Below are 72089 nucleotides of genomic sequence, written 5' to 3'. Positions count from 1 at the left end.
TTATGATTGGTTTTGCCTGCGATATAGCGCCCAGAGACAAGTGATGCGCAGAGTACTGGACCACTTGGATAATCGCCCACTATCAGAACTCAAAGCTTTCGGTCAGTGCTCTGAAAGGACACCCGCGTTGAAGGCCTTACTCGCGTTATTAAGCTTGCTGCGGTCTACGGGGCTTCACGATAGACTTTAAAAAAGCCGCCCCCTACCACTCTATAGTGTACGCGCTTTGTTAGTGCTCGTCTCGCTTTCTCTCTATCTCCCCCTTCCACTCTATTTTTCTTTTTATCCCCCTTAACCCTTCCCCCCGTCTAGGGTAGCCAACCGGAACTACCTCTGGTTTACCTCCCTGCCTTTTTCTGTATTCTCTCTCTCTCTTAACAGGTTACAAATGCGAGTGATACAATAATCTAATAAGGCCAATACTATCCTGTTGAACAATTGCACCTGGTCACGTTCCGAAAGTATTGGAAATAATTTTTGTTAAGTGCCACGCAAGAGCAAATTGTTCACATTTTCTCTGCGGACACGGGAACAAACATGTTTGCCGAGCTTTATATGAGTTTCGAAGATAACCCACAAAGAAGGACTCAAACTCTAAATTCGTCATGGCTGTAAAAGCGACCCTAATCTTAATTAAAATGCTTACGACTGGCAAGCAAACTTCCGCTCAAGGCTAGCTGTAGCGGTAATGCACGACTTGTTGCAGAAAAAAAACGAGTTACCGCCATGGTTGCTTAATGGCTATGCTGTTGGGCTGCTAAGCAAGAGGTCGCGGGATCGAATCCCGACCACAGCGGCCGGGGGGGCGAAATTCGAAAAGACCCGTGTACTTAGATTTAGGTGTACGTTAAAGAACCCCAGATGGTCCAAATTTCCGGAGTCCCCCACTACGGCGTGCCTCATAATCAGAAAGTGGTTCAGAAAGCCATCTACGTCTGTTGCCTCTACGGAGGCAACAGACGTAGGCAAAGGTGAACTTATTTTATTCCATCCTTGCAAATTCTGAAACGGGGCCCGCAGTTTTCAAGGCCCGTCCTGAATACAGCCACACGTATGAACCACCCTGCCGAAAGACGCCCCTACTGCATCGGAGCACAACCATTCCTGAAGCACTTTTGGAAGACGTTGAGAAATTAGTTGAACGTGCAGAGAAATTTGTTGCGGACCTTTCAATAGCAGCAGGAACGGTTAAGCACATACGGCAAGCCACCAGGCAACAGTTCATATGTGCGGACCGGTTTGTGTACCACGCTCCTATAGTCTCCACATCGCAAATTAAATGTGTATGCTCAACGAACATTGCGTACTCTTCAATGAATCTACTAAAATAAATGTGTTCCCCCGGACAACACACATTTACAGCTGCAACTGCAGCATGGGGACAAAGGCATGAATTTGATGTCTTTGCTTTTGATGTCCAAGATATGATGAAAACTCATGAAGGCTTCACGAACTGCAGGACAGGTGTCTTTTTAAGTCCGGAACATCCGTACATTGGAGCAACACCAGATGTATCAAAATACTGCACAGGCTGTGGCAAAACTGTTGTGGAAGTGAAGTGCCCGTATTTACTAGAAAAAAGTGGAATACTTAAGATACGCAATGACAGAATTCTTTGCGTAGAAAATGCTGATGATGGAGTACTACACCTGGAGCAAACCCATCGGTATACTTCTTCCAACTGCACACAAAGATAGTAGTTAATAATGTGTCGTTCTCTGACTTTGTTGCGTCGACTTCATTGTTAACTAAGATTGAAAGCGTACCCAAAAATTACGCTCTTATTGACACTTTGCTATCGTCTGCAATAAGCTTGTTGTGCGTGCAGTCTTGCGAGCTCCTTGCAAAGCTTTTGACAAGAAGGAGTGCAGTGCTGTGTAGTAATAACAGAAACAACGGTATGGGTTCTTTTTTTTACTTTCAAGGTCCAGAAGTAGGCAAAATTCTGGCATGTGATGGGAATCAGTGCAAGAACAAATGATTTCATTAAACTTGCCGTGGCATCAAGTGTGCTCTGCGGCAAAACCATTGGTTTTGAGACGATTAAAAGAGAACTGCCAGCAGCAGCCTTTTCAGTCCCTGATGATCAATTTACCTGAATAAATGCACCAAATAACTATGTCTAAACAAAAGTGCTTTAACTAAAAGCACTAAAATGCTTGTGTTTGCATCTGGCATCTCCGTAACATCGCAAGAACTCAATTTTGACCCGTTTCGGCTGTACATGCACCACCTCGCGCTATTTGCTAGTTCAGCTAAGAAATCACTTTCACATTTTTGTTCTATTGGGGATGGTTATATTTATTCAGCCTAATAAAACAACCCTAAGGAAACCATGTTTGAGACAAATATGTTTGGGTTTTTCGCGCGATTCTGTAAAGTGACTGGAAAGGAAAAATGCTATTTTTTGGAATCTGGCGTTATGCGGTGCGAAATGTCCGCAATCAAATTGCACTGGAGTGTAATGACAACTTTCAGCATTGTTATTGACATAACATAAAAAAGCTTTAGTAGAGGAAGTTAATGGCTTCATATAAATTCCAACAGTTACGTAAGTTCGCTTGCTGGCCCGAGATGAGAGATACTTTCAAGGACTGATTATTTCTCATACATTGAGCGGCAACTGTGTGCTCGTTTATATGCAGTTTCATACAGAGCAGGGAATGATACGAATGGTAGGGAACTTTTATCCTTGCATTTGCGAGCAAAAAAATAGCCTGTCAATATAAGAACAGAAAATGTTGGTATGCACCATGTAATTCAGTGTAATAGTCAGTCTCACACTTTCATGGCGCAAAATATGATGTAATCGTTACATTCAGGGCCTCACAGATTCGTACTTACCGTGAACGAGCGTAGCAACACATCACTGCTGCTAGCAACCACAGTACGCCTTTTGCGACCCAATATAGTATGCCGTATGCTGACACTGGAAGCAAACGAGTGTTCAAATGATGGACAGCTTGATGTAGCCTTGCGTCCACAAGTTGTTGTAATATCTAAAGTACACAGAAAGCGTCGGAGATTAAAAACTGCATTTTTGAGTGCAAGGATCGAGATGACTCCATTACTTGCAGGGCCCGTCCAAGGGTATCAGATTAACTTATACTGTAAAATTACACTCATAAAAGTTTGCTGTGTGTCGGAATTTTTCAGCTATTTGACGTAGGATTATTTCGTACTAGAATTTTTTCCCACTTGCGCATATTATTCTGGACTTAATTTCTTTCAATAAAAAAAAAACTTAAAAAGCTGACACACTAGCTGCACTGGCTCTATTTGGGAGAAGTGTCACTGCCTACTACACCCGCAATTCAAAGCCCTGAAAATGGATAGTTGCAGAATGAATTATGGCAAACCGATGCTGAAGTTCATTTTTCCAACTAGGCTGAACAATTGTTTAAACAAACCATCGTCAATGTGGATTTTGTTTCCCACAACGAGTTCCGTGCTTCCTCTGTATGTTAGCCTGCTCTGTCAATTTTATTACTACATTGTATTAGAACTATTTGTAAGGTCAGTGATTTCTGAATCTTGTGATTTTGATGTGAATGCACTTCGCTAATTCAAAATTATGTTATTGATGCCTTCCACTAAATAACGCGTTTTTTCTGTAACAGTTTCTGCATCATGTTTTATACCACTGCAATTCTTCAAGGGAAGGAGGGCAACCGAGGGACCCGGTTTCATTCGTTAATCATAATCATACAAAGCCAACAGCCAATGAAACGAAGGAAAGCATAGGGGAAACTAGCTATGGTTGAAACTGAAATGCAGAAAATAGTAAAATAGTAAAGTAATAGTTTCCCGTTGCCCCCCCCCCCCCCCCCCCCACCGGCAACGGGAAATGAAAGTAGACGAAAAGGTAACATGGCCACCGGCGGGTACCGAACTCACAGCCTTTTCGCATTACGCGTGTGTTGCATTACTCAACGTGCAATGACGACGGCTATCAGTCCGTCCATTGACTTAATTATTTATGTTTACTATATCTATCACTAGGAGTGTTAGCCAGAGCCACCCAGAGCCAATGTGGGTGGAAAATCGAGCCCCTTGGTTCCCTTTCTTTTGTTGTTCATTCTTATCGAGAGTCTCGAATCTGACAGCCTTGTTGTCATTAGGTAGCATACGAGGGTTTATTAGTCATGTGCCTGCTCTCCTAAGTTCACGAGCTACGTGACGCCATCGGGCAAAAGAAACGAGGTTCCACATTCACCCACCTTTCCTCTGAGTGGCGCTGGCTAACACTCCCGGGGCTAGATCCAGTAAACATAAATACTTAAGTTAGTGGACGAATAGAAAACCGTGGCCTACGAAAATTGGTAGCTCAACGCACGCGTAATGCCGAAGTTGCAAGTTCGCTCCCTACCGGCGGCAAATTATTTTTTCGCACATTTCCATTTTTTTCTTATTACTTCCTGCATGTCAATTTCAATCACAGTTAATTTACCCTATGATTTCCTTGGCTTCACTAACTGTTGACTCTATATGATTATGCATTTCATCAATGCATGATATACCACGACAACTACAGTGATAGCTCGTTTTTCCGTATGCGAGAATTTATGACAGTTGCAGAACGATTGCCTTGTGCTTACATAAGCAGTTTCCAGAGGCTCTAAATTTGCATGCAGATCAATTTTGCGACATATGTCAACTGTGTGGACAATATAATTCCAGTACTCCCTAAAAAAGATTCAGTAGCTCCTTGGTGAAGCAGCCTCTATATCAGCAGCCTCTGATATTGCCCATTTTCCTTCTGCCACCAATAAAAAAATTGACAGACACTTACGTATCATTACGTGATTTGAATGCGGAAGCATTATAACTTCTTTAATTGGTTATGTGCATACGTGATGTCATAAATTGTCCCGTGTCATTCACAACTCTCCTTTAACCCACGTTAATCCAACTTCCTATAATTAGTACCAACCTTAATGAACCTTAATCCACCGTGCTCTAATTTGTACCAACCTTAATCTACTTTAATGCTCCTCAATCCACCTTAATTCATTTTAATTCACCTTCATTCACTCACATGACTCTAACTTGTTTTAACTTCAATAACGATATCACTATATGGACAGAAGCGGCGGATGATTTTGACGAGCAGAGCATGCAAACTGAACTGCAAGCACCGACCTTTAGCCTTAGCGACACTTTAGATAACTTTGGACTCCAACTGTCACCATAGAAGACGAGACTGATCAGCGTAGACGGAAAGAAAGCGACTAATGTAAGCAAGCAGATCACGTTGCGCATCGGCCAAAGCGATATTACGTCGACCAATGGACAAATTAGGATCCTCGGGGCACAGAATGCTAGCTGCAACAGCCCCAGCAAGGATTCGCATACTGAAGCACAAATTGAGACCGCTGCTGCAGATGGTTCGATGAATATCAAGCAAATATGGCGGAGCGCGTCAGAAAGCGTGCCAAACGCTTGCAAAAGCAGTCGCGGTTGGAAGGATTCTTTACAGGGGACCTGGGAACAACTTCTCTGAACGAGACCTGGGCGACATCGATGCACAGGGTCGCCCTTTGTACGATCGCTGGGCTACCGAAGCACACGAGGAACCAGGACCTGCTCAAGCTGGAAACGATACCACCCATACAGGACATAATAAATGAATCACGAATTCGAATGTGATCCCTGTTAGAAAACACGACTCAAGGAAAACAGATCATGACATGCGGATAAACCAGTCTACGCGAGGTCAGAGGCCGCGGAAGCGAGCATAACGCCGTCATAGGAAGCACCACTGGCCATACGGAGGCAACAATGCGATATATCACCAGACGAAACAGGGAAGCTGGAAAAATATTTGGAATGAGATTGGAACTAAGAACGCTGCAGGGCACGCAATTGACATCTATACGGACGCTGCATTCGGAAACGATATAGCCATAGCTAACCCAGGCCGTGCTGCTGCACGGCCTGGGTTAGCACATCTGCACCCCAAAACAATGGCTATCACACATTTCAGCTTCCCGGGGGTTGCCACCTAGCACGTAGAACTCTTATCCATATGGGGAGCGGTCAACACCATTCACATTGACATGGGAGACATTGTAGAGGAGAGTGTGCGAAACAATTTTCTGATCTTTACTGACTCGTACGAAGCAGTGGCCGAATTAACGGCACCTAGGACAGATGGAACTGTGGCCAATGACACTAGAAAAACGCTAAAGAGAATACAGGACAATGGGACAAATGTTGAAATCCTATGGACACCAGGACACACCGGGACGGATGGGAGAAACGCAGCCACTCACGCCATTGCACCGCAAACGGGTGCACTTGATACACGTATAGCACTCCACACTCTATTTCCTCGCCAAACCCTGTGCACGAAAATCCATGCTTCAAGATATGGGCCGAAGGCTCTCCTAGCAGAGACAGCAGATAGAGACTACTAGAACCTACACCAGTACACGTGTTTGACGACAAGGGCTGGCTTACTCTCTCGGAAGAGGTGTTCTTGAACAAGGTTATGCCCAACGCTGCATACACACCACACATACTTGACAAATGGTACCAAACCATACAAGCAATATGCGACTTCGAACACGTCTACCCGATGCGCACATTGTCGGCAGTCATGTAGAGCAGACTTGCAACACATCATATGGAGCTGCGCAGCTTTTTCACAAAGGCGATCCAACGTTAAACACTTGCTGCACGGAGATATCTGAACCCTAGGAAATAGAATACAAACTAACCCAGAAATAACAGAAAGCCACCGCGATATATGGCAGACAAAGTGGCTTGTTTCGAGTAGTGTAGGAGGGGTCGACCAGCCCACGCGAGAGCGACGGGACTGAACATACACCTAGTAACACCAGAGTTTGAATAAAGCGGAATAGCAAAGATTGAAATGAAGATGGGCCTCAGGCAACAATCCGGGAACTTCATTTCCCACCTAATCCTAATCCCCAACAATCAATTCATTTCCCACCTAATCCCCAACAGCGCCCTAGAGGCATCCTCTTCTTTAATATAAAGGTTTTATTCCATTCTATTTCACTTTACATCATTCTAATTTACATTCATTCACTTTATTTCACTTAAATTACCCATAACTACTAATTAACGCTGTTACAGCATTTTCTATCTTCTGTATTAGTATACTGACGTAATACAAGACGTTGATGATATTACATTGATTCTTGGTACCAGTCGTTGCGGACACCGCCGCTTTTCTGCCTCATGAGACATACAGTGCTTTCGCATTAATAATGCATAATATGCGGTTCTGTATGGGGTGTCTTGTGCGTTCTTTTTTTCAATGTAAAATAATGCTGCAGCAGTACACACTACTGCTGGTTCACGCAATGAGCCTACAGCTGTTTTGATGACCACGAAGGTCACACTTTTACTCTGTCGAGACACGTGTTGCTATAGTGCATAATGGCAACACGCGTTAAAATACTTTGGTCATTACTCTCCCATCTCTGATATTACTAAATGAAAATGGGAACCGAGTGACCCAATGTTCGTTTGTCACAAAAATATGAAGACAACAGATAATGACGTCAAGAAAAGCATAAGGAAAGTTATTTGTTTTAATTAAATTTCGCAAATGATAAGGTATAGAGATAGCGAGGTAAAAGAAAATAATATGGAAGAAAATACAGCTTACTGCTGGTTTCTTTCAGGAGCCGGTAGGCATCTATAAAGGACATTATCCTGATTTCTGGAAAGGTAGTTTTGCAGCTCAAGATATTTACAAAAGGCTTCGGTATAGTAGGTGCTTACGGCTCGGTACTTGTTTCCTTTATCTACAAGCTTGTGTTTTTAGCAAAAAGAAGTTTTATTTCATGCTAGACCAGACGTGCCGGGTTTCCAGGAAGCGCTGATGAGCACAGGTTTGCGAGTGCGAAGCATACAGCAACAATCTTGTCTAACGGCGTGAATTCATCCTGTTTTCGCAAAATGAAGTCAATAGGAAGTTCATATTTCATTATAGCGCACTTGTTCAGTACTACCCTGATGACTGTCTCTACGTGAATGCGCACATTGACAAGTCTTCTTGTGGTTTCAACTTCACGTACCAACAGTTGCTTCTTTCTCGTGGTGAATACTGGTATATGCAACTCTGCACAATAGATCCCTAGAGTGACGGTCATATCGAATGATCTGTCCGCCGTTATCACGTGTCCCTGAGTGAGCTGGTCAAGAATGCCACAGTGTTTTGTAATATGCTTGTCACTTGTTTTTTCACCCCGCTCTTCCAAACACAAATGAGGCTACGCCTTGTGGACAGATCCCTATTAGGTATTTGCTTGTATTGCTTCCTTTATATTGAAACCAAGGCTCGCATCTTGGCAACATGGATGAGGGCCGTTAGACCTTGATTTCAAGACAGTCGATAACGCTGCCATCGTTTATCATGAAGAATCAACTGAAGTTTGAGGCATTGTTTTCCTAATATAATGTTGCGAAGGCCACACCATCAACGGTTTCTTCCTCAAAAATGCAGCATGCAGCCACTTCTGAAAATTCTGCTTAGGGAACCTGTACGCAAGGTCTTGCAGAAAGAAGTTACGTATGAGGTTCATTAGAAATACCAACAATTATTTGACTTTCCCTTGGCAATTCTGCGAAGTGTGCCTCACAGCAGGCTCAACCAGCTGCAGATGGCACACGCATGGCCATCAGAACTGTAAAACTCGGCAGTCCCCTGTAAAAGCTGACTTTTCAATCCTCACCACAAATCACCACTTCACTGTGTTCCAGTTTCTTCTTTAGCAGCCCATAAGGAAGTCTTTAGCTGTTTCGCTGAAGTGCTTCAAGGTGTCTTGGTCTGTGTAGCAACTTCTGAGGCAGCGCAGTTTCTCTTCTACTACAGGCCTACCTCGCTCACACTGTAGCTGAGAACGTGCACCCCAAAATGTGGAACTTATCCCTTTAGAAACAGCGGTACCATGCGTGTCTCACGAACACATCTGTCCCGGATTTCACGGCACAGCGACTCCTGAGCAAGGCGAAAAAGTGGCCGTGAATAACAAGAAGCAAGAAAAATGGAGAGTGGGAAACAGATAAGGTGATTCGCTGGTGAATGCTTGTTCCCTTTGAGATGCAATATACTATTTGTATGCACGCTTCCACTATTTTGATTCTTACGAGCAGTTACAGACCATATAACTACACCTTGAAAATAAAAATTAAATAAATTATGGGGTTTTACATGCCAAAACCACTTTCTGATTATGAGGCACGCCGTAGTGAGGTCTCCGGAAATTTCGACCACCTGGGGTTCGTTAACGTGCACCTAAATCTAAGTACACGGGTGTTTTCGCATTTCGCCCCCATCGAAATGCGGCCGCCGTGGCCGGGATTCGATCCCGTGACCTCGTGCTCAGCAGCCTAACACCATAGCCACTGAGCAACCACGGCGGGTAACTACCCCTTGAACCCCAGGTGAGAGTTGACTAGCGTGTGGTACACAGGATCATTAACCCGTGGCAAAAGCTTACAGCTACATGGATAAAAGTGCAGTAAAGAAAAGTAAATATACGCAATAGGTCAGATAAAGCGATTAAGCGCATCATTTATAACTATATTGCAATGTTAATGCCGCCCGCTTTTTTCTTTATGATGCTTGTATATATCTTCATAATAATAATAATAATAATAATAATAATAACAACAACAACAATAATAATAATAATAATAATAATAATAATAATAATAATAATAATAATAATAATGCCACACGTCACGAGTTGAACGGGTGATTATAGAAATTCAACAATGATTGTTATCATGTCTTAATTTCCTGCTGATTTTACGGGCATACTTTAATGATGCGCTGGTTTAATTATTGAACCAAATGTGGTTGGTGGCTATCGAAAAACCGCACGCACACGTAAGCACACGCCCACAGATGCGTCCATGCACACACACACCCACCAACGCACACATACAGTCTAAAACACAGGAAAACACATGAAATTCACCCGCTGTGAATGTTTAGTGGCTATGGCGTTGGGCTGCTAAGCACGAGGTCGCGGGATCGAATCCCGGCCATGGTGGCCGCACTCCGATGGGGGCGAAAACGGCCGTGTACTTTTTTCGGTTAGGTCTACTTTGAAGAACCACGGGTGGTCAAAATTTTCGGAGTCCCCACTACAGCGTATCTCATAATCTGGTCGTGGTTTTGACAAGTAAAACTCCATAATGTTAGTTTAATATACTGAAATTTTCGTGACATGTTTATTTATTTATATTGGACAACGTGATCAGGTAAAGGAGCGAAACATTCCATTTTTTACGAAAGGCAGCTAAGCAATGATGATGATGACTTGCTCTGAATTTGGTTTTTCTGTGTTCTAATTGTTGCCAGATATTTTCTTTATATCTTAAACTATATGTTTAACTTATCTCCTGGGGTGGCGAGGCAATAGTTGGACTGTCGAGAAAGAAAAAAAATAGCTGTTACAGATATTTAAAATGTGCTTTGTCTAGAAAAGCTGCTTTAATACACCTTGACGGCTCACTAATAAGCTCTTCGGTATGTCTTGAGAAGTAGCAACAAATGGAGAAAATAGGGGCGAGGCATCAGCCTTACCGAAAGTCCCTTGAGGAATATTACCGAAACAATTTCCTGGCCATTTACGTCACTAAGAAGTCGGTAAGGCTCGAGAAAGGCAACGTTGTCGATAAGGAGACTAAAAACTAGTTAAGGCGTAACGGCCAACCATGAACGCCGCGCCTGGAAACTATTTCAAACTCCCGCAAAAGCACAAAGCAAGTCTCTTTGCGGTGGCAGTACTAGCGCCTTCTAGTTTTACCCATTGGAGGCCGTCATGGCTAGTAAGTTCATAGCTGTGTCAAAAGGTGGCGGTAGTAGGCCACGCTACTTCACCACCGTTTGTTGCAGCGTTGTCCGTGTTTGTTGACGCTTTGCCGGCTTTGTCCAGTTCGAACGGACACTTCATCACGATATGTTCAAAATCTTTCATTAATACATAGTCGGGTTTAATTCGAATGATTATACTTCCATTTCGCAAAAAAAAAAAAATCAGATCCAACGCACATATTGGAATCTATGCGAAGCGAAGCTTTAGTGAAGCGGTTAACTAAATGCTTTACAACTAATGGCGATGTGTAAAATTCTGTTAAATTTCCCCCTAGCCAACCTGTAATCTTATGGAGTGTCTATGTTTATCCACCACTAATGTATCAACTTTATTGCCGCACACTTTTTATCTTTATGCACTGCATCGTGCACAGCTATGCCGAAATGCAAACTGCAAATCAGGCCACAAAAACGAAGGCGATGTATGATGCTTGTCGAGGGAAGGATGCTGATGACAAGTTTATGCAGAGAAAAGGACGCCACGTAGCAAGCAGCATCTATAGGTTCGTTACCTTTTGTGCCATGGTGGGACGTACTCATTCTGGAGGACTGGCCAAGAATGGACACACTCCTAGTGGTATATACCCAATGGCTAATAAAAAAATTAATGGAACTAAAAGAATTCATGAAATATAATGCACCATTCGATTGACAGACCGGCGTGCTTTAGAGATATCTGTGACTGTGAGCCGAATCGACATGTGTTCCGTTTTTTTGTAGGAGTCATTGTAGGAGACGTCCATTCTGGAGGATTGGTAAAAAACGGGCAAACAGCCAGTGCCGCATACTTAGTGGATAAATGAAAGAAAATAAAGTAAATCAAAGAATCAGTTAAATATATTTCACCATTCACTTAACAGATTGGTTTGTCTTTAAAGGAGCCTGTGAGTTGACATTATATCTTCAGATTTTGTATAGGAAGGGATTTCTTTGTCACCCAGAACAAAGGTGCGCATATTTCGTCAGCAAACAACGGTTTTGTAATATAAGCCTATTCGCTTGTACTTTCCCTCGGCGCACAATGAATATACATGCATAAATATATCCACCAAGCACCAACATAGCGACCGACCCAACAGTACGCAGTAGTCAGGCAGCCACGCCAAACACTGGAAAGTATAGGCAAAGCAAGGTTCAGAAAAATCTGCTTGTTTGATGAGAGGGGAAGCAGGGTAGAACTCCTTGCTCCGACTCCTGTACCACCACCAGTTTATTGACTGGAGATAGGAGGACTTGCTATCCTCCTCACGGCATCATTCGGCAACTTGGTCTGTATGCAATGCTGTGAATAGAGAAAAAAAGTTAGTGGCATGCCCTCAAACACACCTCACTTGGGTTCAAACCACGTGATGGTCAGGTGTATTGCTCTTTTCGTTATTTAAATACATCACGTGGCTACCTGAGAAAATTTACTTCCACCATTCGGGTGTTACAAGAAGCAAACCGGAGACCTTGTCATAAAGTGGTGGCAGCATCGGCGGTAAAATGGTAGATGGATGCATGCTTTCTTATTCATCAGTCCTCCCTCATGCTGAAACTTTGACCATCGCACGAGAATTCAATTCGAAAAGCAACTCTTGACAGAAACGAACAGTGCAGCCATAGAATGAGAGGCAATCCTCATCACCGCTTAACGCAAGAGCGCAGGCTATCAGCGCTATACGAGGTGATGAAGCTAGTTTCTTATGTGTTTTTTTCTAGTTTTTAAAAACAAATTCAGCCTCCCCCTTAACGTACAAGAATGTCTATTGCAGAATGAGCACGTTTAAATTAGAGTAGCAGGCTGTTTGACTATATCGTTTCGATGAAATATTCAGCCTTCATCTGTTAGCGCCGCTCTACTCTTCAATCTCATTTTGAGAGCTCTATTTCAGTGTGTTAATCAGAACCCGTTCAGTTATCTTGAGCACGTAAATACGGGAACTCAATTGGACGTTCTCTCCGCTTCGCATACCTAAAGTAAAGATGACGCGTTATTGATGCGAAAGCTTCAAATGGCTCATTGAGTGAAAAAGATGGCTTCTATCGTTTGGAGAAGCGAAACGGCACCTGAATTTCCATTTTTTTATTCAAGTACCCTAAAGGCCCATGCGGGCATTACATAGGGGTGTTACAATGCATTAGTGATATATACAGTATACGCATTTAAACAGATAATGCATGCTACAATAAAAAGAGCACAAGCGGAAAAACAGGAAAACAAACAAAAAGAAACCAGTAAGAGCAATACAACGACACGTCCTAAACGCTGAATATACATATAGATTTAAACTGGGTGTTACACAAAATCAACGTAGCTTGGTCACTTTATACAAGGAAAAATACTTGATAAAAACGTACACATACCATAACATACTGCATAAACAATGAAAAGCACAAGCAGAACAAATTTTATGCAGTACAAGTGACCCTGCGCTAACCCAGAACAAAACCATTTGCGCAAGGAACATCAAAATATGGTGAGGGAGAAAAAAAAAATACAAGGCGCGCAACAACACAGTGATGCCTATAACAAATGAGCACGAGATTACCATGTTAGTACGTTAAAATACTGTTTTAGTTTTGCTAGAAAATCATCGTGACTTAGAGCTGATACGATTTCATGTGGTAACATATTCCAAGGATATATCGCGGGAAAGAGGGGCGAGTGTCTCAAGAAGTTAGTGCGCGCAAAAACGGGCTACACTTTAAAGGAAAATTGGCGACACCACGTTAAGAGCAGAGTGGGCGAAAGGGGACACCTTCTGCTGCAGTAGAGCGCCAGGTGTTGCGGGAGAGGAGAGTCTCTCGTCGCGCAGCTGGTCGGTGGGATGCAGCATTGGCACCGCAGGTTGCTGCTACTTGCGGGCTCGGACAGCACGTACCGCTGTGGTACATTACTCGCAGCGCAAGGCTCGAAGGACCACTCAGCGGCGTTCAATTGGATAATAATGCTTTCGAATTCGCAGCTCATGAGATGCGCTTAGATATCTTTGCATTTTTTTCATAAGTTGTATTTTAGGTGGAAAGGTACTGAAGAATTTTAAAATGACCTAGCAATTTTGGCTGCTTCTCATAAGAGCAACGGAAAGCACCAGCTTGAACTTTGTGCTAACTGAACGTGAACGCATAAATGATATTTTTTTTTCTTTTAAGCAATCCTAGTGCTCGTATTTCAACTCGCCGAGTAAACGAGAAGAAAGTGAGTTAACCGAGGGGCCCGATTTTTATTAGTCATATCATGAGAAACCAACAAACACTGACACCAAGGACAACATAGGGGAAATTACTTGTCCCGAATAAATGGAATGTAGAAACGATAAGTTAATGGAAATTAAAGTGGATGAAAAAACAACTTGCCGCGGGTGGGAACTGAACCCACAACCTTCGCATTTCGCGTGCGATGCTCTACCAATTGAGCTACCGCGGCGCTGTTTTCGCATCCACTTTCTTGGGTATTTATGTGTACTAGTAGAACCCTGGGAGTGTTAGCCAGCGCCACCACTCACAGACCTTGGCGGCGGACGTGGAACGTCTTTGTTGCCGCAGGCGTCACGAGAACGTGATCTTTTTGGGGGAAGGCAACTGGTCAATAAACCCATATATGCTCACGTATGGGTTCGGTTCCCACCGGTGGCTTTGTTTTTTCATCCACTTTAATTTCCATTAACTTATCGTTTCTACATTCCATTTATTAGGCACAAGTAATTTCCACTATGTTGTCCTTGGTGTCCATGTTTGTTGGCGTCTCATGATATAACTCGCCGAGTAAGTTATACATACTGTTGTGTACAGGTAATATGCATTTTTTTAAGCTTGTGCAACTAGTGAAAAAAAAGAAACAGACGGAGAGTGCTACAACATGAAAACACACGGCACTTTAGGCTTGATATCTGTATCTGTCCTTATACGGAGGGGTGTTGAGAAAGATTTGCAACGCGCATATAAAGACAATTATACTTGTGGTTCGAAAACATTTATTGTACTAATGTACTTCTCCTAATTCCCTGGAAGGCTTCTGATGCTTTGCAAAAACAAAAAAAAACTTGCAGCTTCTTCTCAGTGGCAATTTGCAGTGCGTTCAACTTGCTGCGTTCGGTGGGTTCAGATTCCGCAACAAAGAAAGAGTATACTGTGGACCAGACGGAGACTGTAGGATGGCTGGTCAAGTTCTTCGAAAGCACAATCTCGAAGGACAACCTGGGAGGAGATGTGTGAACTGCGGTATTGTCGTGCTGGAGGAGGACACCTAATAATTTTGTCACCAAACCTCGTCGTTTCGTTACAGTGGCCACGGGCAGTTTCTAGAGCATGTTGTCATCATATTCTGCTGTTAATGCCTTGCTGTCTTCAAGGGGAACAATTAGCAGGATCTCCCCTGCGTGTCATACAATAGTCACCATCGCGTTTGTGCATATGCGTTGGGTCTTCAATTTTTTGAAGAGGAGAGGAGCACCCCGAATGCCTGCACTTGATCATCTATAGCTTTGTTTCTGTATACTACTGCATGACAAAGCCGCGTCTCATGCCTTGTCACGAGGTAGACTTGGATCCTAGTAACAAGGTGGTCGCTTCACACAGGCTTGAATGCTAACTCGATGAATGCAAGCGGGGGTGTCCATCATGCGTAGAGTGGTTTCGGGGGACCCTTCATGCCTGAAACATCTTTGAGATGGCCAAAACATAATTATAATAATATTTGGGGTTTTACGTGCCAAAACCACTTTCTGATTATGAGGCACGCCGTAGTGGAGGACTCCGGAAATTTTGACCACCTGGGGTTCTTTAACGTGCACCTAAATCTAAGCACACGGGTGTTTTCGCATTTCGCCCCCATCGAAATGCGGCCGCCGTGGCCGGGATTCGATCCCGCGACCTCGTGCTCAGCAGCCCAACACCATAGCCACTGAGCAACCACGGCGGGTATGGCCAAAACATCATGTATGCTTGTACGCGCACTTTCATACGAAATGTTAAATTGCATGGCAATTTGTGAGGCCTTAATTCGCACACTTGCCCGTGATGAAGCTCTAAGGTCGGGCTGAGTGATCCAGATCGGCCGAAGCCGCTGGCCATCGTGACCTTAAGCCCTCTTGCGCATGGACAAGGACGCGGGTAAACTCTTTGAACGAACGCGTTATTGTAGCATACGAAGGACGTCCACTGAAAGTTGACAAATTCGTCTTAATACTGGGAATTTTCGTGCCGCAACTGGCTTCCCAGCAAAAACTTGATCACGCTCCGGTACTCAAGCTTGAAATTGTGGGAAGGCGCCCATTCGAACTGGCTCTTGCGGAACAACGAAAGAACCGGAAGTCCATCAACAGTTGGTACAAAGCCCCTGTGCTGCACTCGACTAAAAACGAAGTACGATTGCTAAGCGTCATTTCATGTTTCTGTTAATGAGGACTGCTATCAGCGTCTCAGGGATCCTTCGCTGTCACCGCACACTTGTTTCTACAAGCCTTTCATAGGAGAACATTATGATACAATAATTCTGAAAAAATGTTCAGCAAGATGAAAAGAAGGAATTATATGAGAGTTTTCAATCAGGATATCCATGAATTACGCATGAAGGTGAATGAATTTTTCTTCAATGTCATTTCATATTGTTTTCCAATCATTGCTTTGACAGAGACCTGGTTGAGCCCTGAAATACCATCTAGTTCATACTTGCCGCCAACTTATCAATTTTTCCGACGACACCGTCATTCTTCTTTACTTAAATATAAGGGCGCCATTGAAATCTGAACCTCGTAACGTTTAACGTTAGAACGTTATCTAGTGAGACGAGTCTAGCGGTGTTATTGGAGGAATTAGAGGGTAGTAAATGGGATATAATAGGGCTCACTGAGGTTAGGAGGACAAAAAAAGCATATACAGTGCTAAAAAGCGGGCACGTACTGTGCTACCGGGGCTTAGCGGAGAGACGAGAACTAGGAGTCGGATTCCTGATTAATAAGGAAATAGCTGGTAACATACAGGAATTCTATAGCATTAACGAGAGGGTGGCAGGTCTTGTAGTGAAACTTAATAAGAGACACAAATTGAAGGTGGTACAAGTCTATGCCCCTACATACAGTCATGATGACCAGGAAGTCGAAAGCTTTTATGAGGACATGGAATCGGCGATGGGTAAAGTCAAAACAAAATACACTATACTGACGGGCTACTTCAATGCCAGGGTAGGCAAGAAGCAGGCTGGAGACAAGTCAGTGGGGGAATATGGCATAGGCTCTAGGAATAGCAGAGGAGAGTTATTAGTAGAGTTTGCAGAACAGAATAATATGCGCATAATGAATACCTTTTTCCGCAAGCGGGTTAGCCGAAAGTGGACGTGGAGGAGCCCAAATGGTGAGACTAGAAATGAAATCGACTTCATACTCTGCGCGAACCCTGGCATCATACAAGATGTAGACGTGCTCGGCAAGGTACGCAGCAGTGACCATATGATGGTAAGAACTCGAATTAGCCTAGACTTGAGGAGGGAACGGAAGACACTGGTACACAAGAAGCCAATCAATGAGTTAGCGGTAAGAGGGAAACTAGAGGAATTCCGGATCAAGCTACAGAACAGGTATTCGGCTTTAACTCAAGAAGAGGACCTTAGTGTTGAAGCAATGGACGACAATCTCATGGGCATCATTAAGGAGTGCGCAATAGAAGTCGGTGGTAACGCCGTTAGACAGGAAACCAGTAAGCTATCGCAGGAGACGAAAGATCTGATCAAGAAACGCCAATATATGAAAGACTCTAACCCTACAGCTAGAATAGAACTGGCAGAACTTTCTAAGTTAATCAACAAGCGTAAGACAGCGGACATCAGGAACTATAATATGGATAGAATTGAACAGGCTCTCAGGAACGGAGGAAGCCTAAAAACAGGGAAGAAGAAACTAGGAATAGGCAAGAATCAGATGTGTGCGTTAAGAGACAAAGCCGGCAATATCGTTACTAATATGGATGAGATAGTTCAAGTGGCTGAGGAGTTCTATAGAGATTTATACAGTACCAGTGGCACCCACGACGATAGTGGAAGAGAGAATAGCCTAGAGGAATTCGAAATCCCACAGGTAACGCCAGAAGAAGTAAAGAAAGCCTTAGGAGCTATGCAAAGGGGGAAGGCAGCTGGGGAGGATCAGGTAACAGCAGATTTGCTGAAGGATGGTGGTCAGATTGTTCTAGAGAAACTGGCCACACTGTATACGCAATGCCTCATAACCTCGAGCGTACCGGAATCTTGGGAGAACGCTAACATAATCCTAATCCATAAGAAAGGGGACGCCAAAGACTTGAAAAATTATATACCGACCAGCTTACTGTCCGTTGCCTACAAAGTATTTACTAAGGTAATCACAAATAGAATCAGGAACACCTTAGACTTCTGTCAACCAAAGGACCAGGCAGGATTCCGTAAAGGCTCCTCAACAATAGACCATATTCACACTATCAATCAAGTGATAGAGAAATGTGCAGAATTTAACCAACCCTTATATATAGCTTTCATTGATTACGAGAAAGCGTTTGATTCAGTCGAAACCTCAGCAGTCATGGAGGCATTACGGGATCAGGGTGTAGATGAGCCATATGTAAAAATACTGGAAGATATCTATAGCGGCTCCACAGCCACCGTAGTCCTCCACAAAGAAAGCAACAAAATCCCAATAAAGAAAGGCGTCAGACAGGGAGATACGATCTCTCCAATGCTATTCACAGCATGTTTAGAGGAGGTATTCAGAGACCTGGAGTGGGAAGAATTGGGGATAAAAGTTGATGGAGAATACCTTAGCAACTTGCGATTCGCTGATGATATTGTCTTGCTTAGTAACTCAGGAGACCTATTGCAATGCATGCTCACTGACCTGGAGAGGCAAAGCAAAAGGGTGGGTCTGAAAATTAATCTGCAGAAAACTAAAGTAATGTTTAACAGTCTCGGAAGAGAACAGCAGTTTACGATAGGTAGCGAGGCACTGGAGGTGGTACGCGAATACATCTACTTAGGGCAGGTAGTGACCACGGATCCGGATCATGAGACTGAAATAACCAGAAGAATAAGAATGGGCTGGGGTGCGTTTGGCAGGCATTCTCAAATCATGAACAGCAGGTTGCCACTAGCCCTCAAAAGGAAAGTGTATAACAGCTGCGTGTTACCAGTACTCACAGATGGGGCAGAAACCTGGAGGCTTACGAAAAGGGTTCTGCTTAAATTGAGGACGACGCAACGAGCTATGGAAAGAAGAATGATGGGTGTAACGTTAAGAGATAAGAAAAGAGCAGATTGGGTGAGGCAACAAACGCGGGTAAATGACATCTTTGTTGAAATCAAGAAAAATAAATGGGTATGGGCCGGACATGTAATGAGGAGGGAAGATAACCGATGGTCATTAAGGGTTACGGACTGGATTCAAAGGGAAGGGAAGCCTAGCAGGGGGCGGCAGAAAGTTAGGTGGGCGGATGAGATTAAGACGTTTGCAGGGACAACATGGCCACAATTAGTACGTGACCGCGGTAGTTGGAGAAGTATGGGAGAGGCCTTTACCCTGCAGTGGGCGTAACTAGGCTGATGATGCTGCTGCTGCTGCTGCTGCTGCTGCTGATGATGATGATGATGATGATGCGATCCTGATCGCTATGAGTCAGTCATTCAGATCCGTCGGCGCCCTGATTTAGAATGTGCGACGGAATGGGTGCGGACAGATCCTTTTGGTGCTGCTAGTAATGGGGTATATTAGCAGAGACCACCTGCGTTGCACCTGATACGAATATTGAAATGTACAGACGCGGACAAAATATTATGGACCATGAAATCTAAGAAAAAGCTGAATATCTCCGCAACCTCACAACGCAATCTGGTATTTGCATTTTGGACATCGACTAGAATATGCTAACAATGTTGTCGTGGGCAGTTTTACTGGTTCCTGCTACAGGCTGCTCGGGAATTGAACGTTTTCGGAGATCCCGTGGTCCATTTTATTCTGTCCGCTACTGTACATAACTATTCTAGCCACTATTGAATATGTCATATTGGTCCATGCTAACCATAAAATACCCATAATTAGTGATTTTAATACGCCTGGCATTTCTGGACATAATGGTGAAATTTCAACCCATTCATTTTACTTATCTGCCAAGTGGAACTCATTGCATGATTTTATATCTTTTATTTCTCTGTGTCCATTTAAGCATATTTTGAACTCTTGTGGCAATGTATTAGCCCTTTGCCTCTGTAACGCAGAACCTGTGAATGTGTCCTGTAGCGATTTTCCCCTTGTCAAGCCAGATAAATATCAACCTCCGCTTCATATTTCATTGCAATTCGCGATGCCTAGTAGCAGAAAATTAAAGAATACAGTGACACCTCGTTCTTTTGATTTCTCAAGTGGAGATTACGCGGGTCCTTACACTACCTTAACAATGCGCACTGGTCCTCAGTGGTAGAACTAAGAGATGTTAAGGACCAAGTCACGGTATTTACAAATATTCTTCACGATAGGAAAAAAAATACGGATAAAAGGTGCTAAGAGCTCTAAGTTTCCCCACTGGTTTTCCGTTGGCTTGAAAATAGCTTTAAAGCTTAAAGACCGTGCTCACAGAATGGCACAGTCTACATATCTCGAACGCTGGCATATAGATTTTAAAAAGCGTCTTTGCGAACGTCTTTGCAAAACATCTTTGCAAGCGTGATAATTCCATCTATAAAAAAAACTTCTAAAAATTAACGATCTTTCTGGAGACACGTCCGTGAACAGCCATCGAACAATACGGAACAAGGTATATCTCTACTAAGCAGCGACGGCCAACCAGTTTCAGATATCGCGGGGTCCTTTGCCCTGCGCTTCGGGTCTGTGTACGGTGTAGGGTAGAGTGATGGAGCTAGTGAGCTCTCTAGTTACGCTTCCCTGTACTCTAGTCTATCACTCTTAGAGGAACGTGTTCTTAAGAGCATCAAAAGCTTAACAACCTATTTTTCGTGTGGTCTCGATGACATTCCACCTGCTTTGATTAAGACGTATGGCGCCTTGCTTGCTCTAATGCTTACTTGTATTTTTAATCCTTCTTTAAAGACGAAGACAAGCACAGTCCCAAAGGCTTGGAAAACAGTGCGGCTCGTTCTCTTCTTTAAGTCCGCGGCAAAAACTGCTGCGAGTAACTACAGGCCTATATGTCTCCTATGCACAGGATCTAAATTGTTTCCGTCAACTCTGTACTCAATAATTTCATCTTCAATAGAGATACTGTCATTTCTGAGGCGAATGGTTTCATATCGGGGCGCTCTACAACTACTAACCTCGTTGATTTCATGATGCATGCTGCTCAAGTAGTCTATAAGAAAGTACCGCTGGATGACATTTATTTTGACCTCAGTAAGGCGTTTAATGGTGTATGCCACAAAATACTCCTTCAAAGGTTGACACAACTTGATTTACACCATTCTGTCACAGCGCTGAAGAAGCTACCTACGGGACCAGCACTGCTACGTTAGCGTAAATGGTCAGTCGTCAGAAGTTCATGCAGCTACAAGTGGAGTTCTTCAGGCGACTGTCTTGGGCCTGCTACCTTTCTCGCTGTTTATTAACGACGTTTCAGCAGTCATTCAACACTCTTCAGTTTTGTTGTATGCTGATGATGTGAAACTTTTCAAAGTGGTAAAACATATTAACCTTGCGCCGCTCTTCCATGGAGCACCGGAAATTTTGCGTCATGGTGCGCTGGAAACAAGCTGATCATAAACGCATCAGAAACGAAACTCGTAGGCTCGTAAGCTCGTAGGAACAGGATAGATTTCATTAAAGCGTTGAACACGTTCTCCTGGCACGAGCTCAGACAACTAAGAACCTTGGAGTGTACTTCGATAACTCTGAGTTTTACCCCCACGCTCAACAGACGAGGCAGCCTGCACTTGGAATGCTCAGGACAGTATGTCGTGTGACGAGAAACTTCAAACAACTCAGGTCAACTGTAACTTTATATAAGAGCGTATGCCTTCCAGTTCTTGAGTGCGCCTCCGTCGCTTGAGGCGGAATTTGTAGGTAAAATTGTGAACTTCTCGAAAATGTGCAGAGAAAGTTCACATCCACATTTAAACATCGGTTCTGTCATAAGCCTGCCATCTCCATATAACTAACACAAACCCTCATGTTACCTACCCTCACCTGTAGACGCTACAAATCGGATGTTCTTTTTCTCCACGAGTTAATACACACAAAAATCTGATACGCGGACCTTGTTTCTAAGCCGAGTGCCTGGATATCTTCACACGCAATTTTAATATTTTCCGGAAGGGAAATGCAGAGGCGTTTCAATAATTGAACAAAACTCTCATCCATTGTGTGTTCCGTCATTCAGTAATCCTCTAATGCTTCTAAACTTTTGCTTTGTATTCTGTTCGTGTATACATTTTATGCCCTGTTGAACTCAGTAACGCGAAGTTATTATTTTTTGTGTGTGTGCGCGCGTATGTGTGTATGTATGTGTGTGTGTGTGCGTGCACTGCTTTTCTTGTGCATTGTTTTGCCCAGTGCGCCAACACCAAGACCCTCGACGTTGTTCTGGGCACTTAGTCAACACCTGTAATTGATTATTATTAATATTATTATTATTAGTAATATTATTAATATTTTTATTTATTTATTTATTTATTTTGTCTGCCATATTTGTCTTCTCTGTACCTTTGGTCTCGGCTAATATTTTTATGTGCATCAGTACGAAGACACCATAGCTGTGCTTGAGCACTATATATAAAAATTGATTGATTGATTGATAATTGTTGTTATACAACTATAACTACGTCGCATTCTGACAATTTCCTTCTCCTCCCCCTCCCCCTCCGCCAAATGCATCCGCGTCTTTGTCGGCCTTATGCCTTAACGGTTCAAAAGAGGTCTGTAAATTTCACCACTTCGCTTCCAAATCTGTTAACTAAGTTGAGCTTTCTCATTTTTGTAAATTTGAAAGCTTATTGGTCTCTCGTGACAATATAGTATATGCGAGGTCGACGAACAGGTCTATCGGTTCACCGAGGTTGTTCTGAATGGTATGCATGCATGGCTACATCCCAGTACAAGCCCAAACGATGTAAAATATCCCATTGGTTCTCTGCAGAACTTGAACTGCTCTAAAACGTAAAGAGGCGTGCCGACAGAAAAGTCAAAATTCCTGAGCTTAAGAAATGGATAGGAGAATTCGATCCCTCTGCAATCGCCGGTGTAGGCGGGATCGCTAGTCTCACATTGCGAAATTAGAGAAGAGCGCCTCTAACCAGCCGGTGGACTTTTGGGGACGCTTTCATATGCGCTCCAACAAACCTAAAGTTCGTATTCGTCGACTAGAATCCTGTGGAGGTGAAGTCCAAGCAGTCGCTGATTTTTCCGCCACTCCATTTTTCTTCTATATACAAACCGTCACCTGACAGCACTGCCCACCAGCCGCGCTCTTCTAATAGGACTTCCAGCTTGGTACTCTTTGACGAGAATCGATTTTCGTCAAACGAGAATCGATTCAGGCTTTCGCAGACGAGATCTCGTCTGCGAAAGCCTGAGGCCATAATTGTTGTGCTGCCCAGATGGCAGCTAATGCCTTGATTGGTGCCAATTAAACGGACTCAATCTAAATTCATCTAAAACCAGAATTATTTCATATTGGCGTAAAACCCATGATATAGTCTTCCCTTATTCGGCTGATCGTATACTGTTGTCCAGAGTTAACAAAATAAGAGATCTCGGTGTGCTTTTTATTCTACGTTAAGGTCCTCCGCCCACTCCAACCACGTAGCGCGCGCTCGGTTCTGTCTGCAGACACTACAAGAAACTTGAGCGCCCCACTTCCCTTTCTGATATCGTTAACATCTATCTGCATCCCATCACGTCAATGTAGTACATCAATGGTGTGAAATGGCACAAGCCATTAAAATGGTATTTTAATGAAGCGTTTGCAGAAAAAGTTCATCAGTACATGTTGTAAGAGTTGAGGAGGACTTTGGGATGAAAACTGGAGGTTTATTTACATTATTTACAGTGAGCCGACCAAGAAATTAACAGTCATAGAGTCATTACGGGCCGCCAGCAACTCGGACGCTGCCGCCCGTGGCAAGAAGCTCGAAAGAGATCAATGAAGGAATGCTCGTCTCGTTCGGCCAGTCGGCGAGCCCGCTTAGGTGTCGTCATTTTCGGTCAATGGTAGGCGCCCGTGCGATTGTGTCACACCCGGCGGAGAGGGTGGCTCCTTGGGCCCCAATTGTCCGAGGACTTACTTCTCTCTGAGGTATTGCCTTCCCGGTCTGCAACTACCGCCACCAAGGCGGCCGGGGGGGGGGGGGGGGCGAGTGGGATTGCTGTCAGGGCTTCACGGGGCATTACAGCCGTCTTGCCTCGGGACCCACGTTACCTGGAACAGTGCCAGGCTCTCGCTACACTTTCGGGAAGAGTCGAGCAGTGAATAGCTCCACCTGCGGCGCACGAGGTGGGGGACGCCAACTCGTTTGCACGTGCCGCGCCTCGGGAACGGGGTAGATGTGCTTCTGCGCTCCTTAATTAGCTGTGACGCGATTCGATGTGGTCTGGGGAACTCGAAGGAGGCCCAGGAAAAGGTCCCGTATCTAACAATGTACACATCGTTTTCTGATCTCGCGCGCCAACAACTTTTCAAGTTTGAATAATTATCGTGCAATTCCGTCGCTACGAAGAAAATGTTCTACGTTGTCGTACCGATGTTCTATATTTGTCGAAAAAGAATTCACGGAATTATTACACGCACGGATGTACTAGCATCTGTTTCACTGTGGATTCCGCCAGAAGACTTACCAGGAAATACTGACCCTTCCACACCTCCTGCCTCTTTCACCAGACACTCGCCTTTCTAGGGAATGAAAAGTCAAGACAGTTATTTACTCCATCTTGATATATTTCAAAACGTAATGTTCCGAGCTTCGCACTTTCACTTGAGCCTTCTTTCTAGCTGCGATCCTCTCTTGTCTTCTCATGGTTTCTGTCTGCTTCCGTATATAGCCGCGTTTACATGAATGCGACAGTGGCGCATCGCATCGCATTTCTAGCCCATCGCATTCATGTAAACACCGGTAATGCGCTAGGAAGGCGCATCGCATTAATGCGCCAGGCGAGGGTAGATTTACGGGCGGGAGTCGACTCTTGCGGAGCATGTAAACGCAGGATCGTCGCATTAGGAATTATGTGAAGGAATTAGCCACCAACATGGCGGCGGTCCTGGCTGCCCGCTTCGAATGTTTGGCGTTGCTTTTGTTAAATGCACTACGTTCGCAGCAAATGAGTGTGTAAACGGCTTTCGCTTAGTCTCATGCCGCTTCGACGATAGAGTATTATAAACAACCTTGTGGTGTTTTCGAGATCGCTTCTCGTTTCGAACGAGCCGAAGCCTAACGAAAGAAGCATTCGAGATGTCAGCGCTGCCTATCGCTAGAGTCGGGAAATAACCGCAATGACGGCGTATGACCTCTGAGACCCGAAGATCTCGCTGGCCAACTAAAACTGTAAAAAACGTGCGCTGCTTAGCGTGCGCCACACTATAGCGTATAGCGTACGCTATAAGTTGCCTACGCTAAACTAAAACTGTCTAGTTGTCGGCACTCAGCCACCAACGTGCACTCGGCCCACTACCGGAAACCAGTTACACCGGAAGTCGGCTGCACTTCCCTTATACGAGAACATGTGGCGCTCCGTTCTCGCGAGAGTTAATGCGCTACATGTAAACGGCGTCGCATCGCTTTTCCCAAATGTGCTTGGAAATGGGATGCGCCACTGTCGCATTCATGTAAACGGGGCTTATGTTTGTAATGAATAATGTGTGTAATTTTGTTTAAAAATTAAATTATGGGGTTTTACGTGCCAAAACCACTTTCTGATTATGAGGCACGCCGTAGTGGAGGACTCCGGAAATTTCGACCACCTGGGGTTCTTTAACGTGCACCTAAATCTAAGTACACGGGTGTTTTCGCATTGCGCCCCCATCAGAATGCGGCGGCCATGGCCGTAATCTTGTGTTACTTGTTTATTTCTTTATGAACCTGTTTATCCTGATCTTCTTTACTATTCAATTTTTGATACCGTAACTTGGTCGTAGTTGTTCTATATTTTTATCTTCCTTTATATTGTTGCTGTGTGCGTCAGTATTCAGGGCACAGCTAATAAAAATGGACTGATTAATTAATTATTATTATTATTATTATTATTATTATTATTATTATTATTATTATTATTAATATTATTATTATTCATACTCTGTCACAGTATCCTCTCCAGTCCTGAACTCGTCGGTTGTATAATGTTTCATATTCCGCGCATGATCACCAGTAAGCGTAGAGAGAGAGAGAGAAACTTTATTGTGATTCTAAAGATTTGAAGGAGGGGTGGTCGGAGCCTCTCAGTCCAGGGCCCCACTGGCCTCTGCCGCCTGCCTGACCTGGCTAATTAAGGACTTTTGTCCTGCCAGATCGGAGCGGGCGAGCTGTGCCTCCCACTGCTCCATTGTCCTACTGGTGTTTGGCCTATGAGGGTGCTTAGTGCACTCCCAGGTTATGTGCATTAGGGTAGGTATGCCACCGCACCAAGGACAGTTGGCCCTATAACGAGTGGGATACATGGCGTTTAGCAATTTTAAATGGGGGAACACCCCGGTCTGTATTTTACGCCAATCGGCGGCCTCTTCCCCGTTAAGTTGTGGGTGAGGCGGCGGGTATTTTCTTCGGACTCCACGCTGATGAGCAAGGATGTCTTTGGCATTTAAATTGGTGGAATTTTGTGATGGGTAGTGCGGGTGGTTGGGGTTAGAAGAGGACGCCATCGCTCGGTTAGTGAACCCTCGAGCTAACGCGTTAGCCTTTTCGTTCCCCTGTACCCCCGCGTGGCCCGGGCACCAGAGTAGGCGATGATGGTGGTTGAAGGATTTCAGGATTATCGCGAGGCTAGCCGCAGTCACGTGCCCCTTGAGAAACATGCGACATGTCTCCTGGGAGTCCGTGACCACGACCGAGTCCCTTTGCGAACGCTCCGCGTGAGCGAGTGCGATCGCCACTGCTAATATTTCAGCCGAGGCTGGTGATCCCGCCGTGGCCGACGCGGTAATTTGCTGTTGGCTGACAGCGTTCACGACTGCCAGGGCGTACCTCCTTTGGTAGCGCTGCCCGGTCGTGTCTGCATACAGAGCTGCGTCCGTGTAGTACGTGTTGTACCTATGGTTGTTAGAGTAGGCTGATTGAATGTGTTGTGCACGTGCTTTGCGCCTTTCTTTGTTGTACTCTGGATGCATATTCTTTGGAATTGGGGCTACTGTAATTTTGGATCTCATCGAAGGAGGGAGAGGTACGGCCTGCTCTGTGAGATAAATGGGGTATGCTGGGATATTGAGTCTAGCCAATATTGCCCTACCAGTTTTTGTGAAGCTGAGGCGCTCCCTCTGTCGCATCAGGGTGGCTTGCCTCAGTTCGTCGAAAGTATTGTGCACTCCCAAAGCTAACATGCGCTCCGTTGAAGTACATTTAGGCAGGCCCAGAGCAGCTTTGAAAGCGGTTCGAATTATTGTGTCAGCCTGCTTTTCCTCCTCCCTGTTCAGGATTTGGTACGGTAAGCCATAGGTTATTCGACTAACCACTAAGGCCTGTACGAGCCTTAGGATATCGTCTTCTCGCATTCCCGCTTTTCGATACGTCACGCGACGTATCATTTGGGCTATGTTGTTGGCTGTGGATTTGAGGGTCTTGAGTGTCTGTAGTGCTCTCCCGTCGCTCTGAAGCCACAAACCCAGGACTCGCATCGTGGGTACCTCTCGGACTGATTGGCCCTCAACCACGATGTTAATCGATCCTCTGGATTTGTAGCCTTTCGCGTGTATCCGGATAACCTCAGATTTTTCGGGTGCGCACTTCAGGCCACTCCACCTAGAAAATTTCTCCACCGCTAATACTGCACTTTGGAGCGTATATTCCTTATTCCCTAGTGAACCTCTGCTCGTCCACAGCGCGATGTCGTCTGCGTAGAGCGTGTAACCTAGGTCGGGTATCCGATCCAGATCGCGCGCGAGTCGACACATCGCAATGTTGAAGAGAAGAGGAGATAATATAGCTCCTTGAGGTGTTCCTTTGTCAGGCATTTTAAATAAATCCGAAGTGATTTGGCCAATACTGATGCTCGCCTCGCGGTTGGAAAGAAACGCTCTTAAGTAATTGTATGTGCGCTCACCACAACCCGCGAGTTCGAGTTCTTCCAATATTGCGGCGTGAGAGACGTTGTCAAATGCTCCTTTAAGGTCTAGTGCTAGGACTAGTCTCTCGTCGCCGTACGGTATATTAGTTAGAATTTCATCTCTAAGTAGGAGGAACGCGTCCTGGCAAGATAAACCCGTGCGAAATCCTATCATGGAGTCCGGGAACCAGCTCCGCTCTTCCAGGTATCGCTGCAATCTGCTATGGATAACCCTTTCATAGAGCTTACCTAGGCAGGACGTGAGCGACACCGGCCGTAGTGTATCAATCGAGGGATTCTTTTTTGGTTTGGGGATCATGATTATTTTAGCCAATTTCCACTCTTGGGGCAAGTCTCCCTTGGCCCAGCACTCGCTATTAAATACCTTTGTGATTTTCGCTAGGGCTACCGAATCCATGTTTCGAATCATTGCATTTGTGATCGAGTCTGGGCCCGGTGCCGAGTTTTTAACTGCGGATTGTGCCGCCTCATACACTTCCGCGTACGTTATATCTTCGTCTAATTTAGGGTTCGCCTCCCCCGCGTATTGTCTCCTCGTGGACGACGATGCCGTAGCAGGTGAGGGTCCTATGTACTTTTTCTGAAGCGCATGAAGGAGATCTTGGTCTGTACCCTCGAAGTTGTCTGCTATAATTTGGAGCTTCTTGTTGTTCTCAGTACGCGTACTCATCGGGTCTAGCATGCTTCGTAGTATTCGCCACGTACTGCTCGTTCCCAGAGTTCCTGACAGGGTTCCACAGAACGTCGCCCACTCGTTTTTAGCGAGCTCGTTGGCATGGCCTTGGGCTTGCTCTGCCAAGAAAGCGATGCGTTGTCTCAGGTGTTTGTTTAGACGTTGCCTTTTCCACCTCTTGGCCAGTTTCCGCCTCTCTTCCCATAGGCTGACCAGGTGAGAGTCTATCACCGGCACCTCCGCTGTACGCTCAATGGCTTTAGTGGTGTCCCCGTGTGCTCGTCGAAGGAATTCGGTCCATTCTCGCATGTTGGTCGGGGCTGTATCCGACTCCTCCAGAGCTCTCTGGAGTTTTCTATAACGAGGCCAGTCAGTTAATTTAGTCTTTCCTATTGTTCTCCGTATGTTGGGCGTGGAGAGCGCTACTCGGATTATGTCGTGATCGCTTCCCAAATTTTCATCAAAGGAAACCCATTGTGCGTCTCTGATGTTTATTGTAAAGGCACGGTCGGGCGCCGTGTCTCTACTGACGCTGTTACCCGTGCGCGTCGGTTTGCCGATCTGATTGATTGCCCGTAAGCCCAAGGCCGTTGCGGTGCGCTCGAGTAGGAACCCTTTGGGCGACGTTTTCGCGTATCCCCATAGTATGTGGGGTGCATTAAAGTCACCCACTATCACCGCCTTATCCCTGGTGCCCGCTAAATCTTTTGTTGCTGAGAGAATGTGGGGTAGGTCGTTCCCTTTGCTTTTGGGAGGACTGTACAGATTTGTGATTAGTGTGTGTGCCTTACTTCGTTTCTTTGGCATCACATTGATAACTATGGAATTAGTCTCTCCCTCAGTTGGCGGAAGTGTTAATAATTGAGCGTTTATCGACTTGCTCACCAGCGTGGCGACCTTCGAATTTTGAGGATCGCTCAGAGTGTAGCATCCCTGCAATTTGGCCGGCTTGGCCCCCACCTCCTGCAGACATATCACGTCCGGAGCGATTCCGGAGTTTTTGATAAACTGGTGGAACACTGCCGCTTTCCTGGAGAAGGAGCGGCAGTTCCATTGCCATATCTCTAATTGGTCTGAATTTTGTATTCGTTGCGATTTCTTAGCGTGATTAGCCATGTTGCCCACTCTTATTTTAAGCCCGTGACGTTTCCGTGTCCGAGCCGTCGGATTCTGTTACGCAGTGGCTTATTTTAGTTTTTGCCGAACTCGCTCCTATCGCAATTGCGCGTTTTTTGGTGGGAACAGCCTTCGAGACTGCCCTAAGCTGTTCCGCCACGAACCCCTTGTGTTTCTCGAAGTCCTTCGTGCACTGTTGTTGAAATTCCGTTAACCTTTGGGTAATTAATGCCATCATTTCATGCATAAATATTTTCAAGTTTTCCGCGATCATTGTCTGGATCTGCGCTGCCGTTATCTGCGCGTTTTTTGAGATTTGGGTTGTCGGAGACTGCGCGGAGACGGAGTTTATATCTGCCGCCGCTTTCGCTTTGGCTATTTGTTCAGATTGACGCGGCATTTCCGGCTGTGGTATTGTGCTATTGAAGCGCGCCTCTAACTCTGACACTTGTTTCTCAAGTGATTGTCGTTTGCGTTCTTCTCCTGAGAGCTGTTCTCTTAGTCGCGCATTTTCCTTTTCCAATTTTTGAATGCGTTTATCATTTTCACCAGTATTCTGTTTTGGAGCAGTGGGAGAAACAACCCTCGCCCAGCTCACCTGCTGTTTTTTAGGCAGTGGCGAATTTGACCGCTGTGAAGCCCTGGAGCTGGAGGGGTCCCTCGACGGGGTATTGCTCTTCGCTCTGCTTCCGTGTGGAGATCTGGATCGCGATCGGTGCCGGTAGAAGTCCTCCTCTTCCATGGACTCGAACCAGCGCCCCGGTGCCTTTTTGGTGTTCTGTCCCGACCGCTCCCGCGATCGAGACTGGCGAGTCGTCTTCACGCGCTTGGCGGCAATCAGTTTGTTCGGGCACCGACGCGTCTCGTGCTCCGCCGCCCTGCACATGGCGCACTTCACATTCGTGTCCTTGCGGGGGTGGATTTTCGAGTCCGCAGCCACGGCATATGTTCTTGGGGTTCGGACAAACGTCCGAGCGGTGTCCCTCTTGCATGCACTCCAGGCACATTTGGATTGTTGGCCTGTACTCCGTGCACCGCATCTCTACTCCCATGTAGTACACGCATTTGGGGCGCGTGCCTCCCGAGAAGGTGAGGAGAGCGGTATTGGAGCTTCCAAGCATTCGGGCCCTTTCGATGGTGACTCCTTGGGTCCTGACGCGCAGGTGTCGCTGGAGATCTGCTGATTCGGTGTGTGCTGGGAATCCGTGCACCACCCCTTTGTAGCTATCATCTGGATCCGCTACGTACACGTTGAAGGGGTGTTGCTTGCCTCGCAGCTCCATGCTCGTGACTCGACGAATGACGTCCGCCACTTCCAGTGAAGGTGTGGAGACGATGATGATATTCGTTCCCTCTCGAATTCGCAGTATGAAATCTTCTCCAGTGATTTTTCGCTGGTTCGGTCCGTTTCCTGTGATTATCGTCCCGGTAGCCCGAATAATCGCTTGCGGTATTTCTGTTCTCAGATATTCCTTGAGCATTAGTCCTTTGTGTGGCTTCAGTATTATCTTGATGTCATTCTTCGGTAATGGTGGCAGAGGCTTCCCCTTCCACGGGCGCATGTTGCGACGACCGATTTGCCCATCTCCTTTCGCGCCGCCTGCTGATGGCTGACCGTTTATGTTGTTCTTGTTGGGAGCCGTTTCCCTGTCGTTGCGCTTGACAGCCTCTCGCTGTCGCCGCGATAGAACTAACTGCCAGCCGTCCATCGCCTGGTTGTGGGCGGCGATCTCTTGGCTTTTGCTAGTCCTCGCTTCGGAAAGTACTCTTGTGTCCCCGTTTTCGTCCGCGTTGTTAACCGGATGCGGGGGTGTTATTTGGAGGTCCATGTCCTCTGACGTAGCCATCTCGTACGCTCGGCAGAAGCGATCTGGTTATTAGGTGGTGAGGCGGTCGCCCACGCGCTAAGCCTATCGAGGCCTAACGGGGCTTCCGCCGCTTCGAATTTTCAAAGTCGCGTGGAATGACGAAAACTTCACTCACGGACTTGAACTTGGTCTTGAAACGGAGCGTTTGTCGAGTGGAACCCGATGGGATAGTCGAGTCTGGTGCAGTTGACGAGTTTTCGGCTAAAACGTCGATAGTCGGCGTAGCCCATGTGAATGAGCGTGCTCTGCCGGAACTTCTTCCAGTAAGCATAGAACTTTCCATGTAGCTGCCTGTCCTCACCTACACTCTGTACTGTCCACAGCATAGTGGCGCATGCTATTTGCGAATATAGTATGCGCAAATATATTCCCGAGTGCAGACATAAACGCTCTAAATATGCCCACTGATTCTCATCCGAACTTATAACTGCCATAAAGTATAAAGATAGCGCACACCAAAAATACAGAAGGCTTGTGCATTCCAATAAACGATTGCATCAAGAAAGAAGGAAGTGGTCATGGCAGATGAGCGGCCGGGTAAACGTGCTATTGCAGAGCTGTGACTTATGCGAGAGGAAGTTCGTAATGGTGGTTTAAGTAGGTGGTGCCTTGAGCGTGAATTGTAAAAAAAAAAGAGTGCAGCAAGCAAAGACGTGATATGATGCGGCGAGACTTCAGCGTTGACAGACCTATTGTTTGCTTCAAAGAAGTGACACTAGTGTACCGTGAATGATGTGAAGTGATGAAGCGGGCGGCTTGTTCTTGAACGGATTCCAATGATGCGGCTAGGTAATCTTGAAATGGATGCCAGACAGCAGAAGCAAATTTGAGTTGTGGATGGACGAATGTCACGTACGCCAACTTCTTTACCTCTGGGGATGCGTTCTTTAGATTCCTTTGTAGATACCCGAGTGAGCGCGCAGCTTTGCGACGTATTGTTTCGATATGTGATATCCAAGAGAATGATGACGTCAAAATAAGACGCAGGTACTTGTAAGATGAAGTGGCGCTGATGTTGCCAGAGCTAATGCGATAAGTGGACTGAAAGGGACTGCGTTTTCAGGTAAAAGACACAGATTTGCATTTCGATAAGTTGAGAGGCATGTGCCATTTTTCGCACCATGACGAGATGGCATCGAGGTCACGCTGCAGGCAAAGAACATCGTCAGAGGAGTTAACAGTGTTGTAAACTACGCAGTCGTCTGCGAAAAGTGGTAGTTTACAATGTATGCTAGTAGGTAAGTCGTTTACATAGATTAGAAATAATAAATGGGACAGACAGGCGCCCTGAGGGACGCCCGAAGTCACATCGGTAAGAGGTGAGCGGTGATTGTTTGTGGAAGTGTATTGTGTGCACCCGGATAGGAATTGTTCAATCCGTCTGAGTAAGTTATTACAGATTCCAAGTCCAGATAGTTTTTGCAGGAAGAGCTTGTGAGGCACCTTGTCAAAAGCTTTTGAGTAATCTAAGAAAACGGCGTCAATCTGCAGGTTCCTGTCCATGATAAGCAGAATGTCGTGGGTGAATTCAGCGAGTTAGGAATCACACGAAAAGTGTTTTCGGAAACCATGCTGAAATGGATAGAAAATATCAAGGAATTTCATTAGGCTTGAGGCTATAATGTGTTCTAGTAATTTTGAGGGGATGCTTGTAAGGGAGATTGGGCGGTAATTGGTAAGGTTCGAGGGGTCACCTGATTTAAAGATGGGCAAGATATTAGCTTTCTTCCAGTCACCTTGAACGGTCCCCGTTTCTAGCTATTGTTTGAATAGTACGCAGGGTATTTGTGCTGATACATGAGAGGTGTTCTTCAGAAATTTTCTACTAATACCATCACAGCCAGCGGAAGATGAGGGTTTAAGACTATTGATTAGGTTAAACATGCCCTCCGCGTATATGTCTAGGTCTGGCATAGTTTGCACTGAAGCAGTAAGCGTGGGCAGGTCAGATACGTGAATGGTAGCAGTAAATACAGAAAAAAAGTAGTTATTAAGGACGGTTGCGCATTCATCATTATGGATAGGTTCACCATCGAGGTCGACGAGTTCGATTGTGTTAGATCTGTCTTTAGTGGAGAGCATGCGCCAAAATTGACATCATTCAGTTGACATCATTTACTGTGACCTTTGCAAAGGTTCTGGTGTCGTCAGCCACTCACTGCTTCTGATCAAGCTTACCCACTTTGAAGTTAACTGTGAATATCTTGCGCAGTTTTCTTGATAGATGATGTTACAATAACGTCAATGGCCAAACGTCTCCATTCTACGTGGCAACTAGCAGCGTCCCTCAATGATCGGTTTCAAGGATCAGTTTTTACAGCGCAGCTCTTTGTGGCTAGGGTTCCGCGTATTTTTGGTGTCCTTCAACAAATCTGTGTGAGAAAGAGCTACACATCATCAGCAATGACTCGTGCCACTGCTCGCGCGTTCGTCGTGGTCTTCTACCACAGCTGGCTCGTCGGCGCTCTCGCCGTAACCAAGCGAACGTGCTAGTGCCACTGTTCGCGCGTTCGTCGTCGTCGTCTTCTTCCAGAGCTGGCCAGCTGAACGCTGGCCATCATGCCAGCGTTGGCATACTTCCCCTCTCTCTGCGAAGGCGCTGACGGCACTGGCCCACTGCCAGTCGGTATACGTTCCCTAAGGCGCGGTACATTGGCCAGCCAGAAAGATGCATCAATGTACGCGTTAAGGAACATACGACTTCCGTAAGGGGTCAGCCGTCTTCGAATCTTGCTTTGAACTGCAAGAAATGCGGGAACGGCTGCGCTCCAGTGCCTTCAAAAACGTAAGTGCTATTGAGGTACGGGGATAAATCAGTCCGAGAGACAATGGAAGCTGACTTCAGTGACAAGGCAGGAGGGAGACACGTGTGTTACGCGTCTGTCTCTTTCGCCCCATGAGTCAGAGATGAATTACTTTGACAGGTAGGTTTCTTTAGGGAGTCGCTGATATTGACATTTCATGCCGAGTGTGCCTTTACTTGCGCATGGTTCGGTTATTACGTGCATCATCGCTTATTTATATGCGTGCTTTCAATCAAGTTTGTTGAAAGTCAGAGCTTGTCCGCGTATCGTTCTTCTGTAATTAGTGTAGCCTTGAAGAAGACAAGTCCACTTGTCGTAACATTGGCTACTGCTATCACCTTGTTCACGTTTTGCTCATTGTCTTGAATTTCCATCTCCCGCCTTCACCGTGTTTTCCCTTGTGTAGTTAGTGCCGTTTCGCGCTCTCAATAGGTTCAGTATTATTTCTGCATTCCACCTTATTAGATAATTAGTCTTCGTTAATGTTACTTCTAAATTATAAATAAATGAAAAGTGTCAGTGAGAAAAATTATTTTTCATCAAGCAATCATTTCATCAAATGATCAAGCCAGCTCCGCATAATATGATGTAAGTATCTTCCAAGTAAACAAAAAGTAAATCCGGGCATTGCAATCAATTTATTGTACATCTGAACGCAAACAGTCACAAATATCACACAGAAACGCAATGATATGTCGAAATGTAGTGGGATTTGGCATGAACATATTACAGCGTCTATTAGAGAAACGACGGATGATAAAACGCACATCACCCATGTAGGCTTTTAGTTTTGTATAGAAAAAATTGCGCGTGCTTGCCTAGCGCTAATGCAGTCTCTTTACCATTTGTAGTACGACTTTCCGTAGCCACCTGACCCTCCATAGCCCCCACCGTAACTACCGCTGTATCCGCCGCCGTAGCCTCCGCGTCCGTACGACCTCGCTGCACTGTAAGAACCTTTGCCGTAGCCGCTTCCTCCGTATCCACCACCGCTATAGGCGCCGCTGCCATAGCCGCCACCGCCATATCCGCTGCCGCCGTAGCCACCGCTACCATATCCACTACTGCCATATCTTCCGCCTCCATAGCTAACGCTGCTTGTGTAGGACTTGCCACCGCCGTATCCACCACCGCCGTACCCACCACCACCGTAACCTCTGGATCCGCCACCATATCCTCCGTACGACCTGTAGCTGCTTCCGGACCCGTATTCGCCACCACCGTAGCCGCCTCCTCCGCTTCGGTAGCTGGTAGTGGCCCTGTAACCACCCTGTCTGCCGTAGTCACCTCCAGCGCCACCGTAGCCACCACCGCCAGAGTGGTACCTCGTGGTGGCATATCCACTGCCGCCGGATCCTCCGCCGCCAGATCCTCCGCCGCCGTATCCACCACCACCATATCCACCACCGCCGTATCCACCACCGCCGTATCCACCACCGCCGTATCCACCACCGCCGTAGACACGGCGGCGCACCACGTACCCGGAGAGAGCTGGCCCGACGCAGGCAGCAACCACGAGCCAGGCGAGTGCCTGTAGTCAATGAGATCGAATTTACGTCTCAGCTTTTAGCCGGTAAGACACTCCACACATGTTTTCTTTCGTTTGCCGTAACCGATAGAATACATCAGATGACTTTGTCCCTGCACTTTTCGAGGGAAAAGTTAGCCTCCCCTAGTCAGTAGCAAGGCTCGTGAACGCATTTTCCAACCGCTTTTCGCATCTTTCAAAGGGAGCTCTATCACACAGGGAATATCCCTCGTCACTGCAGAGCAATTTTAGACGGCGTGATCTCTTGGTGCTTGGTTTTTGTACATTCACCTGTTCAAGGAAAAAAAAAGAAAAAAAAAACAGAATAACAAAAAAAGCTCCCTGGTTATGTGTAGCCCCTGAGCGCAATGAAGGAACTCTGTCTCCTGAATTATTCGGGCTTGGAGTAACGGGACCTTTACAGGTTCTCGAGTACGTCGTTCGACAACCGGTCCCACTCACGTGCGCAGTAGCTTTGAAATTTTTATGCGGACAGAACGTCGAATGAGGTGCGAGGCTATTTAGAGGGATATGGACGAAACAGTTACCAGAAAATGAAGCATTTTTACTCTTGGTAAATGGTAGAAGCTTAATACACCATGTCGACATAAGCTTATCTTCTATCCGACTCTAGCTCGTGTTGTATCAAGGAACATCAAACGTTTGAGCGAAATCGAGAGAATTCTGTGACAAATAGGCATGGGGACTTTGCCCCTTGACTTTTTCACCTGCCATCTTCAGCTCAAAGATAAGTGATAATACCCCTTCACCTAACATGAACGCATTTGACGAAGAGATGAGGCAGCGACATTTCACGTTCATATATTAATGCACTGCTTCAACCGAACAAGAGAAGTCAGTGCCCATGAACGCTACCAGTTCGGTTTCTTCTTTGCTCAAGTGCATAAATTTTGACGATTCATGAAACTTACTTGTCGATCAAGCTTCGTGCTGCAGTGACGTGTACTAGCCACAAAACTGACCATGCGAGTTCTTTTGAACACTCTTATATGTATACCTGTCAGTTGAATATTATGCTTCTATGGGCATACTGAGTGAAAACTGAACAGGAAATTTACAATATCGCTCATGGCTTCTTCTGCCGCAGTAAAAGATATTCACACCCGCAAAAGTACTATAATGTTTACGTAATTCGCATTCCTACACATCTTCAAAGGAATGTTTGCATAGAAGAAGCAATTTTAACCTTGATTAAGAATGCAATTCGCAATATTACACCCTAGGAAACTCCAAATATTTATGGACATAATTAGTCTGCAACATCATTTCGCAATGAAGCCCTCAGTAAAACAGTTCATCGCAGTTTCAAAACTCCGCTTTGTAGCTCTCTGCTATAGTATTCACCAAGAAAGCAAAAATATTGGCAAAAATATTTTAAGACGCGCCCGTCGACGTGTCAATATGCTAACGTGACGTAACCACGATTTCAAACGGCGCCAATCTCAACACGACAAAGGTGGCAACGGTAGTCTAGTACAATACAATGTAGCTAATTATACAGCAGGAAACGGACAAATGGAACATTCATTGTTGAGTAGTCCACGTGCTTCACGGGGCACCAGAAGAGTGAATATGCCGATATTAGCCGGATGTTGCAGCGCACTGATTGGAACCGTGAGCGCCTGTGTGGTATGCATGAAGTTGATGTCGCCTTCGCGCATTTTACAAATCTTGTTGTGCATACTTGCGTGGAGGGGGGGGGGGGGGTTGAGTCAGTCAGGAACATACACGTTTTAGCTCAGCGTCATCAAAAGACAGGAGGTTGTAGAAACATTGAAGTAGCACTGCAATCAGTCACAATGAATAACCTAGAAAAATAAAACATCCTTGGTCCCTATCGGATGCTTACAAAACGTAATCTGTGAAAATTTTCACTTCGTGCTTCCTCAAATAGCACGTGTTTTAGTCGTGTTTTCGGCGTGTGACAAGAAAGCCTTCTAATAACGGAACGAGCTTTGTTTGCCACCAACGAGCCGAGCTGATGTGTGTTAGCAGGAAAAAGTCCAATATTAATGGCGTGTCAAGGGCGTTCGGTATTATCCGTCTGCCCTTACATGTTTTAGATTACATCGTATGCAAAGGTCCTGCATGTAAAGCTCCGGAGGGCTGGTTGGCATAAATTTATAAAGTGAAGGTGCCCATGCGTATATGCTTTGGGGTAATGATCATCAAGGTCTTTCAGTGTCAGTAGCCGAATATATATACACGTTGCTTCGTTTAGGGAGGTGCTTTTACAGTTCCTAACACTGATACCACAATTACCAAAAGGAACCGCAGCATGCTTTAAGTGCACCGTGCCTTCGGTCGCTGTCTGTTATTTCCACAAAACCCCAATAACATTAGGCGTCGCAGCAGTGATTGAAGAGAGAGAGGGAAAGAAAACCTCCCTTAACTGCAGGTATTAGTCGGCATACGGCCATGCAGTTGGGCATCCTACTATGTAGTGGAACACAGCCGTTAGAACACCGCAACTGTGTACGTTATGCATTCCCATGGCACCCCATACAGTACGCGGTGGAAAAGCAGTGCATTCGTATATACGTGCTCTCAACAAAGAACGCACCGTTCTCGTGATGACTTTAAGGGCAACAATATTAAAAAATCATTTAAGATTTATATGGTCTGTGACGTATCTGGCATATCAAAAAGTTCAAAGTTATTACTTCCACGCTCGGCTCACTTCTGTGTATACGTCTAGCTTGTCTCAAGGTGAACATATGTGCAGCTGGGTTACGTAATTCTTGCTATTGTGGCTTCTTAGTTAACATAGAAGACACGACGTCGTCAAATACAATACAATCTGCATCTGCGTAAGCTGCTTCTCATGGGCAAAAGTTAGTCGAAGCACACTATTGGTAGGTTGTGCAAATGTTTTCGTTAAAAACGTTCTAAAGAAAAATGTGTTTTTCTCGTTTTTCTCAATCACCTCTTGATTGACCTGCGTAATACAGAGTTGAGAAAGCTTAAATCATCACGAATTATGGTGCATGGGTATTCGGCAATAGCGCGGCAGCACTGAAAATTAACGATATGGCGGGCACTCACATCTGGGGCCATAAATATACATCCCAGGGCCAGACTGTATACGTTGCGGATGAATGACACATGTTTTAAGGAAGCAAACTTCAGGCGTTCGTGTATGCATCAGAGCCTCTTGGACACGCATCCACCCCCAAATGTGTCTCCAAAGGCAGAACAGTCATACATAGCGCTGAAAGGAGTCTTACCTGGCCACCCATTCTCATCGTTTGTGTCGTCGCGTGAACGGAATTTGCACAAGTGCACAAGAGCGCGTCCGAAGTGACAACAGCCTCGCTCAACGTTTGGCTGGCGCTTTTTATGCGGCTTCCGCGTCCTTCGAGGCACTCGCTTGCCTCACTGCCAGGTGCATTCGTTACTATGCAGAGATATCGACTTGCGCCGATTGTCCGCCTGTCCCCAGCCCTGGGGGATAACCTTCCTGCCAACGCACCTAACGTCCTCGGTTCTCGCTATAGTTACGTGCACCGCTTGTGAGCGGCCGCTCTGTAAGGAAGTGCGCGCACAGCTTCTACAAGGCGGGATGCGGCTCGACGACCGAACCACTACACTACATGTGCGCGCCACGCCCATAGCCAGTCTCAGAGACACTCCTATCTAACGGTTCGCGAATGTCCAACATTGTGAGTGGGTGGCGACGATACTAATGCAACCGGTTTTGCTCTCTGAACGAGAACGCCCTAGGTTTCAACCGGACCGCTTTAATCATTCCACTCTACTCGACGTCTCTAACTGAAGGAACACGCTGAACGGTGCGGGAAACGTACAGGCATATACGCGGAACACAAGTGCACGAGGGTGCCATAAACACGCACACACAGACATCCGCACGTAGTACATAGGTTAGGAAGTTGATTTGCTGTGAACTCAATTCATAGACCTATGCACTCCGCGGGGGTTTAAGACCCCCCGGCTGAATGCGGGAGAAGCTTCCTTCGCAGGGCATCCTCTTCTGTTATTCCGCGTGCCAAGTTGATGTTTACCTCTTTCATTCGAGATCAATTGATTGGGACCATTTTGGAACATAAAAGCTGTGAAAACTAGCTGGAGCATGGAGTGCTGACGAACACCGCGCTGTTACGCACGCCGTCCGGGCTCGCTCGTAGGTGCATCGTGTAGCTGTGGCCTTCCTTCACTGCACGCTTCTTCTGGTGGCGGCGCGAACCTTACGGCCACTTGTCTCTCCTCCAAAAGCGCGAGCGTTCGAAGGGGGCCACCGCCGCGGCTAATTAGCGTAGGTACGGTAACGAACAATGACGCAGCGATTCACGTACGCTAGCGACAATGATTCTGCGCGCAGGCAGCGTTGTCGCAAATTGCCGCTTCCCTTTCGAAAGCGGGTCGTGACTGCGCTCGAGTTCGCATGCGTCGCGCGTTCTGTGTTTGTTTTTGTCGCCGCTGTTGTCACTGCGGCGGCAGTTGTTTATTCCAGACACTGCGCCGTCTGTGGGAAGAACGCCGTCCGCAACCGCGTCGAGCCTGGTAGGTTGTACAGATGCCGTGCGCTAAGCGAGGCCGTGAGCGTGGTGCTGGCGGTGTCCTTGAAGTTTAAGCATTGGATCGCCGCGAAGAATTGCTGGGGCGTTTAACGCCGTGTCCGACGCCTGGTCCTATGTGCGTACCTGTTTCCTGAAGTCGTTGCCAGAGCCAGTTTCTCGCTGGGACGCCCACTATAAGTACGAGCGGCGGCGGTGTTCGATGCGGTGTCGTGGTTATGCATCGATAAAGATCGGCGTCCAGCCGCAAGCAAGCGCACTCTTAGAATGTAACAGCAACAGGCGTTCCAAGATAACAGGCGGAGAAATGAGTTCCTTTCTGTGAACAAGGAGGAATACGGTGACTGAGTGATAAGGCTGGCGAAATCTAAAATGTTATGCTGTGCTGTGTCGATCATCCTTAAAATTCTGACTCGGCGCGATGCCAGCGTTTTCTTTGCTCCTGAGCCACAGGGCTACTGCGTTCTGCGCTGCCTGCCATGTTTTAAAGCGAAAGCTTTACTGGCCGCGAACTTGTGATTTTTTTTTTACATTGTTCGCACCGTCTTACTTACTCGCATGCCAAAAGCTCAATGAAAAGGCTCCATCTCCTCCTAGACAATATGCTTCAGCGCTATTCCAGTATGTGCAATCCATCGAAACCCTAGCTGATTTTCTTTTATAAGCCGTGTTGGTAATTTGGTCGCGGCCTTGAGTGAATTTATACCGCTTCGGTCCCTTGTTTGTACGGTACTTGCGCAGCATTATTTCAGGCCCCCATGGCTTCCTCGTGACGCCAAAATTAATCGTCGTTGTCTTCTTGTTGACGTAGAGCTCGCCTCTCTTCGTTACATGGTCAATCGGTCAAACCGCCTCGATTGTTTTCTTTAGCTGTACACTCTTCCCTGTGATGCCAGGGGCCTTGCTTCTTCCTCACACCTGGTCGTTCTGCACTCCAAGTTTCATTGTAGCCTAACTAATGTATCTAAGCGTTTTCATTTCATCCAATTGGATAACCTTAAATGCTTGAATTCTTCGTTTGAATAATTTTGGTTCCGCGCCGGTAATGTCACGCGCACAACCCTATTGCACCTACATGCACCAGGCCGTTTACGTTAGCTGCCTTGATCCCGCATCACATAACGCGCTGACGCAATACTCCTTCTAGCGTAAATTTTCTTTTGATAAGCATAAGCATTGCTACGGTAGACAGGTGAACAAGCAAGGAGAATTTATGGTGGAATTAATTGCGAGATTGACAGCTTTGAGAGTGCGCGGTTAGTTTATGTGTGACACCTGTGTCAGTGGTGCCAAACTCCATTGAAGTGTCAGCGCAATGTTGTTCGGGTTTCTTGTGCCTTCTTTTTTTATCTGAAAATTTCTTTCATGCTTTCCAGACACACAAAAGCTGTTCTTAATTCATTAATATTATATTTGCAATGCTGGCAACAAACTGTTGGTTGATATCATCTAGAAGTACGATGGAAAAATGTTAATAACGCTAACGAACGCGACATTGTCGAAATAATAGTTATGACGGTCGTGTTCGCACTGAAACTCCGTAGGGTAGTAATGTGTATAATGGACGAGCGTGCACGTGAGCCCGAGTTAATTAGGACTCGTTTTTTTTTTTAAGAAGTGAAGTGCTGATGAAACTAAAAAGCAAAACGCACGCAGAAAGCCCGTCCATCAATACAAGTCTTGTGTTTAAAGATGTTTGATCTATTTTCTCTCTTCTTATCGAAGAAAAGCCGCTACTCCGGATGACGAGCGTAATTGTTGAGCGTTCATGGCGGTGTTCTCTGAGCTAGCACGTGACATGTTGGCGGCGTGATATCAGGCTGCCATCGTTACACATGAAACTCTCATATTTTAAAACTTTAAACCACTTCCTCAACGTCCCCGCCCTATATAATGTTGTGGCTTTGCACTTGGCTCACAGCCCTGCTTGCGACATCTGCGTTGGCGAGAAGACGATCAGGTGTATCTCCTCCATGACTGCCTACTTTGAAGTGCGGCTATAAAAAAGAACTATCGACTGCGCTTGACAAACTGCACGATTGCCCCTTGACGGAGGAGAGAATCCTTCGAGACCGTGTTCAACACAGAAGGCTCTAAACGCGTTGCTCGGCTATTTAAGGGCATGCACACTGCTTGACCGGCGGAGTGCCTGACATACGGACTGCGTGTTTAATTTCCTTTACCGCCTTTCCACATCATAGAGTAGCCAGCTAGTATAGTAGCCGAGATAGAAGCAAATGAATAAGTGGATTGCGAGGAAAGGGGGAAGGAGAGGAGGAGCACAGAAAGGAAAGGCGTGGAGGTCAACAAGATACGCTCGTCTGGTTTCCTTTCCAGGACGGAAAACAGCACAAAGCCAAGGACAAGAAAAGAGAGACAACCACACTTACCGTGCTTTATTTTCACCCCCTTGTGTGCATGTCAACACTTTTTTTTTTGTTCATGCATATCTAACAGCGTCTCAACAGCGAATTTAATTTTGTATAAAGCGTGGGCGCGAAAGAAAAGGTATGATGTGTGGTGCCGACAACCTTTATCGCTTAGGAGTACAGACTGTAGCTGTTTGGATCATCGTCATCGTTGTTATTCTAATAAGAAATTTTCGGTGAAAAAACTCTGCCTCCATTCCACCCTGTGAAAGTGGCTGTACAGCGAAGCTGTTACTCCCGTTAAAGTACCCCCACCTCAACTGACGTTAGACAACTTTAGACCATCACCATCTCACGTCACGCCCGCGAAAGTGCAGCATACATCTTCATTATTCTAGGCGCTCCGCCGAGCGCAAGTGCCTTGTGGAACTAATTGAAATTTTCAAAGCAAATTGTGTCAGAAAATTCGTAAAGTATGACTTACACACAAGCTGCAGACATGATTGCGCCGGATTGTAATTCGAATATACTAGAAATTATACTTCTGTTACGTGAAAATTGTAAGATAAAGCCCTTTTACAGCTGCCGTTTGAGGTCTGTGTGAGTGACCGTGGGCTCTAGGTAGCGGTACTGTTCTTGGATGAGCACGAGCCCACGAAGAATTCAGACCAACTGGAGGCTAACAGCTTCGCTGTAAAAGCGGCTAAGGATATAATGTAGCAAATAGCAACCATACACATACCAAAAAAGTACAGCAATAATCAAAGCAAGAAGCATATACCTCAAATCGCGCAGAACGTACTGCGAAGGGCTCGTGAACAAGGAAGAAGGAACCCGTACGCGGTTCTGAAACGTCGGATTATCCACCAGACTTGGTCAGTGACCGCGATCCCCGTCATTTCCATGCCTGACCAGACGAACTTTCGTCGAACCCTTGATTATGCGAAAGGCTCACTCGTGAAATGTGGTGTAACGCTTCTCAAATTAATGAAAGTTTAACGATGTTCCCTTTTTTTTATTTACAGGGTACTGCAGGTCAATATGCGGCCCAGGCAGGAGTGGCTTTGCTCATACAGTATTGATATGGCAGCTCGGGGAGGTGAGCGGCACTCTAAAACCGGAACAGGCAAGTAGGTGCACGTCTCGGTTATACAGTGTATTTATGTTTAATTCGAATAAACCCTTTTCGAAAAAAATAACTACGAAATTTACTCGAAGTGTGTCATTCCATATGAATTGCCTGCCTAAGCAGACATCCTTTGCAAGAAAAAGCCAAGGGATCTATTCACTGACTAAGTGAAAAGTTGTAAATGCGTAAACAGGGCAATAAAGATATGAATCCTACAGATTATGAATAGTGTCCACAAAACTTTTATCTCCTTTCAACAGGTCCCTGGATAGGTTAGCAGCTCCATACACGACTGAGAGGACAATTAATTGCGAAAGAAACAAAAAATCTTAACCGTTAAATTTGCCAAACATGCCCAACAATGCTAACAAGGTTGGCCGCAGCTTATTAGCGATTAAGTACGAAGTGAAAGTTACGTAGAACGCTTCAGTTTTTTTGCTGACCCTATAGCGGAAAATTTTCTATACACAGGTGTTCCTTTTCTTGGTCCGATTTTACAATAAGAAGAATTTTCACGATTGATGCGTGTCAGTACTCTCCTGTCAAAACTGCTTTATGGGATTTCATGGGTCAGTATTAGAAGGGAGCTAGATTTACATACCAGTTCTTAATTTTTTTTAGGTCAGCTATATATTGAAAATTGATGTGTAACAGGCGGCGTTCTGCTGTTTAAGGTGCATTTATGGGAGATGCAGAAATTGCGGCTTAGAAATCAGGACGTTCAAGTACCAAATAAAAATTTTCCTAATTATCATTTTAATTATTAAAATTTAAGGCAGAAGTTGGAATTGAGAAAGTCAGGAAGAGCGGTAGTGAAGTCCGGTTTGGTTAGCAGAAATCGTAAGACTAGCCCTATTTTCGAGATATCCAGCCTTAAAGTGCGCAACAAAACGCATTGGCGTTCCGTCTAACGGTTTCCCGAAAGCGTGCGATCAAGCGATTCTTACTGTCCTTAATTGTAACCCAAATGCATTATTTATTAAAATTTGGGGAATTATATTCTGCTACGCAGGCATCGCTTTACTACTGCCGATATAAGCTTTTTCAATTAAAATTTGAGCCGTAAAGCGCATAATTGAAGAGATAGTTAGTGAATATTTTAATTTCAAACTATACACTGCGATGTGTCGCGCAAGTAACCCCCGCCTGTTCGGGTAATTCTACGTGAACGCACAGAATGGCGCTATAGACTCCACGTGACTAAACAGAATTGTTCCGAGCAGAAAAACGAAATACACGGTGCATGTTCCTGAAAAATATCTGGTCATACGAGTTACACGCACGCACGCACGCACCCGCGCGCGCGCACACACACGCACGCACGCACGCACCCGCACACACACACACACACACACACACACACACACGCACGCACGCACACACACACACACACACATATATTTGTGGACGCTGTTGCGTTGAACCAAGTAATAGCGGTAATAACGGCACAGAGTGTCGTAACATCATCCTTAGTGATGAGTGGGTGATGCACCCCATGACGCCTCCTTATCGTTGTGATCCTCGTAATAACCAAGGACACACCGCCACTGGCACGGTCCACGATGGAAGGAATGCGTGTTTTGAGAAATCATTTTGGGAGAATAATTTATTCTGTAGCGGTCACTGCAAGAATGATTAAGAAAAAGGTGTAGTCTGTTTTTTTTATTGCATCGACGAACGTTTCCTGGCACATTCGCGCTCTCTTCTTCCCACTCCTTGGCTGCAAGTAGGACTGCGTAGGAGGGCGAGCGCAATTCGGTATGCATGGGCAAAGACCGGCGGGGAACCGTATTCCACAGATTGTTCGTGTACACTTGTTTATCACGTTTCTTCGTATTGCCGTATCTGATGTTGAACGCTGGGACTCGTTATCTCCTAGAAGCATGAAGGAAGACTGATACGAAATTTTTGTCTTTGTTCCGCTTCTTTTTTGTAGGTATGTCGACCTGGAAATTGATGTATGAAGCCTCAAGCCTCAAAAATGAACAGGTAGTGCCTGCAGGGTCCTAAGGGTATGTTGTAAAGTGACCGATTTTTTTTTCTATACTGTTTGCTACCTTTGCGGGGTCTGCGTGTGTGAAAAAGAGCGCAGCTCTGATGAATCCTGGAGATGTGTGCCGTGCTAATTCAGATGGCAATAATTATAAATGAAATTATACGTACTTCGCCCGTCACAGACACACGACACACCGCAGTGTGCAACATAAAACTGCCTATTTTCTGTGAACAAGGCTTCCCTACGGAAACCGAAACATCTTAAAAGTTTTTTTAACCTATCCTCTTTGGTCGGCGTTCTCAACATTTAATTCGTTCAACATGCACTCTTACACAAATGTACACCTTCTGGGGTGTATACTTGCCCCACTACAATAATCGTCATCTGTCTTGGTTGAGTTTCCTTTCTTGAAAACGATGCGCTCGATACTTTCCTGTTGAGAATGCTCTGTCATGATGATAACGCGCATTCCGTTCATGACTTGAAAGTACCTGGCTCGCAGCGTTAAAGAAACGAAGTGCGGAGAAGACAGATGATGATTATTGTTGTAGGGCAAGATACGACCCAAAGGGGTGTAATCCTCCTGACCAGACAAGATGTCATTGAACCATTGATTTCCTTTCAACATAAAACTAATTAAAGTATCCAGGAAGCTTAAAGGTATCTTCGTTGTGCGTGACGCATATGTTGCGCTAGTCCATTGTTTGTTATTCATTTGATAATTGCACACCGATGTGAAGATAGGCTACATAAAAACCGGCTATCCGAATACACGGTTGAGTAATGCGCCACATATTTTTCACGCGCTAACCATCGGCTACATGAGCTCAGTGTCATCTGCAGCTAAACGTATGGCCCTATTTGATGTATATCCAAAGCGGACATTAAGGCTGTGCCTTCTCATGTGACCTGACCCTAAGAGCAGATTATGTTGGCAAGGCATTCGCACACATTGCATGCAATGCGCATTGGCGATCATATCTCATTTTAAATATAAAGCTTTTTGCATTAGTGACACTTAGCCGAATTTACCATGTTCATTTTCTAGACTGAGTAATACTTTATTGAAATACTGTCGCCATCTTAATACATTCCAAAATTTACCGGCGCACTGCCTACTAAGCCACGCAGGCAATTTTTTCAAATAATGTCCCTCTGGTTGCTCCCGCGCTGACCGGCTGACGGGACCATCTGTCTAAAAACCACAAACACACGACGCCTACGACACCTACGGTTCCTGTACAGTTCTCTGAAAACTTTCCTTCCTCTCCCTTAAGGGACTTCTTAAGGGTTACAGAGTAACACCTATGATTGTTTTGAAAAAGCGAAGTCCCCGTAATTTAACCTATAGGCATAGCTCAATGTGTCTCTTCGCATGTTTAAGAAAATATTTCCTGGTGTGGCGTACTCCATGGACTGATAACTGCGGGGCCTTCTCTCGAGTTGGACTGTAGCATTGTTTCTCCTTACGTCCTGACATTTTATGATCTTCCTCTGTGAACACAATGATCTGCGTGACCGTTTGCCCTAAAGGCAAGCAGCCATACACATAATTTCATCAAACCCACCACTAGAAATTAGTGCAGTGAATTAGATTCCACCAATTTCACCACCATCTGTGAAATGCAGTCACGTATCTACCACTTTTCCCCATGTCTTGCAAGGCCCTTCTAGCTTCATCGCCAGTTTTAGGAGTAACCTCTGTATCTCGTTCATCACTAATTCCAGTGAAGGCTGCGTGGCTGCTTAGGTATACTGTTCAGGTTAGTATAGAATCCTTCTGATGATTTTACTGTACCATCGAAGTAGGCTGATGGCATTACCCTATTTATCTTTCACTGCATACATTTCTCCCTGTCCTGGGCCAAATTTTCTTCTCACTGATTTTATGCTGCGGCCATTTCTTACTGTTTCCTCAATCTTTCGGACGTTATCATTTCGAATATCGCTTACTTTCTTCTTATTTATCAGCATTGACAATTCCCTGAATTCTGCCTGATCTCTGAAAGTATCTATAAAGATTCCAGAGCTACCTTTTTTTACCACAAGAAAGTTAAAAAAATACCTATCATGAAAGGTACCAGGAAGAGAGGCACAATCTCTCCAATACTATTCACTGCAGAAGTATTCAAGCTGTTAGACTGGGAATGGTTAGGAGTGAGGTTCAACGACAAGTATCTTAACAACCTACGATTTGCAGGTGACATTGTCCTGTTCAGCAAGACTTTGGATGAATTGCAACCAATGATTGAGGACCTTAATCGAGAAAATGTATGGGTAGGGCTGAAGATTAATATACAGAAAACAGATGTAATGTTCAACAGCCTGGCTAGGGTACAAGAATTCATGATTGCCTATAGTCCCTTGATTCTGTGCAGTAGTATGTTTGTCTAGGTCAATTACGCACAGGAGATCCCGATCATGAGGAGTAAACTTGCAGAATAATAATAATTAGCTGGGGAGCATTACCAAGTCCTGACTGGGAGCTTACTGCGGTCATTGAAAAGTGCACAGTCATTGCATTCTTCCGATGCTAACATATGGAGCAGAAACTTCGAGGTTAACAAAAAAGCTCGAGAACAAGTTGAGGACTGCACAAAGAGCGATGGAACGAGAGATGTTAGACGCAACGTTTAGAGGCAGAAAGGCAGCGGTGTGAATAAGAGAGTAAACGAGGAGATTTGATATTTTACTTGACATGTTCAGAAAGAAATGGAGCTGGGCAAGCCATGTAATGCGTCGGGCAGATAACTGGTGCACCATTAGAATTACAGAATGGGTGCCAAAGTCAATGCCAATGGGTGCCAATAGGTGCCAATGGGTGCCAATGGCTGCCAATGGGTGCCAAGGTCGAGAACGGCAGAAATCTAGGTGGGGTGATGAAATTAGGAAATTTGCAGGCGCAAGTTGAGATCAGCTAGCGCCAGACGGAGTGACTGGACATCGCTGCATGGGAGAGGCCTTCGTCCAGCACTAGACATAAAATTATTATTCTGCTGCTGCTGATGACAATGTCTAGCGGCGCCGCGCGCTTCTCTTTTTGATGTCACGGTCACCAACAAGCTTTTACCAGCGGAAGCGGCGAATGTGAACGTATGTTGAGACTTATACACTGATAAACTAGGAGTCCGTGCTAGGGGACGATATGAGGACATGGATACATTGGAATCCCAAATGGACCCACGTGGTAATGTTTCGTTCGCTTTCTTTGTTTTTCCCTCCCATTTGGTGAGCGGTGACTGGGAGGTCTGTGTTAGTCTCGCCGCAACCGGCGAGCTTCAGTGAGAGCTTAGAACCGTACCATAGGGGCCTAGCGACACTCTTCGACACACTACTGGGCCAGCAAAGCCTTTTTTGTTTATCAATGATATTTAAGAGATAGTGGCGTTCTTAAGTGATATGGGCTTCTCGTTTTCGCATGGAACCGATTCATGCTAAAGACCACATAACGAAAGAAAGCTAGAATAAGAAAGAAAGTCAAAGTTGAAGTCAGTTCTTAAACTGCATTTCAGACACTTCACAACAGAGATGTTAAAAACCACGTAACAAAGCCGCCACATAACGAGAGAAAGCTAGAACAAGAAAGAAAATCAAAGTTAACGTCAGTTACTTTAATTGCACTTCAGACACTTTACAACAGCGATCACATAAAGGACACTAGAAATGTAAGGTCAGCTTATATAAATTCATATATATATATATATATATATATGTATGTATGTATGTATGTATGTATGTATGTATGTATGTATGTATATATATAGTGGGCAGAGAGGAATTCTTCAGGCTACTTTTCAAAGGTAAAGAACTTGAGTGGTGCTACAAGGTAAACAGAACAAGTATTTAATTTCAACAGTTTCGATCGGTGAACCGATCATCATCAGGGTTTACAAAAACAAAAAAACCTGATGAAGATCGGTCCACCGATCTCAACTGTTGAAATTAAATACTTGTTCTGTTTACCTTGTAGTTGTAGCACCACTCAAGTGTATATATATATATATACAATGTAACGTCAACTCATATACGATGCACTAAATACAGAAAAGACAAAGACAAGTCCGAGTAAGGCACTAGGATGTCACTACAACTTCATTATAGGATGCCCTCTACATGATACTGAAAGAGGTTGTTAAGAGGCCATTAAGCCTCAAAATGTGCTACTCACTATAAAGAATTGCACACTTAAAGCTGTTTCCTTGTGTCAATGACTCACTATATTAAACTTATAGACATGGGTGCTTGAATGAACTAATACTACCATAAGAATTGGTGATTTTTTTGGAATTGCAGCTTTTTCCTCAGTGGGTGCTACACACGACGTTTTCTTTTTACAGTGATATCTTTTATTCTATCACCACCCTAGCTTTTCGGATGTCCGCCAAGGTAACTCCAACGTGATTTGCGAGAGGTTTAAAACCATAAAGAAAGACATACCGCTGAACACTCTACTGTAAATAGAACTGCACATCTGCAGATTGCAAGTCAGTAGTGTTGAACACAGATAATAATAGATTATCTAAAGAGCGCGCTGGCTCTAGCTGCTGCGACAGGGTGACGCCATGCTCGTCGGTTCATCTATAAGCCAGAAACAAGGTGAAACAATTTAAGCGAAGCTAGCAGTAAGATCTGAAAGAGAGGAGGGAGAGAGGAGATACCAATAAGTCTCCCCACTTTACGACCCGGACGCGCCACGTCCGCAATAAATGCGGTGTTCTTATCGGTAGCAAATTGATCCACATGTACCAGTGAATGTGTACTCCGACTGATACTGCATGAAGCAGTGCAATGCTCACTGAACATAATATTGTCCCGGCGCCGATGATACGCCAGAAAGAACATGCGCCTTAAGAATTACGATTATCTAATGCGCAATGATTCACTGACACTTGGCAGCTGATCTACAAAACAGCCCTTACCTTATGCAATTAAAATAAAATTGAGTATTAAAAAGCGAGAGGCAGGACAGGAAATAAAAGGAACAGCTCAGTCTTTCCACTTCACCACCGGGGACGTCACATACGTGAAGTAACAGGATGACACTCATAGCATACTGTGACCATATATGACGCGCACGAACATTGACTTGGTTCGTGCGCGTCAGCCCAATGGGAAATAAACCCACGTGGATTTTTACTTGCTTAAAATGTCGAAGTATGCAAGCACCCTTAAATATTGTAAGGTGTATGTTCACACAAAACACTTTCTAGTGCCCTCAAATAATGAAAAGGTGCATGAAGGTGTCCAGCTAACTCGTAAACATTTTTCCTAAACAAGCTGTACAAGTAAGGGTGTAAAAGGGGTGTTTCGATTAGAGCACTTAATAGGCACGTAATAGGCGCGTAATGCACCCGGGTCTCCATCAGGCCCGTAATAGGCCAGGTATGCTATTGGCGACATTTGAAAACTGCCTACTACAGGTAGGAAGAACTTGATTTCGTCATCGTTAGCTGAGGTGATTAGGCGTGGTTTCTTCAGGCGAGCCAGATGGCCGTCAATCGTTGTTTGAAGGCGACCTCTTCAGCTCGTTCTGTGGCCTGGAGTTGGATGTCCAGCCCAGAACTGTGCAGCGCCGCCTCCTATGCTTCACGTGAGGGAAAGGCCTTCAGTGTTGCTAGTTACCCACAGCATCTCTAGAGTGGGCTCAGCCGCGTGGACAGCGTGGCCTGTGTTATGGCCGAGGTGGTGAAATGCCCTTGCCTCTTCCTCCCTCCACCTAGCGCGCGCTCACTTTGGTATGCTCTCATATCGCATGTTAACGCACAAGTATAATGGGTCGAATATATAATCTTTCTTTCCATTTTACCTGTTCATTTATCAGCAATAACGCCAGACCAAGTCCTGATACAGTCCAAACTGTCTCTAGAAAATGTCCTGTGCCGCGGATGGTGTTATCACAATTACTAAAAATTGGACCATGGTTCGCTTAAGCTCAAGGGCTAACGGCCAAAGCGGGCCGGGCCCGGGTCAGGTTTGAAACTACCGAGTCGGGCTCGGGCCGGGCCCGGGCCTGAAGAAACGGCCTGTGCAGTGTCCTAGTTTCGATATGCAATGCACTTTCGAAGATGTTAATTTCCTGAGAGTGTAGGTTCAAGGCCAACAGATACATTACCAACGCGAGCGCTAGTGGTCCTCGAGATATTTCTGGAAGGATGTAATATTTATGACAGGGCCATTCGTGACTGCATCGCTGAAACCTGCTTAATGCTGCCCTTAGACATTTCGAACGCGGAGCTGCAGCAACCCTTCGGAGACACGGAGTGATAAGCTCTGTTTCAGAGTTGGACGTGTAGCGTGATGCGTGCGGCTGTACGTGTGTACACATTCCTTTCAGGTGAAGACATTTGCACGTACAAGCCTTTGAGGACAAGAGATGCCACGCGTAGAATGTTTATGAATTCTGTATTCAGAAATGAATGCCGTTATGCTAGTACCTGCTGCAGGCGCGATCTGCAGGAACGGAAGCCGCAGTTAGTCTTCGACGTCCTGGTATTCTTGACCTGCGTGCACATGTATGCAGTTTTCATTAGAGAAGGGGGAAGTCTGCAAATCACACAGTGTGCTTTTCCTAAAAACCACACCAGAAAACAACGCCATAAAAGGTTTGGAGTGCTTAAGTATTTCTTTCAAATCTCCACTTTTATTTATTTGGCAAGAAAAAAAGGTTACGTTTAAGCCTTAGCGCCGCCGTCGTTGCAACGTCAAGGATTTTAAGGATTCTCTCGCATTTGGCCCGTTTTGGCATAGGAAATGTTTCTAGAAACTTGCTAAGTAAAGTCTGTTGGTTGTTTAGAATTTAATGTGACTTTCTGTGCGGAGGAACGATTACCTATCCCCTTAGTTTATACTATAGAAATTCAGACGCTACGGACAACTGACACCGCCATGACGCTTGAAATCTTTCGTTTTCCATGGGCTATGTTGAAGTAAAAGCAAAAATTATTTCAGACAGTTTTTACAAAATAAGCTTTCACGGTTCCTTGAATTATTCGCAGCTATTGCAGCACCAACAAATGGGTCTGCTATGTTTTATTCTTTCACATGAATAGGTAAAAAAAAATATAGCTACACACGCAAGCTAGTGGCCCTGAAGCATAAAAGTGTGTTAGCACTCGCAGTAAAGATAAGAACGTCAGCGCAAGAAAGCTTTAGTATCTAGCAAATCTAGCATGCAGTTTTTCTTTCTTTGACTGTGGTCTAAAATAACTGAGAAAAGAAACATTGGCTAAGTCTCAAGGCCAAGATTTTCAGCGGCAACCCACACTGGATTTCGCTCTTAGTATTTTAGAGTGAGTGCTGAGTCTTCTGGGGGAAACACAGATCTCCATAGTGAAGAAAGAAAAAAAGAAACAAACAGACAAAATTTTCGATCGCCTGTAGGTGGTACAGGCGCTTCTAGAAACGCAGAGGCGTGCATACCTAATCATGGGATGAAGCCAACCTTCAGGAGCTCGTGAAAGTTGGGGCTGCCGACCACACCCTGTGAGTCGTGGGCACCGTAGCCGGCGACTCCAAAGGAATGCTGGTTTCCAAGGTTGAAGTCGTGCTGTCCCTCGCTTCCCTGGAAGAATCCTGACCCATAGCGGTTGCTGCTCTTCTCTGAGAAGCCATCCTGCTTTCGGAAGCCACTCTGGTTCTCGAAGCCTTCGACCTTCTTGAAGGCTTCGCCGGACTCAGCTGCCTGACTGCCCTGCTGGGCGCCTTGCGCCGCCTCGCTGAACCCCTCTTGCCGAGCCGATTGCTGGTGCGACGCGTGCTCGTAGCGTGGTCCCGACACGGCTCCCGAGATGTGGGGCAGGGCGGCGTCAGCAGCTCCTGCACCGAGAGGCGCGACTGCAGCTGCGCCGTGCGCGCCGCTGTTAGCACCCACAGCTGCGGCCGCTGCCGCTTCTGCAGCTCCTGAAAGAGCCACAGAAGTTCATCGGGAAGTGTCACAAGAAATCTGTCGTTTTGTGCTGGTACGAGCTTACCTGCACGGGATGCTTAGCGCGAAAGCAACAAGAACGCAGCACACACTCTATACGCACAAAACGCCTGTTGGTGTAAACAGGCTAGACCTTGCCTTCCGATGTCTTGAAGGTATGAGGAAAGGAAATACAACCTACGATGCGTTCCAGAAATATGAAACTGATGGCAGAATTGTAAAGCAAAAAATAAAAATAAAAAAATAAAAATTATAAATGGTTTCGTAACTGAGGAATCTAATGAGAGGGGTATTAGACATCTTTACGGAGGGTATACTACTGGTCTTAAACAAAACACAAAGCTACTGTCCGAGTATGCAGCACCTGTACATCAATAACTAATAGAAGCGACTAGCGCAGCTGTATTAATTGTAGCAGTGCTGAGATTCCGAAGACTGACTTTCTTGGAAAAAGAAGCCCCACCTAGTAGGGGAAACACTTAGCGCTTCGGAATATTGAAGCTTTTTCCGAACAAACGATGGTCTAAGGAAAAGTGTACTCGATGGACTTTTGCGACGGAGCTTAAAGTGCGCCGCGGGCTATGTGCGCGACGTGGTAATGAAGAATTCCGGAGTTAGTCTGACCACTTGGAGTTGTCTAACGTGCGCCTACATTAGGTACAAATGCATGCAGCCCCCATCGAACTCGCCACCGCCGAGTGCCGGCTATGGAACTCCCGACCCTGTGCTCAGCTGCCAAGCGTCTTAGGCACTGAGCTACCTCGGAGGGTGCAGGTGAATGCTTTGAATGTGCGATTGTCTGCTTACTTTCTTCCACTGGTGCCGCCGCGGCGGCAGCCCCGTCAGGCGCTGCTGCTTCGGCTACGGATTCTGCAGCGGCTGCTTCAGCAGCTGCGTCCTCTGAGGCTGGACTCGCTGCTGAAACCTGCTTCACTGCGTCCGCGATCTCATGCGCCGATGCCTGAGAGGCAGAGCCTGACTCGGGCTCCTCAGGCAAAGGATGGCCCGTGACGAGGAGCACGAACAATGCACAAATGGTCTGCAGAAAGAATAATAAAGTTTAAGAATAAAGAACGATAAAGAAGAATAATAATAAAATAATAAGCTTATAAAGAATAATAAAATAATAATTTTTACAGAGAAGCTGTTTACCTCTAGCCCCTGTATGCATGCGTCGCATGCGTCGCATGCGTTCCCGGGGATGGGGGGGGGGGGGGGGGGTACACTGGCTGACTTACATCCGTCAAATTGCTTCGACTTCGCCTGCAAAGTACTTCGTTGCGGTTTAGCTGGTTCATACTGAACAAGTAACGTACTAAAAAGAAAAACGGAAAGAGATAGTTCTTTCCATTCTTGCATTTTTAGCAGTACGTTATTCATGTACTTGAGTCTCTGTTTCAACTATCCGCTTGAAAATGAAGGGGTATATTTATACTATAATGAGTAACAAATTCGCGTAAGAAGGCAAACTGCCTTGATGCGGAAATACAGCAAGCACATAGTCGCTCAAGCAACAAAACTTGTCGTGCAGAAACACGACGATCATCCATTAACGTATCGAAGAACGCGTCGCTACATTTAGTGAATATATCTGCCTTATATTTCTAAGCCATAATTGTGCTGTTACAAAAGTAGTGAACTAGCGGAAGTGCCAATAAATATGACAACGAAGTCATACGTATTAGAAACTCGACTATTGCTTTCGCAGAAATGTTTTCCTTTTTTTGTTAAACGTGGAAATTTTGAGGATTTCTACGTAATTTGTATTTGTTTAAGACATCGCATTTCTCGCACTCGAGCTTTATCTCAACATCAATAAATTACAGTTAATTGATTTGCCTTATATATAGTGCACAGGTAACAGAGGTGTGCATAAATGGTGGACAGTGAACGAATGCACGTGTATCAAGGGCGATAAACCAAGTGGTACTCACAAGCTTTGGAAACAAACTTGTCATCATATTGTATCTTGGCGCTGGCCTACGTGCTGAAACTACAGAATTCTCGGTTCCACTTTAAGTACTACCAGCAGCAGCTCCGGAAGGCCGATGGCACCGTTAGGAGGCAATGCCTTCTCTTTCACTGACTCAGTAGATGGTGTGGCTGCAAAGTGACCTTTAGGCTTGACCTTGCCCCTACCCTCACTTAGAGCTTTTGATAATTCTGCGGAACAGCAGCGTCGGGAAGAGCTTCCTCTAGTGACACAACGTGGGATGTGCCGGGGAGCGCTGCAACGCGTCTCCACGCAATGAAAATGAGTGACAGAGAGAGAGAGAGAGAGAAAGTGGTGGAAGGTTTGGTGAAGCCCTTGTCGCAGGAGCGGCAGGAAGGCAGGACGAGCCCTTCTTCGCGCGCTTTCCTATGAGCGTGGCATCTTGCATGACTTCCTAACGCTGCCTTGCGTTGCACAGGGTAGATAAGAGAGCGTCAAGGCGCGGGGCGGAAGCGCTTGTCTTTGCCGGATATTCTTCCTGACGGTAACGTATGAAGGAGCTCGCAGGTCGGTCGGTTTTTACTGATTGGCTAATTTTTGATACCGCACACGTGTCTTCAGATCCAAGAGGTTATTCCTGTACCACGCGAATGGCATATATATGTTCTAGCACGAAAACAAAGTGTTACTGGTACCGTACATATGTGGTATCGTCCGTTCATAAGCAAACAATGAAAAACTAAGGAAAGAAATGAACTACCTGGATTACTGGCTGAAATAGACTGACGGAAGCGGCGGCGGTTAATTATTTATGAGTGTTACGTGGTCCACCTGCTGTTAATGATAAGCAGGCAAATTTAACTATTCTATTATCACAAAGACACAGGCCACATCTCAACGGCAGAAGAAAGAGCCTTCAATTTTATATACAAAATGTACGCAAATATCCTTTGTTAAAACGAGCTTCTGCATTCTGATGGCTGGACAGCTGTGCGCAAAGCTTCTGATAAATGCACATGGGGCACGCTTTGCAGCAGCAAATAATAACCCAATGAAATAGACATAAAAGATGCAATTCATTGTTTTACTGTTTAATATCACAAAATTCGGATCATAATTTTAGCACCGTTTTTATTGTGTAGTTCATTAAATAATGCTAATCAAAAATGGAAAAATTATTTTAAGATTGTGCGCGAGTATACCAATACTTTAAGGTCATCTAAGAGTAGTTTATTTTTTTCACCAGGACTTGTTGAATATCCTTCATGATGATCCCCGAAAATTTTAGAACATGCTAACAAACAATTCTGCACCTTCACAACTATTTTCCATGATAAAGCCGGATGCGTCTCAAGTTCCCGCTCATGAGCAGGGTGATGTGATGAATTCACATTTCTGTTCTGTTTTCACCTCATGAGCCTACACAAGCTGTACCTTGTTTACCTCGCCACATCTTTATGCAGATGTCACCTCTCTTACAATCATTGCTGAAAGTATAGCTCAACTTATTGATTTAACCCGCCGTGGTTGCTTAGTGGCTATGGTGTTGGGCTGCTAAGCACGGGGTCGAGAGATCGAATCCCGGCCACGCCGGCCGCAGTTCGATGGGGGCGAAATGCGAAAACACCCGTGTGCTTAGATTTAGGTGCACGTTAAAGAACCCCAGGTGGTCCAAATTTCCTGGGCCCCCAATACGACGTGCTTCTTAATCAGAAAGTGGTTTTGGCACGTTAAAGCCCATATTTGAATTTTTTCAACTTATTGATAATCTTAAGTTATCAAGTGCCGCTGACGCCGACCACAGACCTGCTAAATTACTGAGAGACACTAGACAGTTTCCACATTAATATTACAAATTATTTTTGCTCTGTCCATCGCCACCAGCTCAATTACAAAAGACTGGAAAATTACCCATGTTGTTCTGGTGGATAAATCTGACAGCCTTTCCGATCCATCGTTTTACCACCCCGTTTCTCTCAGGTGCATATCGTGTAAAGTTAAGGCACATATAATGTACTCCTACGTAACTTCTTACCTCGATAACCACTCATTTCTTTTACCTAACTAGCGTGGTTATCAGTGAGGCTTGTCTTGTGAAGATAAGCTTTTAGAATTTACCACTGACATTACCTAAATCTCGTTTCTTGCTTCCAAAGTGACACAATATATATAACCTTCTCTAAGGCATCTGACCATGTTCCACATCGATGACCAATGAGCAAGCTTACGTGCCTTCATCTTGACCCTTAAATACTATCATGGATAAAAAAAAATTCTTGGATTTTACGTGCCAGAACCGCGATCTGATTATGAGGCACGTCGTAGTGGGGAGACTTCTGATTAATTTCGACCACCTGGGGTTCTTTGCCGTGTACACGGGCATTTTTGCACTTCGCCCCCGTGGAAATGGGGCCGCCGCGGCCGGGATTCGATCCCACTACATCATGCTTATCTGCGTAACGCCAACGCCACTAAGCAACATCCGCGCGTATCATGAACTGAATGCTCCCTTTCTAATCGGTCGCAATAAAATGTCATCAACAATCATAGCCCGGAAAGTAAGGAAGTTATCTCCGGCGTTCCTGAAGGACCGATCCTTGGTCCTCTTTTGTTTTTAAATTTTATTGATGACTCCTGAATGAGATATCATCGTCAATCTGACTGTTCGCAGGCGAATTCTGCAATACCTTAGTGGTGCCAGGAAGAGGCCACTTGAACGCCTCACTCAATATATGTCCACAGATGACTACGTCCGGTATCAGCGCAAATTGTTTCAATGTGATCATTTGATACTACAGAATGGCCTCAACAACATACCTAAGTGGGGCTAGAGATGGCCAATGGCACTGAGTGTTTCTAACGTAGGTTCGTTCGCGTCTTCAGTAAGCAAAATAACAACAGTAATCAGCATTTCCTTAACTTTTCAGTTCTAATGTCAGCTGGCACATACTGCTACCTGGGCATTCCTAATCTCGAGCCAATGTATGTGGTCAGACCACATCTGAGAACTAGCAGCTGACTCCGCGAAATCGCTCGGCTTGATGCGATCGCTGTTCAGTTCCCCTTCTTCGATTGGCAAGCTTGCCTAAGAAACATTCATCCTTACTAAACTCAAACTTCCTTCCTGAATTTAGAACCCGCATCATACTTACCTAAGTAATGTGTTGGAAACGGTCCAATATCGTGCGGCGCGATTTATGATATCTGAGTATGACTGGTGAAAAAGTGTTAGTACTTTTAAATGATACATCAACCTCTTCTGTCGGTCAGCACGCCGCTAGATTGCCCAACGGTGTCTTTTCCACAATTTGTACAACTATTTACAACACTTGCGTAATAAATGCTCCACTCCTTCTTCCTCACCCAACTTTTCGCCGAATATTTAACAGCTTAAGTGTGCAGCACTTAATACCACGATATTTGTTGAGTTGTTCTTGCCCATCAGTATAGGGCAGTGGAATGAGCTGCCAGAATCAGTAGTTAGTCAGTGCGATCCACAAAAATTTAGGGAGTTACTAACAGCCTATTTCCATAACTAATAACTTTACTAATAATTTGTTTGCTTTGTTTTCATGGCTACTGTGTTTGCTCATGTACATGATCCCCCTTATGTAATACTCTGTTATGGGTCTCCACAGGACAATAAATGGTGGTGATAATTATGATGATGATTCCACAGAATCAGGATGCAGCACATATCGCGATGCAGGAGACGAGAGCACCTAACAATAAAGACCTTCGTTAATTCGGCCCAACTTCGAAGGCGCCGGCTTGTTTCCTTACATTTCCTTGTACGCCAACTCAGCTCACGACAAGCTGTATAAAGCAGATAACGGTATAGCGGGCCCGGAAGTTGCTTTCTAGGGAATGACGGATACGGGCTGGAGGTCGCTGTACCGTATAGCGTGCAACACGTTGTCTGCCCGCACGATGGACCAAATTCGTGCCTCTCCAAACCTCGGTTTCATTTTTATATGCAGCTCGTAGACAATACTCATTTTTTATTCTTATTTTCCCTTGATTTTGGCGCATGATTGATTTGTGTCATTATACCAGTAAAATTTTTTTTCTGAACAAAAAAACAGCAGACAAGGTGCGTCAATTCTCGTGACACCGTTTGTGTTTGTAACTTCTTTTTTACTCTGTGCTACCATCAGCGCGTTACGTTTTTTGGTAACTTAGTAACGTGCTCGTTCACTTTTCCGAAGTGTAGCAGGAAAAGTACGTACTTACGTTGAAATTTTTCAGTAACATGAAGCGTTACGTTACTAGTGGCTTTTGATTCGTGTACCCATCTTCAAAAAAAAAAGAAAAAAAAAACATGAACTGGAGTGCTAGAACTAAAGGACAAATAAACAAAATGAACGGGCGCTTTCAAAACCCTCCTGTCGGCTTACATGCTTTTGACAAAGTACAGGTCCTTGATGATGGAGACCCGTCTTTTGGAAACATGGAAAGTGGTATCGGAAAAAGGGTAATTTGATTTCTATGCGGTACAGAGCCGATTCTGAAACAAGGAGAATGCAGACGAGCAATTTACGCTGAGCAGTGGTTAACAAACGTAGAGAAATAAACGTAACTTGCAGGGACACCGCCATGACAAGTGTACTCTCGCCATGGCGTGGGTTTTGAGTAACTTTTGGTGACAGAGACGGCACAGGCAATGTTTGCCCGTGTTGGACCAATGTTTGACCGGTAATTATACTCAAGTCATAGAGATCTGTACAAAGTTATCTCGCTGAATTGGTACTAAGGGTAAAAAAAGCTTGCTGTATGTAAAATGTGACCTTTATAAAATTGTTCTTGTGGGTTTTGGCAACGAAGACGGTAGTGTAGGCCTGCGAAACAATTTCGGCTACCTGAGGTGCTTTAACTTGCACCCAATGCGCATTACACAAACGTTATTGTATTCCGCGCCACAGTGGGAAGCGGCCATTCTAGCCGGAAATCAAACCAACGATCTTGTGCTCAGCTTCAGAATCCCATAGCGACTAAACCACCTGACACATTTACCGGTTTTTAAAATCTACTGAACAATACTTTCGCACCTTCTGAGCGCAATCGCCACATGTTCGATCAAAAGTACTCTGATTATATTGCAACGCACTTACGCATGTAAATGCATGGGCACGAACTTAAAAACCTATTATTTATTTATTGATAAAATTAAATCATTTATTTATTTTACCCTCAGGCCCAATTGGCGTGACAGAGGGGAGTGGGTTGTTACAACAAAAGATAATTGTACAAAAAGCAGTCATTACAGTTAATTCATACAAATGAAGCTCGTAATTATGCAATGTACACATGAATAATTGAACAAAAAGCAGGCAGTTCCGATAATTCATCCAAATAAAGCTCGTAATTATACATTGTTAGCTAATACATTACATAACCTAATTGTCTAATGTTAGCTAATGCATCACGGAACATGTGGTTATCATTAATAGTAACAATGTCAACGTGAAGTCCGTTCCACTCCTTTGACGTACGAAGCAAAAATGAGGCAAATAAGGTATTTGTGTTGCCTAATGGAATACCTACCTTGTGATGATGATCGATGTGGTGGGGATATGTGCTGTGGGAGAATGTGTAGTTGGTCACGTAGGAAAGAAAAAAAATTATGGGGTTTAACGTGCCAAAACCACTTTCTGATTATGAGGCACGCCGTAGTGGATGACTCCGGAAATTTCGACCACCTGGGGTTCTTTAACGTGCACCTAAATCTAAGTACACGGGTGTTTTCGCATTTCGCCCCCATCGAAATGCGGCCGCCGCAGCCGGGATTCGATCCCGCGACCTCGTTCTCAGCAGCCCAACACCATAGCCACTGAGCAACCACGGCGGGTACGTAGGAAAGAAGGGTGATAAAACTTGTGAAAGAGTGTTAAACGAGATACTTTTCTGCGAAGTGCTAAAGAATGTAGTGCTAGGGAAGTTTTCATGCTGGAGCTGCTCGCAATTGTTTTCATTAAACAATATAAAACGAACAAAGTTATTTTGGACACGTTCAGTGGAAGTTACTAGATTGTCATAACTGGGGTCCCACACGGCTGTAGCATGTTCCAGTTAAGAGCGTATTAGTGTCTTATAAAGCTGCAATTTTAGGCCACATGGAGCTGGGGGAAAGTTACGAGGTAAATAGCCACGCATGTGGTTAGCATTGTTAATGATGTACTGAATATGCAATGACCGAGTTAGATAAGCCATGATGTGAATTCACAGCTACTTGTAAGAATTAACAAAACCCAAAGGAATATTATTAAGATAGTAAAGAGGTGAGCTAGTGGGAGTTCCAGATACGCGCATCACTTTGTACTTTTTCATCTTTAGGTCCATTAACCATTTTGCACACCAGTGAGATATAGCGTGAAGGTAAGATTGCAATACGTTAATCTCGTCATAGATCGTAATTTCTTGAACAATAAGACAGTCATCGGCAATGAGATGAATGTTAGATTATGTAACTCATGAGAGGTCATTAATACAAATGAGAAACAACGAGGGGCCTAAGATAGAAATTGCAGAAGGCCTGAATTAACTACGCAAAAAGAAGAAATACAGCCGTATGCAGCGACAAATTGTGATCTGTTAGTGAGGAAACCTGCAATCCATTTTACATGCAATCCATTGTGTTAGCGACACATCAGTCTGCTTGTATTCTAGAGATAGGTATTTTCGACTCGCATGCCTGATGAACAGTTGGTGCAGCTTGTAAAGTAACAGTCTATAGTAAACCTTATCAAAGGCTTTTGAAAAGTCAAGGAAAGTGCAGTTGGCATGCGATGACTCATCAATAATCTGATGTAAGCGATTAGTAAAAGATATTAGCTGCGTTTCACATGAATCTGTTTTGCGGAAGCCATGCTGTGCTGACGTGAACACTGAATTAGGTTTTTAAAATATGAATAGGTTAGTAAATATTATGTTCTCGGGCAGTTCACAACAAATACTAGTTAAAGAAATAGGGTGGTAATTGAACAGTTTATGGCCAGATTTATGGAGTGGAACGACCTTCACAATTTTCCATTGTCTAGGGAATGTAGACGTGTCCTGTGACTGTTGGAAAATCTTAGTTAGTATAATGGAACTGTAAGCACTCGTATTTTTCAAAAATTTTGTGCTGATACCATAATAACTAGGAGAAGAGTCATTTCCCTGCCTTTCCTTCTCCACTTTTTCCTTCCTTCCTTTAAGTGCTTCAATAAGTTGCACAACATGAAATAGTTCCACAGTCACTGGTGACATAGATAAATAATTGTGTGAACTCGCAAGAGATAATTCCTTGTGGCTACCCGCAGAAAAGTTTGCATGCCTGTAATATAAGCTTCTAAAGTATAGCATCTCATTTCCCTTTAGCATTCAACAGAACATAATCATAAGGCAGTGCACAAGACACTCATAGCTTGTGGAGAATGTCTTCATGCCTGTTTTTTTGCCCCTTACTCTGGGACTCATTAAAGGTCGCTGATCTTTTTTTATATCGAAAACAGAGCAATTTGTGGTGCTTGCGGGGATGCGAGTTGTTAGGCAGCTGCTAAGCAAGTCTGCACATGATCGCATTAAATGCATGAAATACATTCCTAAAGCAAGACTCCTACGTATGAAAAAAACTCGAACAAGATACCTACGTATGATAACGCTTGTCTCCTAACTACTACACCGCCCATTCTCTTCTTAGTTTCCGGACCGCGCTATTAATGCTAGTTGGTGAACAATTGACAAGCCTTTGTTATCAAATATCAGACAGTATAGGAGCTTATCACATAGTATTTTTCTATCATTCTACTTCATCATCCTGTACTTTCCTGTGTTTTTCCACTTCCCATTTAGGCGAGTGTGTAGCAGCAGGTCAGAGGCAGGCTCCGACTAACCTCGAAAGGGCTTGTTGCTAGGCAGGTTGGCGCTGTCAACCATTTCAACAAACGTCATAGTGCACATCTTGTGTTAGCGACACGTCAGTCTCCTCGTATTCTAGAGAAAGGTATTTTTGACACGTGCGCCTGATGGGAATAGCAACGCAAAGAAAGAGACGTCACGATGTATGAACTGTCGATGTTGCGCACATCTACGAAAAATATTTGTTCTTCTGGCATCGTGTTTTCATTAAGCACATGGTAGAGGCGCTTGTGTGGTCGTGTTCTCTGTGTGGTGTCTGCTTTATCGTGATGTCAAAAAGAATGTATAGTCCAGCCAACTTCTTAAACCTTCTTCTCTTTTTTGAAACGATACTGGCAGCACTGGATAATGAATTATAACGCATGGTACCAGGAAAGAAATCTATTTTCTTTCTTCTTGAAAAAAAATTTAGGGCATCACATTGCCATGCGGCCGTCTGTGAATATTTTTTTCTTTTTTTTTTGCAGGCGAAAAAAAAAAAAAAGAAAGCGGACGGAACAACGGCGCGTGGTATGAATACGAAGAAAAGACGGAAACCATTCTCACGGTCGTCTGCATGGCGCCTCTCGGTCTCTGCGAAGAAGCGAAGTCTGGAGTTGCTGAAAAGTGAAAAAAAGAAAAAGAAAGCGAGGTTAACTTGACGCAGATGTTGTACGAGCTCCTGCGCGTTGTCTTCCTTTCTTTTTTTTTTTTTTTACCGATGGCTATCGCCTATGCTGCTCTTCCGTAGCGCCTTACTGTCTAGCGTTTTTTTTTTCCGTAAAAAGGGATTTTTCAGAATTTCCGGCAGCGGCGGCCGCGTTTCGATGGGGGCTAAATGCAATAACACCCATGTACTTATATTAAAATGCGCGTTAAAGAGCAACTTCGGCAATTTCTTGACCATGTCAAAGCAATGGCAATTTTATGTTCCAGGGCATCCCGTCACGCGTGTGACAGTTGAATTTCTCCGTGAATTGGAGAATAATCTTAAATTCACCGTGCAAAAGACAAATGTGCAGAAAAAACAACGTCCAGAAAAGGAAACTCAATGCCATTCCGAGCAGTCGAGTGTGACCTTCGTGTAACGTAGGTGGTGCACGCGAACGGTGGCAGGCGCCCAAGGCATGGCGGTCCCGCCAGCGCAGAGAACGAAAGCGGCGAAGAGCAGACGCTCAGGTGAATCGGGACCTCGCCCGACCATTGGCAAAACGTCTCCGAGCCACAGTGCCGACTGCACCAGCTCTTCGGAGTTGTCAAACAGTGGCAGCTGCTAATCCGATGAATTCAGTAGCCATCAATTGTGGTTCGTATTCGACTCGCCGGCACGAGAGACAGCGCGAAGCACAGCACACCACGCTGCAACATGAAGATCAAGGATAGACCTACACACTGCTCTGATACGTGCTGCTTACTGTTTTTGGTGTTTTACCACTTCATAAGAATGTATTTCGTATACTCGCTATGAGATGTGTATGAGATGTGCTTGAGCGTTGCTTTCCGCATGAGTATGCTGAATTATAGAGCACGCTATTTCCCTAAAAGAACGCCGGCGACAGCCCAAAGCACCGACCAGCGAATTTGTTTATATCGGCAGGTACAGCGACCGCTCATGGTTCGCTTAAAATATGCTGTGAGCCCGCGCCTGGTTGACATCACATAATCTCAAACCATAGCAACACACACAGATTCTACGCAAGTAAGCACCATCGTGTCACTCTGAGTAGGCGTTGTTATACTGCCTACTTATTATTCGCGCTGTTTTCATGTACGAAATTGATGTGTTCCATAAAGTAGACATAGACTAAGACTTTGCGTATATATATGATCGCTCATTTAGGGAACGAGTAGTTATTTCGCAGGAGCGCCGATGCCAGTAAACTGAAACTATTGGCAGTTGAACGAGACGGCTGGTTGTTTACGCTGCAGCATTGTAAAAATGTTTACACACTTAAGGGTGTTTTGTTTTTGTCGCAGTGGTAACATTCTTACCGTTAGGGACTTACAGAAAGTTATAGAGGCTGACAAGAGATATGAGATAATTAAAAGGCCGAGGGAGAGATATGAAACTCTCGTGTCGGGTACTTCTGTGCAACCGAGGTTGTCAGGATGATTACATAGTTTTCAATTACCTCTTTTGTCATCGCACGTCTGGTTAGAGCTCCGTTGCCGGACTTCGTAAATTTTTTGTAAGGCCGTAAAGGTAAGGGTGTTACAAGTGCGACAAGAAAGTGTGCTACGTTTACGCTAAGGGGCACCGTATATACCGCTTGTTGCCTGTTTGGGGTAAGAGGCAAACATGGTATATATATCTCCGATATTAAATGATGAGTCTGCATAGCAATATATCGAAATACACCATGTACGAGTCACACTGTAATGACGAAGAGAGCCCAAATACTTGGCTTTAAAGGCTAGGGAGACAAAGACCCGAGGATCTATGTTGTTGCCATCCTCGCGCTGCCTTCCTTCCGCAGTTGGCAAAACGATATTAACGATTAGTATTCATTTAGTATCATTTTTAAATTACAAAACTCTATTTCAGCATTCTTCCTTTTTTTCCACTGGCGCCCGATTCATGGCCGATCTCCCGTAGTGGGTTGAGCCTTATCCGCGGGCACCAAACCAAACCAAAGCGGCTGGCACTTGCTCGGCTGCTCTCTGCGCTGGATCCGACCTGAATGGGCTTCCCGCTAACTGCCAACAAATCCCGCAGCATTTGGTGCAGGTGCGGGTCTTCCTCGCTTCAGGAGCCAAGCGCCCACAGCGACACTTGGGTTCTCTTCGTCATTGCAACCTATTTAATTTGGGGAAGCGCGGGCGAGTGCAGTTGACAGCTTTCGAGAACGGCAACGTACCGATGTTGATGATGGGCCAGGTCGCCGTTTCTCGCTTATTGTGTGTGCGGTGTCTGAAACGAAGCGTGATTGATGTCACATTTACAAAGTTAGAAGTGAACTATGAAAGCAGTTTTCTTCATCTAAAGGCCAGTAAACTTCGTCCACCGGTAGCGGACGCACGAACTCAGGAACAATGCTAGGCCTATTTCGGCCGAACGCGATCGACATAGGCTGAAACTGTACAGTGCGGCTCGCGATGTCTGAAATTCGTGCAGGCAACAACGCCGCACCACTTGCCCCCAATCAATGGCTAGTACAGATATACGCAAAGTAACTTCTTGGGACGGAAGCTTTTCGCGCCAAGCAGTATATACTCACTCTCTCGGCATCGTCGACTCCTCGACGCTGTGATCACTGTACTTTGCCATTCATTCCTAGCATGCCCTTCGTATACCACCATTTACGCCATAACACAACGTGGCTAGTAGATGAGGAGGAGAGAGAAAGATACAAGCTTTAATGATATGCTGGAGATGTTAGCCTAGCTGACCGCCTGACATGCTGCTCCGAGTGCTGCGTGATGATTGTAATAGACAGTAATAAACACTTCTTAAACAGCGCGTTCAGTCACACGCACTTATATACTGTGTGTCTCAGTTAACTTGGACCAGGATTGAATAAAAACCCAAGAGCTCTAGAGAAATCATACCGACTGCATAGTAGCGGCAGTAGTGTGTGCTTACAGCCAGCACTTTTCTCATCACGAAGTATTAATTAGTCGCTTTTGCTTAGCCAACTTTTTAATTATTGCTTGTATCGCAAACGATGTCAATTACAAAGCTGTAGGGCACCATAAATAACCTCCGAATCAAGCATTTATTTCGTGCTAAAGTGGGCCTGGTTGTTTTTTCCGAGAAGTAACAAAAACCCGCGAAATACGCGAAATATGAAATAGATACGCTCTCGCACGCCGCTGCTCAAGCGCCTCCAAGCAACCTTTGAAAGATACATTGCTGCATTCGTTTATCGCCGCATCCCTGCTTCATCATGTAGGATCACTCGAGGAGTTTCGCGGCCTAACTAGCGTGGTGCGATACTCCTCTGCATCTGCGGACGCAAGAATGTTGAGCTCGATCATGAGGCCCTCGGGATAGCTTCAACTTTCACGTATCATGAAACAAAGCTACAAAAGAAATTCAACCAATGTTAAAAAAAGAAACAGTGCGCGAAAGAGCCTAAAAAATAATAAAAAGCAGCTCACGGAAGAACAGAAAAGAGCTACTCGGGGTTTACTTAAATAAAAAATAAACCGAAAGCACGTAAGGCATCTCAGCCACCCACAAAGAAACATCCAAAGGTGCAACTGGTTTAGCCATTCACCCTTTCTGTCTGTTGAACTCCGGGAAAGAGGCAAAACAAAGCAGTTTTTTACCTATTTCTATCTTTGTCGCAAGCTTTCTTTATGTAAGGATAGGGTGACATCGTCAAGGTGCGTTAAACAGTCACGTTTTATACCAGTTCTGAGTGGTTATCTTCCACTGCCGCTTATAGCACGTGCTCAAACAGGTAACCGTCTGAAGCAATACAGTACCTGCTTCTTTCCAGCACTTGTGATGTTGCAGCTTTCACCAACGACGTTGGAATTTCGCGGCAGACTCTGCTTATTTTTGCCCTTAGGGCGTGCAGTGTGGTAGTTTTGCTGTAATACACGCGATCTTTCACGTAGCCCGACAAGAATAAGTCCAGCGGTGCCATGTCCGGTGACCTTGCAGGCCAGGGTACAGGTCCGTGCCGGCCAATCCACTGTCCAGGAAAAAGCTTGTCAAGCCACGCTCGAGACTGGCTATTACTATGCCAGGAGCACCATCGTGTTGAAACCAGATGTTCCGAACGTGCGCAAGTAGAACGCTGCAACAGACGTCGTTCACGGGGCCCTCGAGGATGCCGTTGACGTAGCGTTGCGTCGTTGGTGTGTTGTCCAAAAAGACAGGTCCGATGACGTTGCCATCAAAGATACCGCACCACACATTAAACGACCACTGGTATTGGTGTCGTGTTTGTGTCAGCCAGTGGGGATTCCTATCACTCCAGTAGTGCGCGCTGTGACGATGAACTTGTGCGTTTCTGGAGAAATTAGCCTCATCCATCCAAAGCACGCGAGTGAGAAAGTCCAGTTCTTCTTCACACTACGTGAAAATCCAAATGGCAAAGTCAAATCTGTTTTCTAAATCTCGGTCTTCAAATTTTTGATGAATATGTACTGTCGGCCCAAAAAGTTGGAGGATGCTTAAGCTTCGCCTTCAAGCGTGGGACGCGATACCATTATCGCACCCCGTTCGCACCGCCCACTCATTCACTCGGCCTGCACTTGAGTCACACAAAGACGAAACATGCGCCTGAGCAAGCGGAACGAACCAAACAAATCGGTGTGTCGGAGGGAGAAACGATCTACGCGAGCGAAACGCCGTGATCGGCACGGACAACCGGGCCGCGACGCGCCATGAAGGCAGACAGCGATCATGGGGCTGACGCCTCGATGTGATCGTCCTCTAGAAGCGGTAAAGCCCCTCAATCTCCCAAAGTAGTGCCATTCACTTCCCTCCTCCTCCGCTCGGCGCGGCCTCGATGGTGGTGGGCCTGTCGCTGGTGGTGGGCCTGTCGTAGCAGACGACGGCTAACACGCTACGGGAGGAAATCCGCGGAAAAGTTCGTTCGAGTCCTGCGGAGCAGTTTTTTCAATCTAGATCTTGCTTTGTCAGTCGGTAACTGGCCTTAAGAATGTCGTGTCGGATTTGCGGAAGAAATAGAGAAAAGCACCATTATTCAAGGCGTATTTAAGGCGTAAAGCGCGCGCACGTTGAAAGTTCGTGTTGCTGAAACACGACACAAGCACGCGGTGTGCTCAGACACGCGAGTAATTACCAGAGTTTCAGGTTTTGACAGCGCGAAAGTATGTGCACGTGGTTTCGTAGGTTAATTTACGTACCTGCAGGATGCTTTTGTTCGGCCGGCGCGTGAGAGATTCCGACTGTCTGCGGTCAGCAATGCCTGGCAGCAGGGCCGTTTCTGTTCCGCGCCTTTTACAGATGTACGTAGCTCATGCACAGGTTGTGGTGGCCATGAGCAACGTTTTCACACATAGGCGGTATAGATAATTTTAACAACGTACCAGCATATGAAATCGTTATTTATTTATTACAGTGCAAATGGTTAGAATTTGATAGAAAAGAAAGAAGGAACTTGATGGGACAACTGGAAAGAGGTTCAGAAAATAATTATCCCCCTCCCTCATTGGCACCAACAACACTTTTGTTGAAGTGCTAATTTTATCTCTGTATACTACGTGCGTCTGTATTCTTTTGCGTTGTAAGTTTTCACAAGGAAGCAGTGTTGCGTTAATGGAACAGTCAAGGCACACAAGACAGAAGAAAAGTTGATTCTTGGGTTTTACATCCCAACACCACGATCTCATAAGGCACGCCATAATGGGGGCTCTGGATTAATTTTTTTTGCAGCTGGGGTTCTTTAACGCACCCCCAATGCACTGGACACGGGCCCGTTTTGACACGGGCGTCAAAAGAAGAGATTGGAGGAGCCGTGTCACTTCACAAAGCCGCGCGTTCTTTGCCACTTGCTCGAAGTCAGCCCGCCCGATCTTGTGAATCCACACTTTTCTTCGTTTTGCGTTGCGCCCGGCGGATGGTAAAACAAAAAGCTTTTTGCCGTCACTGGGTCTGTTGGGGCAACCGTAGGCGCAGCAGCACGGCATCGCAATTAAGCACTCGGCCCTAACACATTGTATAAAACTACCGCGCTCCTTCAAACCGCCTGCCGTACTTCGGCGCGCAGGCCCAAGAATGGGGGTCGCAGGCCCAAGATTGGGGGTCGCAGCGCGCTGGAAAGAAAAGATATACAAAAGCGCGGCGCCTGCTCTGCGCCGGAAAGAAAAAATATACAAAAGCGCGGGGCCCGCTTTCACGTGACACAGATTGGCCAATGGGGGAGCGGAGGAGGCTGGGGCGACAGGAGGAGTGGAGGAGGAAGCGCCTGGGTGAGCGGGGTGGCGGAAAGCTCTAAGAATGGCGCTACTTTTGGAAAATTGAGGGGCTTTAAGAAGCGGGCGAGTGGCGCGCCAGCTGTCGGGGTAGCGCCGTACATTGCGAAGAGGTGGTCTTCTGTGTTCGCCGCAAGATGGCTCTGCGTGCGCGCGAATCGCAGAAGAAATGTAGCCGAAACGTACTTCGCTACGCGTTTAACTGAATTCTGTAATGTACATGCTCATAATTACCGATATACACCGCAATATAAATTTCTACGGCACGTTTTTAAGGCAACACCGTATTCACTAGAGGCGCTTTTGTCCCACTTTCAAGCATCGAACTCATGGCTGTGTGGCAATAAAGAAATAAAAAAACCATGGCTGAGTGGTAGCGTCTCCGTCTCACACTTCGGAGACCCTGGTTCGTTTCCCACCCAGCCCATCTTGCAAGTTGTTTTTATTTATTGATTGCCTTCCGCCATTTTTTCACTCACGACCAACGCCACCAACGCCGACAAGACCGGCTTTTCTGCGACACGAGTTCCTTAGCGCTATCGCGCTAAAAGTGAACGGACCACGGCTTATAAGTTGCGGGGCCACATCGCGGCGCTGCTATCCCGCTCCGCGAGCTGGCGGCGAGAGTGCCCCGAGTGACGTCAACGAGACGTTCATTTGAGGGATCCCCATCCGATCGCCAGCTGCCTCTACGGAGAGCAGCTGACGATCCTACAGCTTCCTTCATCAGTCCTATAATGAAAAATGAACTTTATTATTGTGCGCAGGTGCGAGTAAGAGCGGGCGCGAGAGAGAAAAGCTGGGGCGGGTCGCTTTTCCATACGTATTGGAAGTTCCAGGACGGCGGCTATATGTTACAGCACGACCGCAGCCCCATGCACAAAGCAAACGCTGTGAGGGCCCTTCTGGAGCGTTACGCCGTGCGTCAGCAGCCGCCTAATGGGGCTGATCTTAATCGATAATGTTTGGGGAATATCGAAGAAGACGCTTGCCTTACGACGCCTGTGGGGTGGTACAGCGGATCAGCTGTGGCTTGCCGTGAAAGAAGAGTGGGAAGCGCTGAACGGACGTCCGGATCTATAGTGGCGGCGCTCTATGACTCGATGCCAAGGCGAGTAAGGCAAGTCATCGCGGTCGACAGCAAATTTCATCACACTCAGTACCCCTTCACGCTATGGACTGCTTCCGTGAATAAACTTTGACTGCTGACTAGTTTTCCCAATTCGTCTCCCCAATCATCTCTTCCTGGCGGTACTTCTGTAATGAAAGTTTCATGATGGCCTAAGTATTGAATTAGTTAATTAAAGCAGCTTTCAGAGGCGTCGCTGATATAAATATTAAACCCAT

At 45.4% G+C, this 72089-nt stretch overlaps 2 protein-coding genes and 1 long non-coding RNA gene across 5 annotated transcripts; 1 reads left to right on the top strand and 2 right to left on the bottom strand.

The window, feature by feature from the left end:
* Window positions 1-35154: 35154 nt before the first annotated feature.
* Window positions 35155-39463, bottom strand: LOC135901049 (uncharacterized). The gene is made up of 2 exons (XM_065430688.1): window positions 39312-39463; window positions 35155-36066 (listed from the first exon to the last, which is right to left on the bottom strand). Exons 1-2 carry the CDS (start codon window positions 39327-39329, stop codon window positions 35374-35376), a joined length of 711 nt encoding a protein of 236 aa, XP_065286760.1. The 5' UTR covers window positions 39330-39463; the 3' UTR covers window positions 35155-35373.
* Window positions 39464-40600: 1137 nt separating this feature from the next.
* LOC135901051 (uncharacterized) lies at window positions 40601-64577 on the top strand. Of its 2 annotated transcripts, none has more exons than XR_010564009.1 (4): window positions 40601-40737; window positions 44014-44114; window positions 46054-46129; window positions 64337-64577. It is a non-coding gene; the product is annotated as an uncharacterized lncRNA (long non-coding RNA). The 2 variants fall into 2 exon arrangements; XR_010564010.1 differs by having other exon boundaries at window positions 44014-44118.
* Window positions 52499-56242, bottom strand: LOC135901048 (antifreeze protein Maxi-like). 2 transcript variants are annotated; one of them, XM_065430687.1, is made up of 4 exons: window positions 55972-56242; window positions 54845-55076; window positions 53533-53952; window positions 52499-52613 (listed from the first exon to the last, which is right to left on the bottom strand). In XM_065430687.1, exons 1-3 carry the CDS (start codon window positions 55996-55998, stop codon window positions 53537-53539), a joined length of 675 nt encoding a protein of 224 aa, XP_065286759.1. In that variant the 5' UTR covers window positions 55999-56242; the 3' UTR covers window positions 52499-52613; window positions 53533-53536. The 2 variants fall into 2 exon arrangements, with proteins under 2 accessions (XP_065286759.1, XP_065286758.1); XM_065430686.1 differs by having other exon boundaries at window positions 53533-54012; window positions 55972-56241.
* Window positions 64578-72089: the final 7512 nt, after the last annotated feature.

The sequence above is a fragment of the Dermacentor albipictus genome, chromosome 1, assembly GCF_038994185.2.
Source record: "Dermacentor albipictus isolate Rhodes 1998 colony chromosome 1, USDA_Dalb.pri_finalv2, whole genome shotgun sequence".
NCBI lineage: Eukaryota > Metazoa > Arthropoda > Arachnida > Ixodida > Ixodidae > Dermacentor > Dermacentor albipictus.
Note: the sequence above shows the minus strand (reverse complement) of the source record. Positions and strands in the feature narration are given on the sequence as shown.

Bases quoted from the DNA above. Each gene is read 5' to 3' on its own strand.
- LOC135901048 (XM_065430686.1), bottom strand. From the start codon at position 55,998: ATGATGACAAGTTTGTTTCCAAAGCTT. The intron at 55,077-55,971 runs GTGAGTACCACT...TTCTTTCTGCAG, and splicing joins CAAGTTTGTTTCCAAAGCTT to ACCATTTGTGCATTGTTCGT. The intron at 54,013-54,844 runs GTAAGCAGACAA...TGGCTCTTTCAG, and splicing joins GGCGGCACCAGTGGAAGAAA to GAGCTGCAGAAGCGGCAGCG.